The 72,089-nt window shown below is 32.9% G+C and overlaps 1 long non-coding RNA gene across 1 annotated transcript; it reads left to right on the top strand.

The window, feature by feature from the left end:
• The first annotated feature begins 54,656 nt into the window (after positions 1-54,656).
• On the top strand, positions 54,657-58,232 carry LOC140694214 (uncharacterized). The gene is made up of 3 exons (XR_012069965.1): positions 54,657-54,842; positions 55,756-55,897; positions 58,176-58,232. It is a non-coding gene; the product is annotated as an uncharacterized lncRNA (long non-coding RNA).
• The last annotated feature ends 13,857 nt before the right edge of the window (positions 58,233-72,089 follow it).

Here is a 72,089-nt window from a genome sequence, read left to right as displayed (position 1 = left end):
GTCCTGTGAATTATGTCCTTCCTTTATTAAATATGCATCATGCTGATTGCTATGTGTATGTTTTACCATCCCTGTGACTCTGGAAAGAATCCAACTGATCATCGTGTATAACCCTTTCTATGTATTGCTGGATTAATTTGTTGATGTTTTTTGAGGATTTTTGAATGTATATTCATCAAGGATATTGTGTTTACATTTTCATTTTTTTTTTTGGTAGTGTCTTTGGCTGGTTTTTTTATCATGGTATTCATGGCCTCATAGAATAACTTTGGGAATTTTACTTCCTCCTACATTTTTTGAAATAGTTGAGAGGAAACAAGTTTTAGTGAAGGCATCCAGGCATTTTGTTCAAGGGATGTTTTTAAAATTATAGATTTTATTTAACTTATACTGATTGCTCTTTTCAAGTTTTCAGTTTTCTCTTTATTCACTTTTGGCAGACTGTACATTTCAAGAAATATGTCCATTTATTTAAGGTTTTCCAAATGGTTGTCATGTAAATGCTCAGAGTGCTTTCATAATCTTTGTTTGCATTTCTGTACTATCAGACATAATTTCTACTGTTTCATTTCTTTTTTTGTTTGAGTCCACTCATTTGTTGATAAGCCTTGCTAAATGCTTATCAATTTGTTAATATTTTTAAGAAAAAAAGCTGTTGATTTTATGATATTTAATTTATTTTTTGACTTTTATTTTATTTATTTTCTACTGAATCATTAAAGATTTCTCATTCTACCGCCTTTGGGTTTTGTTTGTTCTTATTTCTGGTTATTTTGGTTGGTAAGCTTGGTCCTTTGTGTGAGCTTTTCCTTTTCCTTGAAGAAGGCCTGAATTGTTCTAAACTTCCCTCTTATGATTGCCTTTGCTTCATCCCATACATTTTATGAAGCTGTGTTTTCACTGTAATTTGTTTCCAGGTATGATTTTATTACCTCTTTGATTTCATCATTGACCTTGTTTTATTTAATTTTTTAAAGGATATGGTTTAATCTCATGTATGTGCCTTTCCTGTTCTTCTTTCTATAGTTGATGCATAGTTTCATACTTTTGTGTATTGAAAACTTCTTGCTGTAAACTATATTTGTTTAAATTTCCTGAGGCTCTTTTCATGACAAAGTATGTGGTTAATTCCTTAGAAAACATCCTGTACACACTTGAGAAGCTTATGTGTTCTCCATTTCTGATGCAGTGTCCAATAGCTCATTTAGGTTCAAAGGATCCAATATGTGATTAAGACTTCTGTTTCCTTACAGCTATTCTTTCTGGATGATATGTCCATCAGAATAGCGAGGTGTTAAACTCATAAACTATTATTTTTTATAATGAATTAATTACTTCATGTCTACTAATATTTCTACTTATAATTAGGATCTACAGTATTGGGTCCATATATAACTTAATGAGTGTAATACTCTATTTTTACATTGATCTCTTTTTCTTTATTTAATCTCATATTAATCTTTCACTGTGAACCTTATTTTAAAATGTATTTTGTATGATTTGAGCATTGCAAGGTGCACTTTCTTGTCATTTCCATCAAATAACTTTTACTTTTATTTCCTGGCTGTGTTTATCTTCCACCATAAAGTGAGAATTTTTTGTGGGGGAGGACAAGATGTTGCAGGAGAAGGATGCTCGTAGCTCACCCTTTCCCTCAAATGCACCAAATCTCATCCACAGACCCACTCAGCTATCCAGAGAATCTGCAGATCTCTGATAAAACATTGTCCCCTTCAAAAGATAAAGATGCAATAAATCTGGCAGGAGAAAAGGAAGAAAGAAAGAAGAAAATGCAAAACAGATTGGGACAAGCTCCACAGGGAGGGAGCAGCTAAGAAGGACAAGCACTCATTCACTGTGTCTCCCCTCTCCAACTGAGAGTTTGGCAGGATGGAGGGGGAGCCTCCAAGCCTTGAATCTGTACAGAGTATAAGTTGACTGACAGAACTAAGTAAACAGGCACAGACACCCAGCCCATGATGCAGCCCAGAAGCTGGGGGCAGAGCCATGCGGCATGAGCTGGGTGGAAGTTGGAGATGGCTGCACTGAGGCAGTCCTGGGGAATGCATGTGGCTGTATGCCATTGCTGTGGGTGCACAGAGCAAGACAACCTGGGCCCTCCATGAAGCAACAGGGCAGATGTGCCCTGTAGGGGGAAGGGTACTTAACCATCTCTGAAAATCTGCAAACGTTTCTAGGTGAAGAGAGTTGGGGTTCAGACACAGCCACAATACCTTCTGGTGCTTTGCACCAAGGCAGCAGTGGGTGCAAATTCTGCATCCACGTCTAAGGATTTAGAAGCCTTAAGGGGCCAGACGGAGACTTCTCTACATCCTGAGGCAGATAGGATTCTTCTAACCTGGTTCCTCAGAGAACTTGCATCACCAAGGTAAACAAGCAGCTGGGTTTTTGGCCAGATCAGGGACAGGGCTGTTCCTCACCCTTCCCTGAGCCCACTTCCGGTGTGCAAACGTGAGGCAGATCGTAGAGTGGCATAAAGCAGCGGAGCAACCGGCACCCTGATGGGGTGTGTGGCCCCCCACATTTTGGGCTGCAATTCAGCCCCTGACCATGGTGCTAGGAGAGGGCATGATGCACAATCCTGCCTAGTCAGTCTGCAACATCTGACTGCAGCATCAGACAGGGAAGTGACAAGCAGCCCACAGTAAAGAGAGCTGCTCCAGATGCAGTGTTGGGTGTAGGAGTGATCTGTTTTCAGACAGGCACTGGGAGCAGCACAAATGGGTTCTCCAATGGAAAGCCTCTGAAACAGGAAGATGAGCTTCCATAGCAGGATGAATAAAGAAAGACTTCACATTAAATGTACCCAGTATACAGGAGGACACAGACCACCCCCTTGTTTTAATCTGTTATTACCTCTTCCATTTTCTATTACCCTCTTAATTTTTACTACTTATTCAATTATATATACACCCATTTTAATCCCTTTGAGATTTTTAAAAAATATTTATTATTATTTTTCAAAACTCTGCTTCAACTTCCTCTTATATTATGCATTATAAATTGTCTTCAAACATTTATTTCCCCTTCTTTAAAATTCTTTATCTCTCTCTCTCTTTTTTCTATTTTCTAAGTTGTATTACTACATAGGCATTAGGTAGATAAACTCCTTTAGGACCACATTAGATAACTGATACTCCATAAGCCACAGTGCCAGAGAGGTAGGAGCAAGATGAAAAAGCAGTCAAACCATTCCCAAATAAAAGAACAAGAGAAATCCTCTGAAAGAACGATCAGTGAGATAGACATCAATAACCTACTAAATCAAGATTTCAAAAAAGGGGTGATCAAATTACTGAAGGAAATAAAAGATAGTGGTCAGAGATATAAAATATGTCAAAAATGAAATGGAAGCTATAAAGAAGAGCCGAGTAGAATAGGTAAACCCATTGACTGAGATGAGTAATGATCTAAAGGTATCTCAAAGCTGACTAGATAATGCAGAGGAATGAATTAGTGACTAAGAAGACAGGACAATAGAAAGCACAGAATCAGAAGAGCTACAAGAGAAACAATGAGAAACAAATGAAAAAAGCATAAGGGACCTATGAGAGAATAGAAAGCATGCCAATCTTGGCATGATAGAAGTCCCAGAGGGGAGGTAAGGTCAAAGGGGATTGCAAAAGTGTTTGAAGAAATCATTACTGAGAACTACCCAAACTTAAAGAAGGAATCAGATATCCAAATACAGGAAGCTCAGAGTGTCCCAAAAAGGAAGAACCCAAATACACTCACACCAAGACATATAATTAAGATGGCCAGAGTCAAGGATAAAGAAATGATCCTAAAGGCAGCAAGAGAATAGCAAAGAGTGAGTTACAAGGGAATCACTATAAGACTCACAGCTGATTTCACTAGACAAATACTAAAGGCCAGAATGGAGTGGCAAGATTTATTCATAGTACTGAATGAAAAAAAAGGTATACCCTAGAATACTTTAACTAGCAAGGTTATCATTTATGGTAGAAGGAGACAAAAAGGATTTTGCAGACAAGAAAAAGCTACAACAGTTTTGCAATACTAGACCCATGCTAAAAGAAATACTGAAAGTTCTACTCTAAAAAGAAAAGCAGCAGGATGCTACAGAAATATGAATCTCACAGCTGGAAATGTGATAACTCATTAATTATAACTAAAATAAACACTAAATTTTAAAACAAGATATACAAATAATTGAGAGTTTGAGAGGGAGGCAGGAAAATAGAGAATTTACTTTTTTGGTCTTTCTTTTACAAAGTTTTGCTCTTGGTAGAATGGTTTTGACATCTTGTTACTATCCGTTTAATAAAAGCAGTTATAGAAATGGTCTAAAAGACTTATATAAAAGGGTAACAACAAGACAAAAACTTATCAGAGTGTCACTAAAACTAAATAAACTTCATGATAATACAAAGGAAAATGACCAAACCATAATAGGACGATGAAAAAAACAAAGAGGAAATACCAAATCTACTGAAAAGATAAGGTCAAAATGGCAATAAACACAAACATATCATCGATTATTGTAAATGTTAATGGACTAAATGCTCCAGTCAAATGTCATAGAATGGCAGGCTTGATAAAACAGCAAGAACCGTGAATATGCTGCATACAAGAGACCCACTTCAAGGAGAAGGACACATATAGATTGAGAGTAAAAAGATGGAAAAGGGTACTCCATACGAATGGAAAAGCCAAAAAAGTAGGTGTTGCAGTATTGATTTCAGACAAAATAGTCTTTAAACAAAGGCCATAAAGAAAGATAAAGTAGGACATTTTATAATGATTGAAGGAGTGATACCAAATCAGGATAGCACACTCATTAATACATATGCACCAAATTGAGGAGTACCTTAGTACATAAAATAATTACTAACAGATACAAAGAGGGGTAGTGATGGGAATCTAATCATTGTTGTAGATTTCAACACTGCATTAACTTCACTGGAGAGATCATCGGGACAGAAAGTAAATTAGGCAACAGAGAAGTTAAATAATACAATAGAAATATTACAATTGGTGGATATTTTCAGAGCATTACACTCCCCACATAATAGTATATACATTCTTTTCAAGTTCACATGGGATATTTTCCAGGATTCATAATATATTTGGGCACAAAATAACCCTCAGAAATTTTAAGAAAATAGAAATTACCTCAAGTGTCTTTACTGACCACAATGCCATGAAGCTAGAAATCAACAAAAGAGAAACAAAGGAGAACAAATGGAAATCATGGATATTAAACAATATGTTATTAAAAAACGAATGGTTCAAAGAAGAAATCAAAGCTGAAATGAAAAATTACCTTGAGACAAAGAAAATGAAAGCAAAACCACACAAAATTTATGGGACACAGCAAAAGCAGTGCTCAGAGGGGAGTTTATAGTGATACATGCCTACCTCAAAAAAGAAGAACAATCAGAAATAAACAATTAAACCCAATAGCAGATTGAACTAGAAAAACAAGAAGAAAAAACCCCAAATGGCAGTGGAAGGAAAGAAATCATAAATATTGTGGAGGAAATAAATAGAGATTGAAAAAACCATAAGAAAATAATCATCCATTCCAAATTGTGGTTATTTGAAAAAGTAAGTAAAATTGACAAACCTCAGGCAAAACTCAATAAGAAGAAAAGAGAGAGAGCACAAATTAGCAAAATAAGATAGGAGAATGGAGAAATTACAACAAATAAAATAGAAATACAGAATATCATATGAGAATATTATGAATAGTTTATGGAACCAAACTGGATAACCTAGAGGAGGTGGACAAGTTTTTGGAAACATACTGTCCACCATGACTGAATCAAGAAGAAACTGACCCTTTGAACGAGCAGAGCACTAGAAATGAAATCAAAATAGCAATAATAAATGTCCCTACAAATAAAATTCCAGGACCGAACGGCTTCACAGTGGAATTCTACCAAACATACAAAGAACTCATACCAGGGTTTCTCAAACTCCTCCAGAAGATTGAAAAGGAAGGAATACTCCCAAAGTCATTCTATGAAGCCTCAATCACCCTGACACCACAACCAGGAAAAGACAATACCAAAAAAAAAAAATTATTGTCCAAAATCACTGATGAACACAGACGCCAAAATCCTCACCAAAATAGTAGCAAACAGAATCCAACAACACAGAAAAAAGATTATACATCATGACCAAATGGGGATAATGCCAGGGACACTGGGGTGGTTCAACATATGCAAATCAATCAATGTAATACAGCACATCAGCAAGAGAAAGGACCAAAACCAAATGATCATCTCAATAGATGCAGGAAAAGCATTTGATAAAATTCAACACCCACATATGATAAAAACTCTCACTAAAGTGGGCATAGAGGGAACATATCTCAGCATCATGAAAGCTATAGATAACAAACCTACAGCTAGCATAGTACTCAATGGTGAGAAAGTTAAAATCTTCCCACTAAAATCTGGGAAAAGACAAGGATGCACACTAGCACCACTCCAACTCAATATAAACTTGGAAGTCCTAGCCTCAGCAATCAAACAAGAGAGAGAATCAAAAGGGATGCAATTTGGAAACGAAGAGGTAAAAGTCTCACTATATGCAGATAATATGTTACTATATATAGAAAACCCTTTAAGAACAAGACAAAAAGTACCATAGCTGATCAAAGAATTCAGCAAGGCAGCAGGTTACAAGATTAAGGTTCAAAAATCAGTCATAATTCTTTATGCTAATGATTCAGATACTACTATCGAGCTACAGTCAACATGACAGCATTGTATTGATAGGAAAACAGACATATAGGCCAATGGAACAGAATAGAGAGCCCATAAATGAATCCACAAAGTTTTGGTCAATTAATCTTTGACAAAGGAGGCAAGAAAATACAATGGAATAGAGACAGACACTTCATCAAATGGTGTTAGGAAAACTGGAGAGCAGCATGTAAATCAATGAAGCTAGAACACTCCCAATGGAGCTAGAACACCACATACAAATATAAACTCAGACTGGATCAAAGACTTAAACATAAGACAAGATAAAATAAACCTCCTTGAGGAAAACGTAGGGAAAACACTATCTGAAATAAGTCTCAAAAATTTTCTCGTAGAAAAAATAAAAGCCAGAATAAACAAATGAGACCTATTGAAACTTACAAGCTTCTGCACAGTAACGAAACATGAAGTAAAACAAAAAGAACACCTATGGAATGGGAAAAATAATTTGCATATGAAACAGACAAAGGCTTGAACTTCAGAGTATATAAGCAGTTCATCCAACTGAATAAGAAAAAATAAACAAGCCAATGCAAAAATGGGCAGAAAACCTAAACAAGCGATTCTCCAAGGAAGACATACAAATGATCGAAAGGCACATTAGAAAATGCTCAATATCACTGATTATCAGAGAAATGCAAATCAAAACTACAGTGAGATATCACCTCACACAAGTCAGAATGGCCTTCATTCCAAAATCCACAAATGACAAATGCTGGAGAGGCTGCAGAGAAAAGGGAACAGTCCTTCACTGCTGGTGGCAATGCAGTTCGGTGCAGCCACTGTGGAAATCAGGATGGAGATTCCTCAGAATCCTAGGAATAGAATACCATATGACCCAGGAATCCCGCTCCTGGCCTTAAATCCAGAAGGAACCCTATTTCAGGATGACACCTGCACCCCAATTTTCATAGCCAGCACTATTTACAATAGCCAAGACATGGAAACTGCCTAAATGTCCATCGACAGTTGACTGAATAAAAAAGAGGTGGTATATTTATACAGTGGAATACTAGTTAGCCATAAAAACCAAAAACATAATGCCATTTTTAGCAACAAGGATGCTCCTGGAGAAAATCAGTCTAAGTAAATTAAGCCAGGAAGAGAAATAAAAATGCCATATGAGATTGCTCATCAGAGGAATCTAAAACAAATCAAAACAAAAAAAGCACAAATAAAAAATGAAATAGACTGCAGACATAGAATACAAAGTTTTGTTTGCCATGGGGTGGGGGGTGTGAAGAGATAGACTGGGAGGTCAAAATTATAGAATAGATAAACAGTATTGCACTGTAAAGCACAGGGAAAAGTACAAAAGTTCATACAGCAGTTCAAAGACAATAAAATGGGACAACAAATGCACATATGTTCATTTTAAATGAAAAATTTTGCTCTACTCTGGAATTGGAGACATCTTCGTAAAATGACTGTAAATCAATAAAAAAAGTTAAAAAATGAAAAAAAATTATCCTAAATATTACAGGGGTAAATATAAAATATAGAGAATAAAAAACTATGCAAAAGAGTAATAGAACCAAAGATTTTGTTTTATGTTTTATTTTGAGATAAGCAAATTAATAAACCTCTAGCCAGGTGCATCATGAAGAAAAGGTGGATGATCCAAAGAAGTAAATTAAGAAAAAAAGAAGAGAAATAACAATTGTTACTTCAGGTATACAAAAAAGGGATCATTTTGTCGAAAATTACATGCATAAAAACTGGACAACTTAGAAGAAATAGACAAATGTCTAGAAGGAGACAGAGATTAGGAGAAACAAATAATTTGAACAATCTGTGTGCTACAAGAAAGGTAGAATCTGCATTTAAAATAATCGTTGAATAGAAGTGCAGATTTAAACAACTCCCGTGGAGAACTGTACAAAAATACAAATCAAAACTAATACTCTTCAAACTATTCAAACATAGTGAAGATGTTGGAAACTCCCAAATTAATTCTATGAAGCTTTCATCACCCTGATATCAAAACCAACATAAAAATTACGGGCAAATGCAATTTCAAGCCATTATATTTGATAGAATTACACGCAAAAATTCTACAAAATATTATTAGCAAACTAAATCCAGCAATACCTAAAATGAATCATACACCATGATCTACTTGGATTCATTGCAGGGTCAGAAGAGAGATTCAACATTTACAAATCAATCAGTTTGATACACCAAATTAACGAAAGAAAAAGAGAAAAACAAATGGTCATCCCAATAGATCCATAAAAAGCATTTCATAAAATTCGACATTTATTCATTAAGACAGCAAATACAGCAACAACAAAAACAGCAACATCAGCAACAATGACAGAAACATCTTAGCAATGTAGGATTCAGGAAATATATCTCAACATAACTGAAGTCATTAATTACAGACCAACAGACAACATAATATGCAAAAGTGAAAAACTGAAAGCCAAATTAAGGAATAAGACAAGGATGTCCACTCTTACAATTTCTATTAAACACAGTATGGGAAGTTCTAGCAACAGCAATCGGACAAGACAAAAAGCTATTGAAGTTGGATTGAATGAAGTAAAACTTTTATTATTTTAGATGACATAATAATCTATATAGTGATCCCTCAAGATTCTCCAAACTAAAAGAACTAAAACTAATAAACACATTTAGCAAAGCAGCATGATTCATGATTAATATACAATAACTGTCACATTTATTACACTAAAAATTAAATATTCCATAATTTTATAAGATCCATATGAAATCAGAACAAAAAATGAAAAACCTATGAAAAAAATAATAAAATGAAGATAAAGAAATTTGAAGTGGATGCAAAGAAATGGAAAGAAATCTCAAGGTCTTAGTTAAGAGGAATAAATATTGTTAAAATATACATACTACAAAAGTTGTTTACAGATATAACGTGATTCAGATCGAACTACATGTTATTTTCCACAGAACTAAAAACAGTCCTATGATTTGTATGGAACAGCAAAAGAACAAGAACTGCAAAAGTAACAATGAGGAAAAAGAACAAAGTTGGAGGCATAACCCATAACTCTCCCAGATCTCAGACTATATTAAAAAATACAGTAATCAAAACAGCACAATGCTGGAAAACAAATAAACATCTATATCACTAGAATGGAACACACAGGCAGAAATAAGATATCACACCTATGGTCAACTAAACTATGACAAAGGAAACAAATATATACAATGCCTTTAAGACATTCTTCAGTAAGTGCTGTTGAGAAAGCTAGACAGCTACATGTTAATCAATGTAATTAGAACACTCCCTCACACTGTACAAAAATAAACTCAAAATTATTTATATATCTGAATCTAATACATGACAAAATAAAACTCCTGGAAACTAACATAAGCAAAACAAGACATATATTGTAGTAAAATTTTCTTATGTCACTCTCCCAAGCTGAAAATATTAAAAACAAAATAAACAAATAGGACCTAATTAAATTTAAAAGCTTCTACATAGCAAAATATATAAAATGAAAAGATGAACTTCCAAATGGGAGAAAACATTAGGAAACAATGCAATCAACAAGAGGCTAATTTCTGAAATACACACATCTTTCATACAACTCCATTTCAAAAATCTACAAACAACTCAGACAGAAAATGAGCAGAAGACATTTCTCTAAAGAAGACACACAGATGACAAATAGGAAAAGTAAAACATGCTCACATTGCTAATCACTATAAAAAGCGAAGACAAAAATAACGTAATGTTTTACCTCACACTACAGAGAAGGGCTGTCATCAAAATGTCTTCAAATAATAAAGACTGGGGTGGTTGTGGAGAAAAAGGGACTCTCCATCGCTGTTGGTGTGAATGAAAATTGGTGCAACCACTTTGGGAACAGTATGGAAATTCCTTTATATAATAAAAATAGAGCTATCATGTGACGCAGCAATCCCACTCCTGGCATATAAAACATAAAACCTGAAAACAAAGAATCCTAGGATAAAATATAAGAAGTACACTGTGACATTGGATTTAATATGATTCTTCATGTGTCTCCTCTGGCAAGGGAAGCAGAAACAAAACTAACAAAATACGATTGTATCACTTTAAAAAGATTTACACTGCAGAAGAAATGATCAATAAAATGAGAACTCAACAAACACAATGGGAGAATATATATGCAAGTAATAATTTCCAATCTAGTGTTAAAATCCAAAATTTATGGCAAACGCTTACCCCACACCAACAACAAAAAGACCAAACGATCCAACTAAAAAAAAGTCCATAGAAACTGAAGAGATAGATCTGAATCAATTTTCTGTAGAAAATATACAGTTGGCGAAATGACACATGAAATTATGTTCAGAGATATAAATTATTAGGAAAGTCATAAACCAAAAGTGAGACAAGACCACACACTGGCCAGAAGGCTCTCATCAAAAAGAAAATAGATGTTAGTGAGATTGTGGAAAAATGAAACCCCATGGACACTCTTGTTAGGAATGCAAAGTATTGATTCCATTGCATATATACATCAAATTTTCTCCATCCATTTTTCTGTCAATGGATGTTGGGTTAGTAGGCCCCTGTCTGAAGGCTCTAGGGAATAAGCCCATGGGCTGAACTGTTAAAAAAGCTGTGAGGAATGTCACATATCCAGGCTGGATAAGAAATGGCCTACTCAATGTATCCAGTATGGATGGCTATATAGCCTATGCTGTGTAAGTTCCTCATAGAAGGACAACCTAAGACAGGCACAGCCAGCTGGATAAGAGATGGCCTACTTAATGAAGTTCCGTGATGAACTTTAAAACAATCCTTGATCATTTAACATCCTGTGCTTACTGAAGGACCATGGGGACATAAATAGCTTAAGATTATTAACATTGTTATAACTAAGATGATATGTGAGGCATTGTGCATGTCCTATATAAACCCTTCTTCTAAGAATCAATAAACAGTGAACTGCTCCACTTTTGTCCACACAGTGTTTGTGTGTATATGATATCGTGCCACTGACAGGGTAAATTTAATTTGTTGGAAGTAACTTAAAAGAATGTTGCATTATATACAATGATTTTTCTGCACTTATTGCGAAGATTATGTGAGTTTTATTTTTCATTCTATTAGTGTGGCATGTCACATTTATTGATTTGAATATTTTCCAGTATCCTTAAACCCAGGGATAAATCCCTTTACTCTTGTATGTGTATTATACATTAAATGTGTTGTTGAATTCATTTTGTTTGTGTTTTGTTGAGAATTTTGTCACATATGTTCATCAGGGATAATATTCTATATTTTGCATATAATGTCCTTTCTAGCATTGTTATGCAAATAATGCTGGCTTCATAAATCATGTTTTGATTCTTTCAAACCCTTCAAATTCTTGGAAGAATTGTGGAAGAATTGGTGAAAAGTTGTTTTCAAATGTATCGCAGAATTCACCAGTAAAGTCATCTTGTAAATATTTTCTTATTTGGGAAGTTTGGATTATTGATTTATTTATGCACACTTTTGCTCTATTTAACTTTCTTAATTCTTCTTGATTCAGTATTGGAATACATATGTTAATGGAAATTTGTCTTTTGTTCTAAGTCATTCAAATCTTTGGCTTGTGGTAATTTTTTATGATGCTTTGCATCTCTACAAAATCAGTGTTAATATCTTCTCTTTTATTTCTGATTTTATTTGAGTCTTTATTTTCTAAGCCAACCTAAACGTTTTTCCACTTTATGTTTAAAAGAAACAGACTTAGGTTTTTTTTTAATCTTTTCAATTATTTCTCTTATTTGCCTTACTCTGATTCATTCAATTTTCTTCTTTTTTCTTTCTGCTTTCTCCTAGATTCTTGAGGTGTAAAGATAAGTAGCGTGAATTTTTGTATTTCATTTATTATTAAATATTTTTTATTTAGATACTATTTATTTATTTATTTACATATTTATTCATTTATTTATCATTCAATTATTGCCATTTACAATGTGTCAATCTGTGGTGTACAGCACAGTGTTCCCGTACATGCATACATTTGTGTGCGTATTAAAGGTTTCTTCATGTTATTTAAGTTACTACCCTTTGTCATAAGAAAGAAATTTTTAAAAAATCTATTTTTATATATAGTGGATAACATATAAATATACAGCTCCCAAATATATCCTCTCACTGCCCCTTTCCGCAGTAATCATAAAATTGTTTAGTAGATCTGCAAGTGTGCTTCAGTTTTGTAGGTGAAATCACTGTGTTCTCATCCAAATTTTTTTTAAGTTTCCACATATGTCATGTAATGTATTATTTTCCTTTCCCTTTCTGGCTTACTTCAATTAGAATGACACTTATTGGGGACATACATTTTGCTGCAAATGTCATTGTTTTATCATTTTTTATTGCAGAATAGTATTCCATTGTGTAAATATGGCATAATTTCTGATTACTGTCATCTGTTGTTGGACAATTAGATTGCTTCCATGTCATGGCTGTTGTATATAGCACTGCTAAGAACATTGGGGAGCAGGTGTCTTTTTGAATTAGAGTTCTCTTTGAAATATACCCAGAAGTGGGACTGCTGGATTGTATGTTAAGTCTATTTTTATTCTTTTGAGGAATCCCCATCCTGGATTCCACAATGACTGCACGAATCTACATTCCTACCATCAGTGTAGGAAGGTTCACATTCTCCACACCTTCCCAAGCATTTATTGTTTGTGAACTTTTGAATGAAGTCCATTGTGATTATTGTGAGGTGATACTTCATTATAGTTTTGAATTGCCCTTCTCTGATAATGAAAGTGAGCAATTTTTTTTTTCGTATATCTGTGTGGCATTTGTATGTCTCTATTGGAGAATTGCTTGTTTAGGGCTTCTGCCCATTTTCAGATTGGGTTTCTTGCTTTTTTTATTATTATTAAGTGGTATGAAGTCTTTATATTTTGGAAATTTAGCCTTTGTCAGTTGCATCATTTCTAAATATTTTCTTTAATCTTGTAGGTTGTCATTTTGCTTTGTTTATGGTTCCCTTTGCTATGCAAAAGCTTATAAGTTTAATCAGGTCCCATTTATTAATTTTGCTCTTACATCCATTACCTGGGTAGGCTGTTCTAGGAGATCATTGCTGAGATTTATGTCAGAGTGTTTTGCCTGTGTTTTCTTCTAGGAAATTTACTATGTATTGCTTTTCATTTAAGTCTTCAAGCCATTTTGAGTTTATTCTTGTGTATGGAGTGAAGGAGTGTTCTAACTCCATTGCTCTGCATGCTGCTATCCAGATTTCCCAACACCAGTTGGTGAAGATATCGCCTTTTCTCTGTCATATTCCTGGATACTCTGTTAAAGATTAATAAAACATAGGCCTATAGATTTATTCCTAGACCCTGTATTCTGTTCCATTTGTCCACATGCCTGTGTCTGTACCAATATAATTTTGATTATTATATTTCTGCAATAGTTTGTGGAGATCTGGTGGTTTATTTCTCCAGCCTCTTTCTTGAATATTGCTTTGGAAATTATGGATCTTTTATGACTCTGTGTAAATCTTTGGATCATTTGTTTCAGGCCTAAAAAGAAATGTTCTGCATAATTTGATAGGAAATCACATTAAATCTGTAGATTGCCTTTGACAGTATGGCCATTTTACCAATGTTGTTTCTTCCATTACAAGTCCATTGGGTAACTTTTCAATTCTTCAAATCTTTTTTGAGTTCCACAATCAATGTTTTCTAGTTGTCCATGAATAAGTTAATTAACTTATCAGATGTATTCTTAAGCATTTAATTGTTTTGGGTGCACTTATAAAAGCAGTTGTTTCTATACTTTGTTTCCCTGTTGATTTTTTGGTAGTGTAAAGAAATGCAATTTGTGTTTGTACATTACTCTGAGTACCTTGCCCTGTTTCTTTTTTAGCCTAAGTAATTTTTTGTGAAGCTTTTACAGTTTTCTCTATATAGGGTCATGTCTGCATATCGTGGCAATTTTACCTCTTCTATTCCAGTCTGAATAATTTTATTTCCTTTTCTTGCCTGATCATTGTGGCTAGGTCTTTCAAGACTATATTGAATTGAAATTGTGAGAATGGGCAACCTTGTCTTGTCTCAGGTTTTGATGGGAAGGGTTTCAGTTTTTCACTATTGAGTATTTTGCTGGCTATATATTTGTCATAAATAGCTTTCATAATGTTGAGATATGGTCACTCTATGCCCTCTGTGATTAGAACTTTTATTGCAAAAAGGTGTTAAATATTTTTAAATGCCTTTTCTGTATCTACTGAGATGATCATGTGGTTTTTTGTCCTCTGTTTTGTTGATATGGTGTATCACAATTGATTGATTGATTTGCATATGTTGAACCATCCTTGTGTTCCTGATATGTACCAAACTTGACCATGGAGTATAATATTTTTTTGCATGCTGTTGGATTCTCTTTGTTAATAATTTCTTAAAGACTTTTACATCTATGTTTATCAAGGATATTGGCCTATAGTTTTCTTTTGAGGTATTGTCTTTGTCTGGTTTTGATATCAGTTTGATGTTGGCCTTATGGTGTGAATTAGGGAGTACTCTCTCCATATCAAACTTTTGGAAGAGTTTGAGGAGGACTGGTATGGATTTTTCCTTGTATGTTTGGTCAAATTCCCCAGTGAAGCTATTTGTGTCTGAATGATTGCTTGCAGAGATTTTTTATTTTATTGATAATTCTCTTCCATTTCTTGTGATCTTTCTGTTCAAATGGTCAATTTCTTCTTGATGCAATAATGTTGGGTTAATGTTTCCAGAAACTTCTCAATGTCTTCTTGGTTATCCAGTTTGTTTCCATACAGTTGCTCATGGTATTCCCTTATGATATTATGCAAATTTGTTGTGCTCTTTGTAGTTTCTCCAATTTCATATCTTATGTTATTTGTGTTCCCCCTTTTTCTTGTTGGTGAGCCTGTCCAGATATTTGTCAATTATGTTCACTATTTCAAAAAATTGTTGATTGATTTTTTCTATTTTTAATCTCTATTTCAATTCTTTCTTCCTTGATCTTTATTATTTCCCTCTTTCTGCTTACTTTTGGTTTTGTTTGTTCTTCTTTTCATGATAGTTTACAAAGAACGTTAGATTATTTTTTTGAAATTGCTCTTCTTCTATAAGGAGGGCCTTGTCACTATGAAATTCCCTCTTAAACCTGCTTTAACTGTATTCAATTGACTTTGTGTAGTGTTTTGCCATATTTCACAAGATATTTTTTAATTTATTCTTTTAAATCTTCATCTTCCTCCCTTATTCTAGTAGCATGTTTTTTAATCTACATGCTGTCATTTTTTCTCCCTGTTTTTCTTTCATTGATTTCTAGTTTCATGTTTTTATACTCAGAAATGATGCTTGAAATAATTTTTATCTTCTTAAATTTGTTGAGGCTTCTTCTGTGCCTGATTACATAATCTTTCCTAGAAAATGTTCCATGTGCACTGGAAAAGAATATATAATCTGTTTTGGGGAGAAGTACTGTTTTGAAAATATCAACCAACTCCAATTATTTTATTGTATCTTTCAGTGTCTTTGTTCCCTTATTAATTTTCTGTCTGAAAGACCAATCTAGTGGTGGTAATGGGGAGTTATAATCTCCTTGTGTGATTGTGTTCGCATTGATTTCTCCCTTTTTATCTATTAGTATTTGCTTTTTGTGTTTAGGTGCTCCTATATTGAGTGCATATACCTTAATGAGTATAATACCCTCATTTTTTATTGCTTCTTTAATTATTATATCATGTCCTTGTTTATCTTTCTCTATGGCCTTTCTTGTAAAGTCTATTTTGTGTGAAGTCAGTACTGCTAGTCCTGCATTTTTGTCATGTCCATTTGCATGGTATATATTTTTCCATTTTCTGGCTTTCAAATGATATTTGTTCCTCTGACTAAAGTGGGTCTCTTGTATGCTTCATAATGTAGGATCTTGTTATATTACCCCATATGACAATATATAACTTTTGATTGAAGCACTAAGTCCATTAACATTTGTTATAATTATTGATAGACTGCTGTTTATTTAAATTTTGAACTTCATTTTCCAGTTGACTTGGTATATCTTTTTTGTTCATTTCTCTTTCTTTTTGTGGCTTGATAAGTTTTCTTTTTTATTATCTTGGTTTCTTTTTTGCTTTGTGAATTCATTGTAAATTTTGACTTATTGTTACCCTGTTTTGTATGTATATTCACCCGTTATTATATCAGTTTGTTTTAACTGATAAGAATCCAAATTCTAACCCATCCTACAGAGAACAGAAACAAGAAGAAAATTCTCTGTATTGTCCTGTTTCACTCTCTGACACTTAAAAATTTTGATGTCCTGTTTTACATCATGTTTATCCTATTGTAAGTCATTGTAGCTATTGCCTTTCTAAGTATGCCTTTCTCCTTTCTATAGAATCCTGCTTTTTTTTTTTTAGAGTAGATCTTTCATTATTTCTTTCTTTGTTGCTAAATTATTTTAGAATTTGCTTGTGTGGAATTTATTTATCTCTCCTTCTATTCTAAAGGATTGCCTTGCTTGATAAATTATCTTAGAATACAGCTTTCTTTCATTCAGGACTTGAATATGTTTTGCCACTGCCTTCTGACTGTTGTATTTGTGTAGGACACGTGTTTAAAAATATAATATATATAATAATATATATATGTAAAGAATACCTAGTAATGAAGTTAACAAATTAGGAGAAAATCTATTAGTTAAAAAATAGAAAACATGGATGAAGGAAATTAAAACTGATCGAAAAAAGTGAAAAGATCTCTTATGTTTATGATGTGAAACAATGTGGTTGAAACAACCATACTACTCAAAGGAATCTACATTTAGTGTGATTCATGTCAAAATACCCATTAGATATTTCCATTTAATACAAAAGATAATTTTATAATTTATATGTAACAACAAAATCATGAGTTGCAAAAATAATCTTGAAAAAGTTTATTAAATCTAATGGTGTAAATTTCTCTGATGTTTAACAGTCCTACAAAGCTTTAGTAATTTAAACAACATGATACTGGTTCAAAAACAGACACCAATCAATAGAAGAGGATAGAGCAACCAGATATAATCCCTCACACCTTTGATCGATTAACCCATGAAAATGGAAGCAAGAGTATAAAATGTAGAAAAGACATACTCCTCATTAAGTAGTGCTGGAGAGATTGAACATGTAAAAGACAGAATAGAATAGTTCCTCACATTGTATACAATCCATAAGCACAAAATATCTTTGTATTTATTTTGCTTACTTATATTTCTTTCACCTGTAATTTATACATCTATGATTTGATCTTTTATTTCATTATCAAATGTATTCCTATTTTATTTTTTTTGGTATAAATATACACACAATTGTTTTCCTAAATTCTCTTTCTGATAATGTGTTGTTACTTTTTAAAAATGCAACGGATATTTGTATATTGATTTTGAATTCTGCAAGTTTACTAAGTTTGTTCATTATTTCTAATGGTCACTGGAGGAGTCTATGGAGTTCTCCATCTATGTATAATTATGTCATCTGTAAAAATTTTACTGCTTTATTACAAGTTGGATGCCTTTTTATTTTTTCTTGAGTAGTTGTTCTGACTAGAACTTCTAGTAGTTTAATTTAGGACTTGTGAGAATGAGCTACTTTCTCTTATTACTGGACCAGAGGAAAACCTTCCTGTATGTTAACATTGAACTTGATGTTAGTCATGGGTTTTTCATATATGGCTTTTATTATGTTTAGTTACATTTTATCTGAAGAGAATTTGTTAAGAATATTTTTATAAGAAGGATATGATGAGATCTGTCAATAATTTTCTACATTTATTGAGATTTTTAAATTTGAATTCTCTGTTTTGTAAGGGATGGTATCACATATATTGATTTGCATACATTATATAATATTTATGAATCAGGACTAAATCAAACTTAACTATAGTTTATAATACTTAAAATATGCAATGAATTCAGGTTGCTAAAATTTGTTTAGAATGGAATTTACAGATATTGAAGGAAAAATTTACATTTGTAGCTTGAGTGTACATTTATTTATTTAAAAATTTTATCAATCATTTTGAATTTGGCTTATGTTTAATGGAATTTATTTCTAAATAAAGGATAAGAGTTTTGGTAGAACTTGTGTTACTACAGTCTACTGATACACAACATAGCTATTATTTACAATTAGTGAACAAATCTCTTGCCTTAAAATATCGCATTTTACTAACAATGGCAACTGTTTCAGGACTGAAAAACATAATGCTTCCAAAATGCATTACCTAGACTTTTCCACCCCAACCGGCATATACTGATGTTTTTTTGTTTTTTGATTGTTTATTTGCCCCTTAATTGAGTCACTGCTTATTAAACCCAGGATCTTGTGCATAAGTTTATTTATCAACATCATTTTGGAACACTTAACAGAAGCCACAAGAGAATGGATTATAAAGATGAAAAGAAAATTTATTCCTTCTAGGGACTGATAAACCTCTGAGTGAAATAATAGCAAAAATAAACTTTTGTAAGTATACTATAAGATTTTCTCTTTTGTAATTTTAAAGAAGAATATTAAATTACATTTGTTTTATTATAGCACTCAATTACGATTTAAAAAAAAATTGTCACCTTTGGGATTTCTTAAATTTGATCCACTATTTTAATCTAATTTTATAGCATAAATATTTACCATTTATTTATAAACATACCAGATAAACTGATATTTATTCTGCTCATGTTTTGAATATAGAGCTACTGATTTTAAAGTACAAAGATAAATACCTACTTCCATTTCCAAATCAAATTATGTTTCGCATTAATTACAAATGATAATGAAATTGTTATATATTTTCTTTACATGTTTTACACAAATTTCACTTTAAATTCAAAAACTTTAAAATTATTTAATATATTTTGTGTATTATATATACTCTGTTCACCCATCTGGCATAAATTTGTGTAAAAAAGGATGGAGATTGGTTTATTTCATAGACCCCAAAATTAAATTATTTAAAAGATTTTGTGGGGATAAAATTTGCAGATCACACTATAAAAATTAGCATCTTATATTTCATTTCAACTGGATTAATGAGAAATAAGCACTGGCTGATTGTTACACTTGAGTTGCTAGGAGACCAGGCGTTTTGTGATGTCACAGCTACTCAGGTTGAGAACCATTGTGATGGCCTAGCAGTTTATCTGTGCAGGCCTGCCAAAGCAGCATTGGAAACTGCAGTGCTCAAAATCATGCAGATTTGAAAAGTAGCTGTAGAAAAATTTATATGAGATGACACATGTTTCTCAGAAATTCAAGATGTGTCTAATAAAGTTGGACCAACTGGTTCAGGAATCTGCGGCAGATCTCTATTGTGTAACAAAACATTCTCTGGAGACTTGGACTTGAGGTCTATGATAGAAGAAAATGCTTTTCAGAATTTGTTTGAAGAATCCTTGATAAAAAGTCCATGTTACACACATTGTGTCTCTGAACCAAATGAAGATAATAATTTTCATTTTCTGACATTTCCAAGTAAGCTCTGAAAAATGGCTGGGAGTGACCAACTTAAATCCATCTGATGGGACGATAATGGAACTTCCATAGTGATTGATGAAGATGTCTTTAAGAAGGAAGTTTTGGAAAGAAAGGCCCCTTTCAGAATATTTGAAACTGGAAGTATAAAAAGCTTAGTTACACAGCATAACCATTATGGTTTTAGTAAACTACGGCAGAATTTTCAAATGTCTGCTTGTCTAGCAGACTTCCTGGCAGAAGAAAAAATGTCTCTGTTTTAAGCAAGGTATTTAGAAATTTTAGTTACTACTTGTTAACTTACATATAAAATTTTATTTTGTACATCAATCTATGGTAATATAAATGTAAAGATAGATTTTGAAAATTGTATAAAAGTACTAATGTTAAAATACTTTATTTTTTCTAAAAAATGAGGACAGTGACTTAAGTATTCAAGATTATGAGTAACATTGCTTACAACTATGAATCTTATCAGAAATCATAAAAATGTATTAAAGCTGCTTTTGAGAAGTGGCATTCACCATTACTGCTAATGCTAACATCTTAAATCTGATGACTATACTGTTTAAATGTTTGTTTTCCAAATAAGGAACTTCAAAGTGTCGTTAGTAATGTTCATATTTTGATGATATTATCTTTGCGTGGTAAACGTGAAATCTGAGGGTTTTATTAGGCTTATTGTAGTGCTGTATTTTGTTTTAAAATATTACTAAAACCTTTCTCTTTGGTTGTAGCTGCAATTCTATCATAATCCAAATTTTAAACGAGGCTTACCCCAGCTTTTAGTGAGAATAATAAGAAAAGTTGGGATTAAATATTCCTCTCTGGTATTTTCATTGGCTGAACATTTCAACAAGAAGCAATTTAAAGCAGAGGGTAATGTAGATAATCATATTTCTTGTTTTGTGGCTGACAGAAGTGGAGAAAATGCATTTTTACCTTCTACAAATTTAAGCATTCCTCTAATAAGAAAGCCCTCTACTAGGCACATAATTGTTGATAAAACTATCCCGATCAGAGGTGATTTTTCTCCTCCATCATCAATGTCAGTTAGATCACCAGAACAAATTGCAGTGGAACAACGTGCTATTTTAAATGAGTTGACCACAGTCCACGGGCACTATCAAAGTTGCTACACTGAAGCAAATGGCCGTGTTGTGAACCTCATTACAACTACAAATTCTACTTCTCAGTACAGCATCTTGTCTCCCATAAAGAGCAATTATTTTGGTGGAGCCTTCTACTTTTCCAAATAGATATCACAACATATCTGCCAATGAAGGTCTTTTTCTAAACTTCAACCAGGGAGAAACCCACGGTTCCAGTGACAGTGATACCTGATACATCAGCTACCTCTCTTCCAAGGCCAAATCATAAGCCTCTTCAGTTTATGAACGTCATCCTATTACAACTGATCTACCAGAGGACTACCCGATTATGCAGGATAACAAAGATTATAATTGATGTTGGCAAATGTCGACAAATATCTGCAATTTTCTTATTTGAACAATAAACATAGATGTGTAACTGTAATTTTCTTGTATTTTTTTTAAATAGAATTAAGAGTTAAAAGGGAGACTAAGTTAACATTTAAAGACAAAAAGATATTGGATTGATATGATCATTTGATGGAACAATATGGGAGTAAATTTAAATAATTTCTTGTAAGGAATAAGGCAAAATGGAAGAATTTGGAAAAAGACTAAAACATGGATAGAGGGAAAAGTACTAAGTGGTTTTTGGTTCATCATGGAAAGTATAAAAAGTGTTAAGTTAGAATAGATTGGAACAGGAGATAAATGCAGAAACTGGCCCAGGGATCATGGTCTCTATTATGTCATCCCTGGAATCATAAAAGTCACACTCAGATGGCACATTCAGCATGTGGTAGAATTTAAGATGTAATTTTATCTATGGTCTTTTTTGTGCTGTTATCAAAGCATTACAATTGGTGCTTTCATTTCCTGCCCTTAAGAGTCTACACTATATTTTGTAGTCAACACATTATGTTGCTTTTATGTCCCAGCCAAAGACAAGCTTATGTCCTCAGGGTGGCACTTAATGCCTTTCCAACTCTAAGAGCACAAACTCAACTTAGTTTAGTTATTTCTTTATAAATCTGGCATCTGACTACCTTGGAATATCTTTATGTTTCACTGTATCTGGAGATACATCCAGGCAAATGCTTGTCAACAATGTTAGCTCCAACCTCACCACGTTTTCTCTAGCTCATCCTTGGAATTTGGGTGTCCTCCCTTTATATACTTAGACTTTCCCAGTCTCAGCACAGGAACCACCTCCTCCAGATATTTTCTGTCTATCCCCCTTTACTTGTCTAACTTGGATACCAGCACAGTATCACAGCACATGCCACAGGATGCATTTTAGTATTTAGTGAAAAAAATACATGTTGACTTTAAGTGAAATCTACTTTCCTGAAACAACAAAACTCTCATGGTTTTCAAACTATATCGTTATGCTCTTTACTCTTCACCACATACTAGCTCTTTTCATAGCCCAAGGACTAGTCACACAAGACAGTAAGTGGAGGTAGGTACAGGAGACAAAGTATTATTTTCTTCTTTATTCATGCCTCCAGAGGCCTAAAGCATTCCATTCTCATTTGCTGGAATTTTTTTCTGTCTCTTCATCACCTTCTCACCCCAAAAGAGCTGATTCTCTTCCCCATAACAATAACTATACTGCCTACTAATTAATTTACTTCTTAGAATCAGAATTTTGTCCAGAAGAGACTGCCAGTGCAAACATTTAATGTAGGTTTATACAAACCACATAACTTTTGCCCATTCTAACATTTACAGAGGAAATAACTAAGGGATACTAGCCCGTTGGTGGGGGTGGTAATATTCAGTAACCAAATTGCAATCTAAAATTTGTGGACTAGAAGGAGGTGAGGGCAGTAGAATTAAAAATTTGTCCAACTGCAAGAATACCAAATTTCTGCATATATTAGGAAACAAAAAATATTCATGGAAGTCTTTGAAAATTTCCCATTAATTTAAAATAAATGGGGAAGCATTTTCAGAATGTGAAATGCCCTGAAATGCTGGAAAAATTGTAGGCAATTTCAGGTAGCCAAAGGATTCTGCTCACAATCATGCAGCCAGTGTCAGCTGACAAGACTGGAATGGCAATATTTAGTCCTGAAAATGTGTCACCAGTTGTGAAGAAAGCGTTTGATAATCGGGAGAATGGGCAAATGGGCCAGGGTATATACTTGCTACATCCCACCAATGACCTTTAACAAGAGAAGAAAAGAGCCCACTTGCAGCAGGAGAACTGTGTCTGGACAGCAGTGGTTTTCCTACAACAGAAACATCAAGGTTTTAAATTTTTCAGCTCAATTATAATGGTGACTATATTTTTGCTTATATTGGCAGTGTGGGAATTCAGATGGGCTGGTTCAGCAACTATTTTCCAGCTCTCTTATCAGACTGTGGGTCTTACCGTGATCATCTTAACAAGGTTGTATGCTGATAAGTCAAAAGCAACAGTTTATTTTCAAAATTTGAAATCCTAAAGAAGAATATTGTTTGTTTATCCATCTGTAGTTACCAACCTGGGAAACCTAGACTATTGGCAAAAGTACAAAAATTGGGTGATGCTTTGAAAACTATTCTCTGAGCTCTGCCTACTGAATTCTTCCCACTAAATACTACAAATCTGTCTACCACTGTGTGTGTGTGCCAAGATGGATTGTTAAGCAGTCACTAAGTTTGTCTTAGTTGAGTCATCAGTGAATTTTTCCTCTGCATCTGGCAGAATCTCTGTGAATTAAGAATTTCACTGAGCCACAGATTTTCTTCTGATCAGGGAAAGGTAGATTATATTTCTCCCAGTATACTAATTGTTATCTGTTCATTGAATCCCGAGCTGATGTTAGGGTAAAACCAGTGAAATCTTTAATTGGACTGAGGCATTTACATTCTCCAGTCCCCAGAGCCCAGCACAGGCCTGTGTCACCTTTTTAATTTAAGCTTATGTCCAAGTTTTTTTTTTTTCTCATTGTTAACACAACTTATTTTGACTTTGAACACCCGTTGACTAATTTATAGAGACTGAACCACTGACTTATTCACGTTCACCTAGAAATTGCAATAAACTTTCTTTCCTTGGACTACCTGTAATAGGGTGAGCATAATCATCATTTTGAAAGCAGCCCTCAGTCCTAATAATGCAGAACCTTTACACATCTTTGCCCAGCACTTGAGCAAGAATGTTTGTTTTGGATCTCAGTGATTTTCCTCACATCCACTAATGCAACCATGAGTAAACACCACATTGTTATCCAAAATCAAGTCTTTGTCAGTATTACATTCCCATTGCAAAACAGTTCGGAACTTTAGGAGTTCTGAGATTTTACCATGCTGAATTTTTTAGCAACCTAGCATGTTGTTTTCTTACAGATGCTGTCGGGAGATGAGACCATCTGTCAGAGACAGTGAACTTTATCAATCACAGCAAGAGCAGCCAGTTTTAAATTTGTATCCATTACCTAATCTCAGATGAATACACAGAGTGAAGTTTTGATGCCAACAGAAGCAGTGGGCTGTGAAAATGAAGAAAGATTAAGGCATATTAAAACACTAATTTTATTATTATCTTTATGTATACTTAATTTGAATCACTTATTTATTAGTATCTTTACCTAGGATAAGTATATCATGACTCAAGTTTACTTGCTGCAAAAACAGTCATGAGAAATAACATGGAAAAAAATAACCATTGACTTTCCATTTTTCCTTCCACTTTTTTGAGATATAACTGGCATAAAACATTGTGTAAGTTTAGGTGCACAGTATAGTGATTTGATTTACAAGTATTATGAAATAAATATCATAGCAACTTTAGGGAGAATTCATTATTTCATATAAATACAATTTTAAAGAAATACAATTTGTCTTTTGGTTGTGATGAGAAACCTTATGGTCTACTATCTTAACAACATTCATATTGAACATAAAGCAGTATTAATTGTAATTTTCATGTTAGTACGGGGCATACCTAGAACACGTTCATTTTTTGGCTGGAGGTTTGATTCTTTTGAGTGCATTAATCAAATTCTCCTTTCCCACCCCTGCCTCTGTTAACTACAAATCTAATTTTTTTCTTTAAGTATGTTTGTTTGTTTTTGAAGTGTAATTTAATCTATAACACTATGTTTATTTCTCTTACACAAATAACTCTTTGCTATTTTTAATACATTTCAAACTGATCACAAGAAAAAATCTAGTTTTGATATGTTGCTATTTAAAGATATTTCATAGTTATTGACTATTCCCCATACAGTACATTTCTTGCCCCTGACTCATTTAATTTGCAACTGGAAAATTTTCTCTCCTAATTTTCCTCAACTTTTTCTTTTCCTCACCTCATTACCCTCCTTCTTGTTAACAACCTGTATCTTTGTATATCTTTATCTCCTTTTCTGTTTTGTTATGTTCATTTGTTTTAAATTCCAAATATGAGTAAAATCATACAGCATTTGTCATTCTCTTTCTGAATTATTTCACTTAGCATATTACCCTATTGGTCTACCCACTTGCTGCAAATGAAAAGAACTTATTCTTTTCAGAGCTGAGTAATAACCCATTGTATTTTTATGTGTGTGTGCATATATATATATATATATATATATATAGTGCTTATATATATATTTAGTGTGTGTGTATATATATATAAATTAGATAAATCTGTAGTTATTAGATGGGTAGATATATATACTATAAACACACATCTTCATTATCCATCATCTATTGATGAGCAATTAGTTTGCTTCTATATCCTGTCTATTGTGAATAATGCTGCAGTGAATATAGGGTTGAGTTTATCTTTTCTAATTAGTGTTACAATTTTCTTGGAATAAGTATCCAGATATGGAAATGTTGGATTATATTTCATTTTTAATTTTTATATAAAGCTCCATGTTGTTTTCCACAGTGGAAGCACAAATTTACATTCACTCCAGCAGTGCATCAGGGTAGTTTTTCTTACATCCTCACCAACACTTATGTTTGTTATCTTTTTGATAATAGTCATTCTGATAGGAGTGACATAAAATCTCATTGTATTTTGGACTTGCATTTTTCTGATGTTTAGTGATGTTGATCGGTTTCATGTGCCTCTTGGTTACCTTTCCCCAACTGTATATTCATTTTTTGTAATAGGCAAAATGACCATAACTGATTTCATTTTCAGGCATTCTTTGAGTTCCATTATTTTGTTTGTTCTGTGCCAATACCATATTGTATTTATTACTATAGCTTTTTATTATAATTTAAAATCAGTGACAGTGATATATCCTCTTTGTTCTTTGTCAAAGTTGTTTGTGTTTTTAGTTTGTTTTCTTTTCTTTCTTTTTCTTTTTGTATTTCAACTCTTTTGTGTTTTCATGTATATTTTAGAATTATTTGTTCCAAGTATCTGAAAATGCCGTTGGGATATTGATAGTCACTGAAATTTATCTGTGTATTCTCTTGGCTAATACTGTCATTTAAGCAATATTTTTTCCTCATCTATGAACACAGTATATACTTTATCTGTTTCCATTATCTTCAATTTCTGTCATAAATATTTAATAGATTTCTTTATACAGGTGTTTTACCTCCTTGTTTGGATACATTTCTTTTTTTTTTTTTTTTGTAATGCAACTGCAAATGAGACAGTTCCCTCACTTTCTCTATCGGTTAGCTTGCTGTTAGTGTGTAGAAATGCAAGATTTCTGTATGTTAATTTTACATTCTGAAATTTTAACAAATGCATTGATAAGCCCTAGTGGTTTTATGGTACCGTTATTAGGATTTTTGTTTTAAGTATGTCATCTGCAAGCAGATACCATTACTCCTTTTCTGAAAAAGCTATATTTTATTTACTTTTATTTTGGATAGCTATGGCTTGAATTTCCAATACGATACTGAATATAATTGGTAAGAGTCAGCATACTTGTCTTCTTCCTGCTCTTATTGGAGATTCTTTCAGCTTTTAAACAGTGAGTGTCATGTTAGCTGAGTTCATGTCATATATGACCTTAACTGTGTTGAAGTAGGTTTCCTCATGCCCAATTTGAGGAGAAATATATTCATAAATAGATACTGAATTTGTCAAAACATTTTATGACTCTATTGAGGTGACCATATAATTACTATTCTTCAATTTCTTAGTGTGGTATATCATACTGATAAATTTGTGGGTACTGAATCACTTTTGCATCCCTGGATTAAAATGGACTTAATCATAATGTATAATCCTCTTAAAGTTTTGTTTGATTTGCTAACAATTTAGTGGTGATTTTTGCATTTATGCTTAACAGTATTATTTCACCTGTAATTTTTTGAGGTATTTGTTCCAGTTTTAGTATTAGTGTGATACAGAAATGTGGGTTAGGGAGCCTTCCTTCCTCTGCAAATGTTTGGAATTCTCTGAGAAGTATAGGTGATAGCTCTTCTCTTAATGTTTGAATGAATTCACCTGTGAAGCTTTCTAGGCCTGGAATTTTGTTTCTTGGGTGATTTTGTTTTATAACATTCAATTTCATTAGTGATAATCTGTTCATATTTTCTCTTTCTCATTCCATCCTGGAGAATATGTCTTCTAAGAAATTGTCCATTTCTTCTAGGATTTCCTTTTTAATTGTCATATAATTTGTTGTATTTTCTTATGATGCTTTGTGTTACTTTGATATAAGCTGTAACTTCTCATTTATTACAGAGTTTATTATTCTGTACTCTCTATTTTGCTCATGAGTCTGGTTAAATATTATCAATTATATTTTTCTTACGAAAGCCATTATTTAATTTGATTAGATGTTTCTATCTTTAATCTTTATTTTATTTATTTATGTTTTGACCTTTCAGCTGTCTTTCCTTCTGCTATCAAGTTTGTTTATTGTTTTGCTACATCATTTGTTTGTAAGATTATGTTATAAGAGAAAGGTGTTTCTTATTTGTATAAGTGGGATTATTTTGCTATAAGCATCCCTATTAATACTTATTTTGCTATACCTCATGGACTGTGTTTCTATAGTCATATTTCTTTATATATATTTCCTTTGATTTATATGGCAATCCATCTGTTGTTTAATATTGTATGATTTATCCTCCACACTTTTCTATTTTTCCCAGGTTTTTTCTATACATAAATTTTTATTCTCACAGAATCAATGTTTCATCAAAAAACAAGGAAAAAGTAATAAAATTTATACAAAAATATGAAAGACCCAAATTTTCTAAAATTATCTTTGAAAAATAAACATAGTTGTGGGTATTATCCTCCCTGACTTTAGAACATACTGCAAAGCTACAGTAATCAAAACATCAAAATATGGCAAAAAGAGACACATAGATTAATGGAACAAAATAAAGAGTCCTAAAATAAACCAACACACACATGGTCTATTAGTCTACAATGAAGGAGGCAAGAGTATAAAATGGAAAAAATGCAGTCTCTTCAACAAGTAGTTCTGGGAACATTGGACAGTACATGTGAAAGGAAGATGGAAGAGCACTTCCTTCCATAGTATAGCAAATAAGATAAAAATGCATTAATTTTCTAAATGTAAAACTTGATACTAAAGAATTTCTGACCAAAAACAGGAGCAGAACTGCCTTTGAGATAAATCATAGCAACATTTATATTTGATCTATCTCCTAAGTAAAAAAAAGAGGAAAATTAACAACAACAGATTTTAATTTTACTGAGGAGAAAATAGAAGTACTCTGTGATACAGGGATTCCACTTCTTGTATAAGTGTGAAGTGTAAAACCTTTTGCAGAGTAAAGGAAATCTTCAGCAAGTCATATGACAACACACAGAATAGAAGGAATAATTTCAGACAATGGAACCAACATTTTGTTAATATCTGTAATATATATGTAGCATATTAGACAAATGATTTAGAAATCAAAGACCCCAACTTAAAAACATTGTAAGGATCTTCTTGGAAACTTTTCAAAACAGACCTGTGGATGATTTTCATGCACATAAAAAGAAACATATCGTTGCTATTCATTAGGAAAATGTAAATCAAAACCAGAATGAAATATAATCTCACAGCAACAAAATGGTTTTAAAAAAACTCTTGAAATGACAAAAATTAAAAAGAATGTTGATAAAAGGGAACCCAGGTACACTGTTGATGGAAATATAAATTGATGCATCCACTATTATAAAAATGTGAACAGTGCCCGTAAAACTAGATATAGAAGCATTGCATGTTGCAGCAATCCCAGTTTTTGGTATTAATCTGAAAAAAATGAAGGCATTAAATTTAAAGGATATATTACCCCCAATGTTCTTAACATCATCATTTATACTAGCGAAGCATTGATGCACCACTCAACCTCCCATCAACAGATGATTGGCTGGAGGTGTTGAGAGATATAGATAACATAATAAATACTTAGCCAATGTCATATAAAAATAAAATTCTGCATTTGGAGCAATTGGACTGGACCCAGAGTGTGTTGCATATAGGAAAATAAGTCATACAGAGAAAAACAATATACATTATCACTTACATGAGGAAACTAAAGATATAAGAGAAATAATCATAAAAAACAGAAACAGAATCATATATATATGCATAGTGTACCAAGTAGTTGTTTGCTGTGGGGACAGGGAAGAAGGATGGAGAAGACAGAAATGTGTAAACTACTAGTTATAATTTAGAGAAGCAACTCAGCTATATTGACAACAGAGAAATATTTTAATAATTTAAATGATTTTAAAGAAATTATAGGCATATATTATAGTAAAATGTGCATGTATGTGGGAAAATCATTGAAGAAAAGAACCCAGGAAATACAAAATAGTTTCTGATACTCTGATATTAAGGTAAGTGATTTGTTCAATTTCTTTACTGTTCTTATAATGTCCTTAGTAGAATTTAAGCTTTTAAATGAAAAAGCATATTCTTTTAAAAAAGTGACATAAGTTTAAATTATTTCTGTCTCTCCCCTTAAATCTACAGTCAGTGAAACGATCTCATCTGAACAAAAATATCTACAACACAAAACAATACTGCAGAACGCATGTGTACAGCTGAAGTTTGGTGGGCTAAAACACATAAAGAATACTGAACTGAGGGAAGAGCAGATTTGGTGTCTGCAACCAAGGCCCCCTGACTAGGATATCTGAGTCCACATGTTCAGAGAACCCAGTAGAAACAGGTTCTCAGTGGTTCACACAGCTTCGGCCTCAAACTGCACCAGTACTCATGATCACATTTAACTAGGAGGGAGCCAAAATGGAGACAGAAATCCCATCCTTCAGACACTCAGACATTCATGACACTGTCCCTAATCCCCATTCACAGTGGTGGAGACAAGATACCTTGCAACACTGGACATGGCAAAGGCTCCTGCGTGATTCCAAATACCCACTTGTCTTTACACCATTCCTCAGTGTGTACACTGAGTCTCAAGTGATGTAAGATAAAAGGAAGGATTCACCAGTCCAGTGACAACAGTGGCATTAACTACCAGAGATGTCTAAGAAGCGACAATGTAAGCAATCTTTTATCCAGACAGTAGCAACTGAAAATTGACATTTTGAATTATTATCAGAGGTAGCTTAGGTAAGTAAAACCAAATATTGTGCAATATTGCAATCTACCAGAAAACAAAAGCAAGAACTCCAAATCCCTAGCTCTTATTTAGTGTCATCAGAGCAATAATTTCCCAAGAGCATGACCAATTTCAGTAGCAGCATATGGCACACACACACACCGATACACACAGGCACCGACACAGATGCAGACACACACGCACACGCTCATGCACCCACACTCGTGCGCACACACACACACGCACACTCAAAATGTCAACCCTGCAGCAAACAAACTTAAAGTCATATAATATTGCCATATATCTAATAGGAATCCAGAGAGATGTCATACACAAACTCAATACAAAAAACAAAACTCAGAAAGCAGTTTAGTGAGCTCAGTATTAAAATAAATGATGATAAGGAATACATTACTGAAGAGACTGAAACTATAAAATAACCCAACATTATTGGAGGACCAGATGAACTTAGTAAATGAGATGAAGAATGCAACAGAAAGCATTGGAAGAAGACTGTCTTTGTGGAAGAGAGATTAGCAAACTCACCAATACAAAACTAGAAATGAAAGGAGATGACAGAGATACAAGATATTAAAAAGTTAGGAAATTCTACAGTAGCTGTCAGACTTCTTCAGGAAGTGCACATTAGAGTGAAATCCTGGAGGGAGAAGAAAGTTAGCAGGCTGTTGATGGTTTATTTAAAGAATTAATTGTTGATAACTTCCTGAACATGTGTAAGGAACCGATATACAAGTCCGTGAGCCAACAAAACACCAATAACTTTAAGACAATGAGACCTGATTTAAGATATGTCATATGCAAATTGGCAAGTCAATGACAGAATAAAATTTTAAAAGCAGCCAATAAGTTATGATAATCTACAAAGGATCCCCCATTAGGCTATCAGCAGATTTCTGAGCAGAAAACATATGCCAAGGTAAATAAAATGACATTTTCAAACTACTGAATTAAGAAATTTCTCACCTAAGAATACTATACCTTGCACAGTAATCTCTTACGTATAAAGTTGAAGCATTTACCAGACAAACAAAACCTGAATGAGATAAAAAAAACAAAACCGAGACACCTTACAAGAGGTAGAGAAAAATGCTATTCTAAGAAAAATAAAATGGCAAAAATAAGCAAAACTTTGAACAAAATACTAAACAGAGACCACGAGAAAGATGCAACTGTTTCTTTGGGTATGTTTTTAAATGCTACTTTTCTATATGGATTAAAGAGTGAAAAATAGGAAATCATTTGCAATAAATATAGATACACCAATCTGGTAAGATGTTCACAACAGTAAAAGAAATAATTTTAGTCAGTATTCTTGAAACGTAAAGAGTAAAAATAAAACAATATTAAAGGAAGATGCTATCAGCAGAAAAAGGACTAAATTATACATGAGATGTTTTATTTTTATTTGAAGTACAGTAGATGTACAGTTTTGTGTAGTTTCAGATGTGCAGCATAGTGATTCCAAACCACTTTGTGTATTATATTGCATTATAAATTATTACAATAATTGCAACATTAATTATTATATGTTATTGTGTATAATTCCCTGATCCATACAGATTACCCTTGTTGTTTCTCTCCTTTATGTATACTACTTTTTATCTGTCAATGTCTTACCATTAAATAGTCTTTCACTTCCAATTTGCTAAACATAAATTTTTCCCCATATCTTTCAGTCTGCTTCAGGCTTTTCTATCTAATCTCTCTGTCTTCCTACCATGTCTCTATCAATCTATCTATCTATCTATCTATCTATCTATCTATCTATCTATCTATCTATATATATCTATGTATCTATCTATCATGTATCTATGTATCTATCCTTCTATCTAACTATTTATCTGTCATCTATCAATTGATAGCTATAGACAGATGTACAGAGATATGTGTTATTCTTTATATTACACATATAAATTATATTAGATACTTTTGCCTTTGTCTAAGTTACCTCACTAAGCACAATAATTACTAGGTCCATTCATGATGCTGAAAGAGCAATGTGTTGTACTTTTTCATGGCTGAGTAATATTCCATTGCATATTTATAGAAACATCATATCTTCTTAAGTCCATAGTCTACTGTGGACCCTTGGATTGATTCCCTGTCTTGCATAATATAAACAGTACTGTTGTGAACATTGGTTCTTCTCAATTTAGTGTTTTTCCCCAGATTTTTCCTAGGAGAGGTATTACTGGGTCATATGGTAGTACTCTTTTTACTTTTTAAATAATCTGAATACTGTTTTACATAGCAGTTGTACCAATTTACATTCTTACGAAAGTGTAAAAGAGATTTGTTTCCTCCATATATTCTCTAACACTTTGTATTTGTACTTTTTGATAATAGCCATTTGACCAGTGTGAAGTGATACCTAATTGTGGTTTTGATTTGCAATTACAAATAATTATTAATGTTGAACATTTTTAACACTTGCCTGTTACTCATCTTTATGTTTTCTTTGGAAAAATATTAACTCAGGCACTCTGCTCCATTGTTTTATTGGGTTTTTGTTTTTCACTTTGAGTTGGGTAACCTAAATCCATGTAACATCTATTAACCTACATCTATTAACCCCTGGTCACTTGCATTGTTTGCAATTATATTCTCCAATTACACAGACAATGTTTTCATTTCATTGATAGTGTCCTTAGCTGTGCAGAAGTTTTCAACTTTGTTTAGGTCCCATTCGCATATTTTTGCTTTTATTTCTTTTGCCTTAGGAGGCAGATATAAGAAATTATTCCTATGATATATATCCAATATGGTATCACCTATATCCCCTACTAGCAGTTTTTTAGTATCAGGTTTTACATTTAGGCCCTTAATAAACTTGGAGTTTATTTTTGTATATGATGTCAGGGAATGCTCTCATTTCACTGTTTTACATGTAGATGTCCAGCTTTCCCAACACAATCCATTGACGAGACTGTCTTTTCTCCATTGTGTACTCTTGCCTCTTTTATCATTGATTCATTACTCATAGGTGTGTGGAATTATTTCTAGGCTCTCTATCTATTTTTATTGATTATATATCTCTGTCAATGCCATGCTGTTTTTATTACTGCAGGGTTGTAGAATAATAAGCTATTCGGGAGTTTTATACCTCCAGATTTCTTGTTTTTTCTCAAGATCATATTGGCAATTTTTAAAGGTTTCATGTAAAACTTAGAGTTATTTATTTTCTGGTTCTGTGGGAAATACTACAGCTTCATAACAGGAATTGCACTAAATCTATAGGTTGCTTTGTGTAGTACAGCCATGTTAACAATATTAACTCCTTCAATCCAAGAGCACAAGACATCTTTCAATTTCTTTGATTCATTTTAATTTCTTTGTCAATGTTTTTTAATTTTCAGTGTTTAGATCTTTCATATATATGGTTACATTTATTCCAAGATATTCAGGGTGATGTGATTTTAAATAGTATTTCTTTCAACGTCCATTTTAGGGTATCTCATGATTAATATGTAGAAATGCAAGAGAATTCTTTAAATTAGTCTTGTACCTGGCTCCCTTGATGAAATTTTTATTGTTCATAATAGTCAGTGTGAAGACCTTAAGACTCTATGTAGATTGTTACATCATCAGTACTGGTGACAATTTTGCCTCTTTCCATTTTGCATTTCTTTTACTTCTTTTTCTTTCCTTTTCCTTTCTTCTTTTACTGTGGAACAGAAGTGCTGTGAGTAGAAATCAATGTGTTGTTCCCTAATTTACCAAGAATGCTTTCAGCCTTTCCCCTAAGTATTATAAATTGTTATAAATGGCCTTTATTATGTTGAGAGATGTTCCATTGTAGTCCCTATTACGAGAGTTGTGATCATGAATGTATGTTGAAATTTGTCTAATGATTTTTCTGTGTGTATTGACATGGTCCTGTGAATTTTGTCCTTATTTTATTAAATATGTGTCATGCTGATTGACTTGTGTATGTTGAACCATCCTTGTGACTCTGGAAGGAATCCAACTCATCATCGTGTATTATCCTTTCTATGTACTGCTGGATTAGTTTGTTGATATTTTTTGTGGATTTTTGAATGTATATTCATCAAGAATATTGGCTTTACATTTTCTTTTTATTTTTTGTTAGTGTCTTTGACTGGTTTTGTTATCATGTTATTGGTGGCCTCATAGAATTACTTTGGGAATTTTCTTTCCTCCTTCATTTTTTGAAATAGTTAGGAGGAAAGTGGTTTTAGAGAAGGCAACCAGATATTGTGTTCAAAGGGTATTTTTAATATCATAGATTTTATTTAACTTATACTGATTGCTCTTTTCAAGTTTTCAGTTTTCTTTTTATTAAGTGTTGGCAGGATGTACGTTTCAAGAAATTTGTCCATTTCTTTAAGGTCGTCCAGTTGGTTGTCACGTAACTGCTCAGAGTGCTTTCATAATCTTTTTTTGTATTTCTGTAATATCAGATTTTATTTCTACTCTTTCATTTATTATTTTGTTTGGGTCAGCACTCTGCATTTCTTGAAAAACCTGACTTTATGCTTGTCAATTTGTTAATGTTTTTAAGAAAAAAGAGCTGTTGATTTAATGATTTTTAATTTATTTTTTAATTTTTTATTTATTTTCAACCTAATCATTAATGATTTCTCTTTCCACTGCCTTTGGGTTTGTTTGTTCTTATTCCTAGTTATTTTGGGTGGAAAGCATGGTCCTTTGTATGAGGTGTTTCTTTTTCCTTGTAGAAGGTCTGAATTGTTCTAAACTTCCCAGTTAGATTTCCCTTTACTGCATCCCATACATTGTATGAAGCTATTTTCATTGTAATTTGTTTGCAGGTATGATTTTATTACCTCTTTGATTTCATCATTGACCTTGTTTTATTTTAATTTTTTAAAGGATGTGGTTTAATCTCATGTTTGTGGTTTTCCTGGTCTTCTTTCTAGAATTGATGCATAGTTTCATAATTTTGTGTATGGAAAAATATTTGCTGTAAACTATATTTGCTTAAAGATCCTGAGGCTCTTTTCATGACATAATAAGTGGCTAATTCCTTAGAAAACATCCTGTGCACACTTGAGAAGCTTTTGTGTTCTCCTTTTCTGATGCAGTGTCCAATAGTTCATTTTGGTTCAAATTATCTAATATGCCATTAAGACCTCTGTTTCCTTACAGATATTCTTTCTGAATGATATGGCCATCAGAATAGTGAGGTGTTAAATTCATCTGCTATTATTGTTTTATAATGAATTAATTACTTCATGTCTACCAATATTTCTTTTCATACTTAGGATCTACGGTGTTGGGTCCATATATAATTTAATGAAAATAATACCCTATATTTTGTTGATCTCTTTTTTTAAGTAATCTCATATTAATCTTTCATTGTGAACCTAATTTTGGAACATATTTTGTATGATTTGAGCATTACAAACTGCATTTTATTGTCTTTTCCATGAAATATCTTTTCCATCTATTTCCTGGCTGTGTTTATCTTCCACCATAAAGTGAGACTTTTTTTGGGGGGAGGCCAATATGTTGGAGTGGAAGGATGCTTGTAGCTCACCCTTTCTCACAAATGCACCAAGACTCATCCAAAGACCCACTCAGCTAAACAGAGGACCTGATGAACTCTGATGGAACATTGTCCTCTTCAAAAGATAAAAATGCAAAAAATCTGGAAGAAGAAAAGGAGGAAAGAAAGAAGAAAAGGCAACACAGATTGGGACAGTTCCCATGGGGAGGGAGCATCTTAGAAGCACTGGTGCTCACTCACAGTGTCTCCCCTCTTCAACTGAGAGTTCGGCAGGATGAAAGGGGAGCCTCCAACGATTGGATCTCTACAGAGAATAAGTTGACTGACAGATCTAAGTTAAAAAGGAACAGGGGATCCCTCTGTCACCAACCCCAAGATGAATCCTGGCAGCTGAGTGCAGGGCCATGTGCAAGAGCTGGATGGCAGATGGGGATGGCTGCACTGAGGTAGCTTGGGGAAATGGAGGGGGCTGTGTGTCATTGCTGAGGGTGCACAGGGCAGAACAACCTGGGCCCTCCATAAATCTACAAGGCAGACATGCCCTGGGAGGGGAAAGGTGCATTCCCCATTTTTGATAATCCACAAAAGTTTCTAGGTGAAGAGAGCTGGGGCGCAGACACAGCCACCATACCCTCTGGTGCTTTGCACCCAGGTGGCAGCGGGAGCAAAACCTGCATCCATTCCTAAGGACTTAGCAGCGTCAAGCGACAGATGGGGCTTGTCTACAGTCTGAGGCAGATAGGATACTTCTGTCTTATTTCCTCAGAGAACTTGCTCTGCCAAGACAAACAAGGAGCAGTGTTTTGGCCTAAACAGGGACAGGTCTGTTCCTCAGTCTACCTTGAGCCCAATTCAGGTGTGCAAACCCGAGGCGGAGCGTACAGTTGCACAGAGCAGTGGTGAGACCGGCACCATGAGGGGGCTGGTGGCCTCCCACGTTTTGAGCTGGAACGCAGCCCCTGACCATGTGGCTGCGAGTGAGCATGATGCCCAATCCTGCCTGGTCAGTTTGAAACATCTGACTGCAGCATTGGGCAGGGCAGTGACAAGCCAGCCCACAATAAATAGAGCTGCTCTGGAACCAGTGTTGGGAGTAGGAGCGATCTGCTTGCTAACAGGCCCTGGGAGCAGCACATATGAGAACTCCAATGGAAGGCCTCTGGAAAAAGTAAGCTGAGCTTCCAAACAGGATCAATACAGAAAGACTTCACATTAAAAGTACACAGACACCAGGAGGACACTAACTACCCCCTTGTTTTAATCTGTTTTTACCTGTTCCATTTTCTATTACCCTTTTAATTTTTACATCTCAGGCAATTATTTATACCCCATTTTAATCCCTTTGAACTTTTTTAAAATATATTTATTATTATTTTTCAAAACTCTGCTTTAACTTGCTTTTCTATTATTCATTTACAATGTCTTCAAACCTTTATTTCTCCCTCCTTTAATATTCTTTATCTCTCTCTCTCTTTTTTCTCTTTTCTAAGTTGCATTTCTACATAGCATTAGTTAGATAAAAACCTTTAGGACCACAGTAGATAAATAATAATCCATAAACCACAGTGCCAGAAAGGTAAGACCAAGATGAAAAAGCAAAGAAACAATTCCCAATTAAAAGAAAAAGAGAAATTCCTTAAAGAACAATCAGTGAATTAGACATCAATAACCTACTAGGTCAAGATTTCAAAAAAAGAGTGATCAAATTATTGAATGAAATAAAAGGTAGTGTTAAGCGATATAAAATATGTTAAAAATGAAATGGAAGCTATAAAGAAGAACCGAGAAGAATATGTAAAACCATTGACTGAGATGAGGAATGATCTAAAGGTTTTGCAAATCTGAATAGAGAACTCAGAGGAACAAATTAGTGACTTAGAAGATAGGACAATAGAAAACACACAATCAGAATATCTACATCAGAAACAATGAGAAACAATTGAAAAAGACATAAGAGACTTATGGGATAATAGAAAGCATGCCAAACTTGCCATGATAGAAGTCCCAGAAGGGGAGGAAAGATCAAAGGGGATTACAAAGGTGTTTGAAGAAATCATGACTGAGAACTTCCCAAACATATGGAAGGAATCAGATATCCAAGTAAAAGAAGCTCAGAGTGTCCCAAACAGGAAGAACACAAATACACCCAAACCAAGACATATAATTAAGATCGCCAGAGTAAGGATAAAGAAATAATCCTAAAGACAGCAAGAGAATAGCAAAGAGTGAGTTACAAGGGAATCCTCATAAGGCTCCAGCTGATTTCACTACACAAATACTACAGGCCTGTAGGGAGTGGAAAGATATATTTAAAGGTCTGAATGAAAAAAAAGATATACCCTAGGATATTTTAACCAGTAAGCCAATAATTTAGGCTAGAAGGAGACATAAAGAATTTCACAGACAAGAAAGAGCTACAAGAGTTTAGCAAAACTAGACCCATGCTAGAAGAAATATGGAAAGGTCTACACTAAATATAAAAGCAGCAGGATGCTTCAGAAATTTAAAACTCACAGCTGGAAAGGTGATAACTCATGAATTACAAATAAAATACACAAAAAATTTTAAAAGAAGACATACAAATCATTGAGATAGGGAGAGGGAGGAAGGAAAATAGAGAATTTTTTTTTTGGTCTTTCCGTTTAAAATTATTTGTTCTCAATAGGATGGGTTTGAGATCATATTACTAGCAGTTTAATAAAAGCAGTTATAATAATGGTCAAAACACTTATAAAAGTGGTAACAACAAGACAAAAACTTATCAGGGAGTCACTAAAACTAAATAAACTACATGATACTACATAGGAAAATGACCAAACCATAAAAGAAAGATGAAAGGAACAAAGAGGAAATACCTAATCAACTGAAAAGATAAGGTCATAATGGCAATAAACACAAACCTATCATCGATTATTGTAAATGTAAATGTATTAAATGCTCCAGTCGAATGTCATAGAGTGGCATGCTAGATAATAAAGCAAGAACCTTCAATATGCTGCATACAAGAGACCCAATTAAGAGAGAATGACACATATAGATCGAGAGTGAAAGGATGGAAAAGGTTATTCCATTCAAATGGAAAAGCCAAAAAAGCAGGTGTTACAGTACTAATTTCAGAGAAAATAGTCTTTAAAACAAAGGCCATAAAGAAAGATAAAGAAGGACATTTTATAATGATTGAAGGAGTGATACAAGATGAGGATAGCACACTCGTTAATACATATGCACCAAATTGAGGAGCACCTAAATATATAAAATAATTACTAACAGATATAGAGGGGGATAGTGATGGGAATCTAATAATATTTGGAGATTTGAACACTGCATTAACATCACTGGACAGATCATCACGACAGAAAATAAATTAGGCAACAGAGAAGTTAAATAGTACAATAGAAATATTACACTTGTTGGATTTTTCAGAGCATTGCAGCCCCCACAAAATAGGATATACATTCTTTTCAAGGGCACATGGGACATTTTCCAGGATTCGTGATATATTTGGGCACAAAAGAAACCTCAGCAATTTGAAGAAGAAAGAAATTACCTCAAGCATATTTACTAACCACAATGCCATGAAGCTAGAAATCAACAACAGAGAAACAAAGGAGAACAAAAAGAAATCAAGGAGATTAAACAATATGTTATTAAAAACCAATGGGTCAATGAAGAAATCAAAGCTAAATTGAAAAAGTACCTTGAGACAAAAGAAAATGAAAGCAAAACCAAACAAAATTTATGGGACACAGCAAAAGCAGTGCTGGGAGGGGAGTTTATAGTGTTACAGGCCTGCCTGTATAAAGAAGAACAATCACAAAAAAAACAATTTAAACCACCAGCAGAATGTACTAGATAAAGAAGAACAAAAAACCCCAAATGACAGCAGAAGGAAAGAAATCATAAATATTGGGGAGGAAATAAAATAGTAATTAAAAAGAACATAGGAAAAAAATCAACCAAAGCAAAAGCTTGTTTTTTGAAAAAGTAAATAAAATCAACAATCCTCTGTCCAAACTAAAAAAGAAGTAAAGAGAGAGAGCACAAATTAGCAAAATAAGGGAAGAGAACTGAGAAATTACAACAACTAAAAATGAAATACAGGATATCATACGAAAATATTATTAAATCTATATGGAAACAAACTGGATAACCTAGAGGAGATGGACAATTTTCTGGAAACATACTGTCCACCAAGACTGAATCAAGAAGAAACTGACCCCTTGAACAAGCAGAGCACTAGAAATGAAATCAAAATAGCAATATAAAACATTCCTACAAATAAAAGTCCAGGACTGGAAGGCATCACTGAGGACTTCTACTAAACATACAAAGAAGAACTCATACCAGTACTTCTCAAACTCTTCCAGAAGATTGAAAAGGATGTTATACTCCCAAATTCATTCTATGAAGCCACAATCACCCTGATACCACAGCCAGGCAAAGACACTACCAAAAAAGAGGATTATAGGCCAATATCACTGATGAACACAGATGCCAAAATCCTCACCAAAATAGTAGCAAATAGAATCCAACAACACAGATAAAACATTATACATCATGACCAAGGGGGATCATGCCAGGGACACAGGGGTGAATCAACATATGCAAATCAATCAGTGTAATACAGCACATCAACAAGAGAAAGGACCAAAACAAAATGATCTTCTCAATAGATGCAGCAAAAGCATTTGTTAAAATTCAACACCCACGTATGATAAAAACTCTCACCAAAGTGGGCATAGAGGGAACATATCTCAGCATCATGAAAGTTATAGATAACAAACCTACAGCCAGCACAGTACTTAATGGTGAGAAAGTTAAAATTTCCCACTAAAATCGAGACAAGTCAAGGATGCACTCTATCACTACTCCAATTCAATATAACCATGGAAGTCCTAGTCACAGCAATGAAACGAGAGAGAAGTAAAAGGGATTCAAATTGGAAAAGAAGAGGTAAAAGTCTCACTATTTGCAGATAATATGTTACTATATATAGAAAACCCTACAAGATCCAGAAAAAAACTACTACAGCTGACCAAAGAATTCAGCAGCAAAGCAGGTTACAAGATTAAGGTTCACAAATCACTGGCATTTATCTATTCTAACAATTCAGATAATACTATAGAGCTACAGTCAACATGACAGCACTGTATTGGTAGGAAAACAGACATATAGGCCAATGGAACAGAATAGAGAGCCCAGAAATGAACCCAAAACTTTTGGTCAATTAAACTTCAACAAAGGAGGCAAGAAAATGCAATGGAATTGAGACAGCCAATTCAGCAAATGGTGTTGGGAAAACTGCACAGCAGCATGTAAATCAATGAAGCTAGAACACTCCCAATGAAGCTAGAGCACCATACACAAAAATAAATTGAGAATGTATCAAAGACTTAAACATAAGACAAGATACAATATATCTCCATGAGGAAAATATAGGCAAAATGTTATCTGATATAAGATTCGAAAATTTTCTCAAAGAAATAAAAGCAAGAATAAACAAAATAGACCTAATGAATCTTACACGCTTCTGCATAGTAAAGAAACCAGAAGTGAAGCAAAAAGACAACGTATGGAATGGGAAAATAAATGTGCATGTGAAAGCTACAAAGGCTTGATCTCCAGAGTATATAAGCAGTTCATCCAACTGAATAAGGAAAAATAAACAACGCAACCCAAAAATGGGCTGAAAAACTAAACAAGCAATTCTCCAAGGAAGACATACAAATAATCAAAAGACACTTCAGACAATGCTCAATATCACTAATTATCAGAGAAATGCAAATCAAAACTACAGTGAGTTAACACCTCACAATAGTCAGAATGGCCATCATTCAAAAATTCACAAATGACAAATGCTGGAGAGGCTGTGGATAAAATGGTACTGTCCTTCACTGCCGGTGGCAATGCAGTTTAGTTCAGCCACTGTGGAAAGCAGGATGGAGATCCTTCAAAAGCCTAGGAATAGACTTACAATATGACCGAGGAATCCCGCTCCTGGACATAAATCCAGAAGGAACCCTATTTCAGGATGACACCTGCACCCCAATGTTCATAGCGAGCACTATTTACAATAGCCAAGACATGGAAACAGACTAAATGTCCATCGCAGTTGGCTGGATAAAGAAGAGTTGATATATTTATACAATGGAAGATCAGTCAGCCATATAAACCATCAACGTAATGCAATTTTCAGAAACATGGGTGCTCCTGGAGATAATCAGTCTAAGTGAAGTAAGCCAGAAAGAGAAAGAAAAATACCATATGAGATGGCTCATCAGTGGAATCTAAAAATAAAAAAACAAAACAAAAAAAGCACAAAATTAAAAGAGAAATAGACTCACAGACATAGAATACAATGTTTTGGTTGCCAAGGGTGTGGGGGTCAGGGAGAGATAGACTGGGAGGTCAAAATTGTAGAATAGATAAACAGGATTGTACTTTATAGCACAGGGAAATATATAAAAGTTCTTACAGCAGCTCAGAGAGGAAAAAATGGGACAAAAATATATATATGTTCATTGTAACTGAAAAAGTATGCTCTACGCTGGAATTGGAGAGAACTTTGTAAAATGAATGTAAACCAATAGAAAAAAGTTAAAAAAAAAAAGAAAAAAGCATGATCCTAAATATTACAGGTGTAAATATAAATTTGAGAGAAAAAAACTTGCAAAAATGTAGTAAAACCAAAAATTTTGTTTAATGTTTTCTTTTTAAGTTAAGCAAAATCAAAAAACCTCTAGCCTGGTGTGTCATGAAGAAAAGAGAGATACTCCAAAGAAATAAAATATGAAATAAAAGAAGAGAAATAACAATTGTTAACTCAAATATACAAATAAGGGTTCATTTTGTCAACAATTACATACCAAAAAACTGGACAAATTAGAAAAAGTAGGCAAATGTCTAGAAAGAGACCAAGATAAGGAGAAACAAATAATTTGAAAAAACTGATTACTAGAAGAAAGATAGAATCTTCATTTAAAATTATCGTTTAATATCAGTGCAGATTTAAACAGCTCCCGTGGAAAACTGTACAAAAATATAAAACAGGACTCATACTCTTCAAACTATTCAAAAATAGTGAAGATGTGGGAAACTCCCAAATTAATTATATGAAGATTTAATCACCCTGAGAGCAAAGCCAACAAACAAAGTACGGGCAAAGGGAATTTCAAGCAAATATATTTGATTGAATTAGACGCAAAAATTCTACAAAATATTTTTAGCAAACTAAATCCAGCAATACCTAAAATGAATCATACACCATGATCAACTAGGATTCAATGCAGGGTCACAAGAGAGGTTCAACATACAAAAATCAATTAGTTTGATGCACCACATTAACAAAATGAAAAGGGAAAATGATGTGGTCATAAATCCATCAAAGTATTTCACAAAATTCAACATTTATACATTAAAACATCAACAACTGCAACAACAACAACAGAAACCTCTTATCAAAGTAGGATTCAGGAAATATATCTCAACATAACTAAAGTCATTAATTACAGACACACAGACAAAATAATATGCAAAAGTGAAAAACTGAAAGCCAAATAAAGGAATAAGACAAGGATGTCCACTCTTACCATTTCTATTAAACACAGTATGGGATGTCCTAGCAACAGCAATCGGACTAGAAAATAATTTACTCTTATTGGATTGAATGAAGTAAAACTGTTATTTTAGATGACATGATAATCTATATAGAGATCCCTAAAGAATCTCCACACCGGAACAACTAAAACAAATAAAGACATTTAGCAAAGTTGCATGATTCATGATTAATATACAAAAACTGTCACATTTCTTTACCCTAAAAGTAAAATATTCCATAATTTTAAAAAATTCATATGAAATCAGATAAAAAATGAAAAAAACCTGTGAAAAAACCAAGATAATAAAATCAATAATACACTTATAAATAAATTTGAAGATGATGTAAAGAAATGGAAAGAAATCTCAATGTCTTAATATAGAGGAATTATTATTGTTAAAATATATATACTACAAATGATGTCTACAGATATAAAGTGATTCAGATCGAACTACATGATATTTTCCACCGAAATAAAAACAGTCCTAAGATTTGTAAGAAACTGCAAATGACCCAGAACTGTAAAAGGAACAATGAGGAAAAAGAACAAAGTTGGAGGCATAACCCATAATACTCCCAGGACCAAGAATATATTACAAAAATACAGTAATCAAAACAACACAATACCAGAAACCATACAAACATCTATATCACTGGAAAAGAACACAGAGGTAGAAATTAAACATCACACCTATGGTCAACTAAACTATGACAAAGGAAACAAAAATATACAATGCCTAAAAGACAGTCTTGAGCAAGAGATGTTGAGAAAGCTAGACAGCAACATGTAAATCAATGAAATTACAACACTGCCTTACACTGTACAAAAATAAACTCAAAATGTTTTAAATATCTGAATCTAATACATGCCTGAATAAAACTCCTGGAAACTAACATATGCAAAACAAGAGATAAATTGTAGTAAAATTTTCTTATGTCACTCTCCCAAGCTGAAAACAATAAAACAAAATAATCAAATAGGTCCTAATTAAACTTAAAATCTTTGACACAGCAAAATATACTGAATGAAAAGATGAACTTCCAAATGGGAGAACACATTAGGAAACAGTTCAGTCAACAAAGGCTAATTTCTAAAATACACACATCGTTCATACAACTCCATTTAAAATATCTACAAACAACTCAGACAGAAAATGAACAGAAGAAAATTTTCTAAAGAAGACACACAGATGATAAACAGGAATATAAAAACATGTTCACATTGCTAATCATTATACAAAGGCAAGACCAAAATAAAATTATGATTTACCTCACACTAGTGAGAAAGGCTGTCATCAAAATGTCTATAAATAATAAAGACTGTAGAGGTTGTTGAGAAAAACGGACTCTCCAAAACTGTTGATGGGAATGAAAATTGGTGCAACCACTTTGGAATCAGTATGGAAGCTACTTTAAATAATAAAATAGATCTATCATATGACCCATCAATCCCATTCCTGGTCATATAAAACATAAAACCTGAAAACAAAGAATCCTAGGGTAAAACATAAGAAGTACACTTGACTTAATATGATTCTTCATATGTCCTCTGGCAAGGGAAGAAGAAGCAAAACTAACAAAAGATGATTGTATCAGTCTAAACAGATTAACAATGAAGAAGGAATGATCAATAAAATGAAAAGTCAACAAACACAATGGGAGAATATATTTGCAAGTGATATTTTCAAATCAAGTGTTAATATACAAAATAAATGGCAAACTCATACACCACTACAAAAAAAGACAAAATAATCCAATTAAAAAGAATGTCCATAGGAACTGAATAGATAAATATAAATCAATTTTCTATAGAAAACATACAGTTGGCTATATCACACATGAAAATATGTTCAGAGTTATAAATTATTAGGAAAACCATAAACCAAAAATGAGACAAGACCTCAAACTTGTCAGAAGGCTCTCATCCAAAAGAAAATAAATAAATCTTGGTGAGATTGTGGAGAAAAAGTAACACCATGGACACCGTAGATAGGAATGCAAAGTATTGATTCCACTGCATATAAACATCAAATTTTCTTCATCCAGTTTTCTGTCAAGCAATGTTGGGTTTGTAGGTCCCTGACTGAAGGCTCTAGAGAACAAGCCCTTGGGCTGAACTGATAAACAAGTGTGAGGAATGTCACATATCCAGGCTGGATAAGAAATGTCCTAATCAGTGTATCGAGTAGGGATGGCTGGATAGCCTATAATGGGTAAGATCCTCAGAGGAGGACAACCTAAGACAGGCACAGCTGGCTGGATAAGAGAAGGCCTACTTAATGAAGTTCCGTGATGAACTTTAAAACAATCCTTGATCATTTAACATCCTGTGCTTACTGCAGGAGCATGGGGCATAAGTTGCTTAAGATTATTAACATTGTTATAACTTAGATGATATGTGAGGCATTGTGCATGTCCTATATAAACCCTTCTTCTAAGAATCAATAAACAGAGAACTGCTTCGCTTCTCTCCACACAGTTTTTGTGTGTATATGATATTGTGCCACTGACAGGGTTAATTTAATTTGTTCTGAGTGTCTTAAAAGGATGTTGCATTATATACAATGCTCTTTCTGCACCTATTGAGATGATTATGTGAGTTTTATTTCTCATTCTATTAGTGTGGCATGTCATCTTTATTGATTTGAAAAATTTGTAGTATCCTTAAACCCAGGGATAAATCCATTTACTCATGAATGTGTATGATACATTAAATGTTTTGTTGAAAATTTTGGCACATATGTTCATCAGGGTTTATATTCTATATTTTGCATATAATTTCCTTTCTAACATTGTAATGCAAATAAAGCTGGCATCATAAAACTAGTTTGGATACTTTCACCCACTTCAAAATCTTGGAAGATTTGGGGAAGAATTGGTGAAAATTGTCTTTAAATGTGTGATAGAATTCACCAGTAAAGTCATCTTGTAAATATTTTCTGGTTTGGGAGGTTTGGAATACTGATTTACTCATACACACTTTTGCTCTATTTAATTTTGTAATTTCTTCTTGATTCAGTATTGGAAGACATATGATTCTGGGAATATGTCTTTTGTTCTAGGTCATTCAAATTGTTGGCTAGTGGAAATTTCTTCTGATGCTATGCACCTCTACACATCTACAGTATCTTCTCTTTTATTTCTAATTTTATTCGAGTCTTTATTTTCTTAGCCAACCTAAACGTTTGTCCACATTTTGTTTAAAAGAAACAGACTTAGGTTTTATTTTTATCTTTTCAATAGTTTCTCTTGTTATTTCCCTTACTCTCATTCATTCAATTTTCTTTATTCTTTCTGTTTTCTCCTAGTTCTTGATGTGTAAAGTTATGTAGTGTGATTTTTGTATTTCTTTTATTATTAAATATGATTTATTTATTTATTTATTCATTCATTCATTCATTTATTTATTTACTTACTTATTTACTTATTTATTCATTTATTTATCATTGAAGTACTGCCATTTACAATGTGTCAATCTATGGTGTATAGCACAGTGTCCCGCTTCATGCATATATTTGTGTGCCAATTAAAGTAAACTTCATGATATTTACATACTGCCCAGTGTCATACAAAAGGCATTTTGAAAAAATCTATTTTTATATATAGTGGATAACATTTATAACTCTACAGCTTCCAAATATATCCTCTCCTATGCCTTGTCTGCAGTAACCATAAGATTATTAAGTAGATCTGCAAGTGTGTTTCAGTTTTGTATATGAAATCATAGTGTTCTTATCCGAATTGTTTTTTAAATGTTCTACATATGTCATGTCATGCATTATTTTTCTTTCTCTTTCTGGCTTACTTCATTTAGAATGTCACTTTTTGGGGACATCCATTTTGCTGCAAATGTCATTGTTTTATCATTTTTTATGGCAGAATATAAATCCATTGTTTAAATATGGCATAAATTCTGTATACTGTCATCTGTTGATGGACAATTAGGGTGTTTCCATGTCGTGACTTTTGTATATAGCACTGCTAAAGTCATAGGGTAGCAGGTGACATTTTGAATTATGGTTCTCTCTGATATATACCCAAATGTGGGATTGCTGGATCATATGTTAAGTCTAGTTTTATTCTTTTGATTAATCCCCATTCTGTTTTCCACAATGACTGCACCAAACTACATTCCTACCAATAGTGTAGAAGTGTTCCCTTTCTCCACAGCTTCCCCAGCATTTATTGTTTGTGGAGTTTTGCATGATGGCCATTGTGACTATTGTGAGGTGATACTTCATTATAGTTTTGAATTGCCCTTCTCTGCTAATGATATTGAGCAATTTTATTTTCATATTTCTATGTGGCATATGCATGTATCTAATGGAGAATTCTTTGTTTAGTGCTTCTGCCCATTTTCAGATAGGGTTTCTTGGGTTTTTTATTATTATTAGGTTGTATGATGTCTTTATATTTTGGAAATTTAGCCTTTGTCAGTTGCATCATTTCTAAATATTTTATTTAATCCTGTAGGTTGTCATTTTGCTATGTTTATGGTTCCCTTTGCTGTGCAAAATGTTTTAAGTTTAATTAGGTCCCATTTATTAATTTTGCTCTTACATCCATTACCTGGGTAGGCTGTTTTAGGACATCATTGCTGAGAATTATCTCAGAGTGTTTTGCCTGTTTTCTTCTAGGAGATTTACTGTGTCTTGGCTTACATTTTAGTCTTCAAGCCATTTTGAGTTTATTCTTGTCTATGGAGTGAAGTAGTGTTCTAACTCCATTGCTTTGCATGCTTCTATCCAGTTTTCCCAACATCAGTTGGTGAAGAGATGGTCTTTTCTCTGTCATACTCTTAGCTACTCTGTCAAATATTAATTGAACATAGGCATGTAGATTTATTCCCAGGCTCTCTATTCTGTTCCATTAGTCCATTTGCCTGTTTCTGTACCAGTATCACGTCGTTTTGATTATTGTAACTCTGCAATAGTGTATGGAGACAAGGCGGTTTATTGCTACAACCTCTTTTAGTCTTCAATATTGTTTTGGAAATTATGGATCTTTTTTGATTCTATATAAATCTTATGATCATTTGTTCATTCCTAAAAAAGAAATGTTTTGTATATTTTGATAGGCACTCCGATTAAGTCTGTGGATTTCCTTGGGCAGTATGGCCATTTTTACAATATTATTTCTTCCAATACGGGACCATTGGGTATCTTTTCAATTCTTAAAATCTTTCTTGATTTTCTCAATCAATGTTTTCTTCTTCTCCATGTGTAAATCATTCACCTCCTTGGTCAGAGTTATGCTTAAGCATTTTATAGTTTTGGGTGCAGTTATAAAAGGGGTTGTCTCTATTCTTTGTTTTCCTGTTGATTCAATGGTAGTGTAAAGAATCTTAATTGATTTTTGCACACTAATCAGTCTACCTTGCCCAGTTCCTTTTATAGCCTAAGTAATTTTTTTGTGAAACTTTTACACTTTTTTATATATAGGGTCATGTCTGCATATCGTGACAATTTTACCTCTTCTTTTCCAGTCTGAATCATTTTATGTCTTTTTCTTGCCTGATCGTTGTGGGTAGGACTTCCAAGACTATATTGAATTGAAATTGTGAGAATGGGCATCCTTGTCTTGTCTCAGGTCTTTGTGGGAAAATTTCCAGTTTTTCACAATTGAGTATTTTGCTGGCTATTTGTTTGTCATAAATAGCTTTCATTATGTTGAGATGTGGTCCTTACATGCCCACTGTGATAAGAACTTTTATTGCAAATATGTGTTAAATTTTACCAAATGCTTTTTCTGCATCTACTGAGATGATTATATCATTTTTGTCTTCTCTTTTGTTGATACGGAGTATCACAATTGATTGATTGATTTGCATATGTTAAACCATCCTTGTGTTCCTGGGATGAACCTAACTTGACCACGGAGTATCACAATTGATTGATTGATTTGCATATGTTAAACCATCCTTGTGTTCCTGGGATGAACCTAACTTGACCATGGTGCATGAGCTTTTATTTACATGCTGTTGGATTCTGTTTGTTAATAATTTCTTAAGGACATTTACATCTATGTTTATCAATGATATTGGCCTATAGTTTTCTTTTTGTGGTAGTGTCTTTGTCTGGTTTTGGTATCAGTTTGATTTTGGCCTTATGGTGTGAGTTTGGGAGTACTCTCTCCATATCAGTCTTTTGGAAGAGTTTGAGGAGGACTGGTGTGGATATTTCTTTGTATGTTTGGTCAAATTCCCCAGTGAAGCTATTTGGGTCTGAATTTTGTTTGCAGTGATTTTTCATTTTAATCATAATTCTATTCCATTTCTGGTGGTATGTTTCTTCAAATGGTTAATTTCTTCTTGGTGCAATTTTGGTAGTCTGAATGTTTCCAAAAACTTCTCCATTTATGCCTGGTTATCCAGTTTGTTTGCATACAGTTGCTCATGGTATTCCCTTATGATATATTGTAATTTTTTTGTACTGTTTGTAATTTCTCCATTTTCATTTCTTATATTATTTGTATTCTCTTTCTTTTCTTGTTGGTGAGCCTGTTCAGAGATTTGCCAATTTTGTTTACTATTTCCAAAAAGTATTTGATTGATTTTTCTATTTTTTATCTTTATTTCAATTGTTTACTTTTTCATCTTTATTTTTTCCCCCTTTCTGCTGACTATTTGTTATATTTCCTCTTCTTTTCTTGATTAGTTTACATAGAACATTAGATTATTTATCTCAAATTGTTCTTCTACTTTGAGGGGGGTCTTGTCACTATGTACTTAGCTCTTAAGCCTGCTTTAACTGTATTCCATAGAGTTTGTGTAGTGTTTTGTCATATTTCTTAAGATATTTTTTAATTTCTTCTTTTACTCATCACCTCAACTCCTTGTTTTTCTACCATGTTTTTTAATCTACATGCTGTCATTTTTTCTCCCTGTTTTTCTGTGATTGATTTCTAGTTTCATGGTATAATACTCAGAAAATTTGCTTGAAATAATTTTTATCTTCTTAAATTTGTTGAGGCTTATTCAATGCCTGAGTACATAATCTTTCCTGGAAATTGTTCCATGTGCACAGGAAAAGAATGTATATTCTGTTTTGGGGAGAAGTACTGTTTTGAAAATATCAGCCATCTCCAATTATTTTATAGTGTTTTTTAGTAACTTTGTTCCCTTATTAATTTTCTGTGTGAAAGACAAATCCAGTGATGGTAATTGGGAGTTATATTCTCCTACTGTGCTTGTGTTCCCAGGGATTTCTCTGTTTTAATCTATTAGCATTTGTCTTTTTTTTAGGTACTCCTATATTGAGTCAGTATATATTAATTTGTACAATACCCTCATTGTTTATTGCTCCTTTAATCATTATATCATGTCCTTGTTTATCTTCCTCTATGGCCTTTGTTGTAAAGTCTCTTTTGTGTGAAGTCAGTACTGCTTGTCCTGCTTTCTTGTCATGTGCATTTGCATGGAATATATTTTTCCATCTTCTGACTTTCAATTGATGTGTGTTCCTCTTACTAAAGTGGGTCTCTTGTATGCTTCATAATTTAGGGTCTTGTTATATTATCCCATCTGACAATATATATCTTTTGATTGAAGCATTAAGTCCATTAACATTTGTTATAGTTATTGAAAGACTGGTGTTTATTTCCATTTTGAACTTCATTTTCCAGTTGATTTTGTATTTATTTTTGTTCATTTCTTTTTCTTTTTGTGACTTGATAAATTTTCTTTATTATCTTGGTTTCTTTTTGTCTTTGTGACTTCATTGTAAGATTTTGACTTATGGTTAACTTGTTTTGTATTTATATTGACCCATACCATATCTGTTTATTATAACTGATAACAATACAAACTAAAACCCATTCTACAGAGAAGAGAAACAAGAAAAAACACACTGTATTGACCTGTTTCACTCTGTGAGCCTTAAAAATTTTGATGTCTTGTTTTACGTAATTTTATTTATTCTTTTGTAAGTCATTGTAACTATTGCCTTTATAATATTGCCATTGTCTTTTCTATAGCATCCTTCTTCTTTTTTATTTAGAGCAGAATTTTCATTATTTCTTTTTCTCTTGCTAAATTCTTTTAGTGTTTGCTTGTGTTGAATTTATTTATCTCTCCTTGTATTCTAAAAGATATCCTTGCTTGATAAATTATCTTAGAATACCATTTTCTTTCATTCAGGACTTTGAATATGTCTTGCCACTGACTTTTGCCTGCTGTATATGTGTAGGAAACGAGTTTACAAATATTATGTATATAATTGTATATATATGTAAAGAACACCTAGAAATGAAGTTAACAAATAAGGTGAAATCATACACATTAAAAAACAGAAAACATTCATGATGGAAATTAAAACTGATCCAAAGAAGTGAAAAGATCTCTTATGTTAATGATGTGAAACAATGTGGTTCAAACAAGCATACTACCCAAAGGAATCTACATTTAGTGTGATTCATCTCAAAATAGCCATGAAATATTTCCATTAAATAGAACAAATAATTTCAAAATTTATATGTAATCACAAAGATCATGAGTTGCAAATATAATCTTGAAAAAGTGTATTAAATCTAATGGTGTAAATTTCTCTGGTGTTAAACAGTCCAACAAAGCTTTAGTAATTAAGACATTATATGGGCTCAAAAACAGACACCAATCAATAGAAGAGAATAGAGCAACCAGATAGAATCCCTCACACCTATGATCAATTAATCCATGGAAAAGGAAGCAAGAGTATAAAATGAAGAAAAGACATTCTCCTCAATAATTAGTGCTGGGGAGATTGAACATTGAAAAGATAGATTAGAATATTTCCTCACATTGTATACAATCCATGACAAAGAATAACATTTTATTTCTTTTGTTTACTAATATTTCTTGTACCTTTAGTTTATAGATCTATGTTTAGATCTTTTATTTCACTTACCAATTTATTCTTATATTATTATTTTTGGTATAAATTTACATAGAATTATTTTCCTAATTTCTCTTTCTGATAATGTGTTGTTACTATACAAAAATGCAACGGATATTTGTATATTGATTTTGTATTCTTTAAGTATACTAAGTTTGTTCATTATTTATTACAGTCACTGGAGGAGTCTATGGAGTTTCCTATCTCTGCATAATTATGTCATCTGTAAAAACTTTACTGCTATTTTACAAGTTGGATGACTTTTATATTTTTTCTTGACTAGTTGTTCTGGCTAGGACTTCAAGTAGTGTAATTTAGGACTTGTGAAATTGAACTACTATTTCTTATTACTGGACCAGAGGAAAACCTTCCTGTATGTTAACATTGAACTTGATGTTAGTCATGGGTTTTTCATATATACCTTTTATTACGTTTAGTTACATTCTATCTAGAGTGAATTTGTTAGGAATATTTTTATTAAAAAGTTATGGTCAGATCTGTCAATAATTTTCCTACATTTTTTGAGATTGTCATTTTATAATTCTTTGTTTTTTCAGGGATGGTATCCCATAGTTTCATTTGCATATGTTAAATAATAATTATGAATGAGGACTAAATTCAAATTAACTTTAGTTTATAATACGTATAGTATGCCATGAATTCAGGTTGCTTATACTTATAAAGAATGGAATTTACAGATACTGAAGGAAAAATTTACATTGTAGCTTGAGGGTACATTAATTTATTTAAAAATTTCATCACTCATTTTGAATTTGGCTTATATTTAGTGGAATTTATGTCTAAATAAATAATTTAATTTTTGCTAGAACTGGATTTACTATAGTTTACAGATAAAGAACATAGCTACTATTTACAGTTAGTGCAAAATACACTTGCCTTAAAATGCCGTATTATACTAACAATGCCAGTTGTCTCAGGACTGAGAAACATATTGCTTCCCAAATGCATTACATGTTTTTTCCACCCCAACCCACATATACTATTATTGCTTTGTTTTTTGATTGTTTGTTTGCCCCTTAATGGAGGCACTGCTTATTGAGCACAGGATCTTGTGTGTAAGTGTATTTATGAACATCATTTTGGAACACTTAACAGAAGTCACAAGAGTATGGATTATAAAGATGACAAGAAATTTTATTGCATCTGGGGACTGATAACCCTCTGAGTGAAAGAATGGTAAAAAAAACTTGTAAATATGCAATAAGCTTTTCTCTTTTGTAATTTTAAAGTAGAATATTAAATTATATTTATTTTACTTATAACACTGATTTACAATTTAAAACAACAATTACCCACTTTGGGATATATTAAATTTGATAGATTATTTTAATCTAATTTTGTTTCATAAATATTTACAATTTATTTATAAACATAACAAATATACTGATATTTAGTCTTCTCATGTTTTGAATATAGAGCTACTTATCATAAAGCACACAGATAAATACCTACTTCCACTTCCAAATAAAATTATGTTTCACTTTACTTACAAAAGATGATGAAAATTTATAACTTTTCTGTACAGGTTTTACAAAAATTTCACTTTAAATTCCAAAACTTTAAAATTATTTCATATATTTTGTGCATTATTTATACTCTGTTCACCAATCTGCTATAAATTTGTGTACAAAAGGATGGAGATTGGTTTTATTTCATAGTCCCCAAAATTAAATAATTTTAAAAGATATTGTGAGGATAATATTTGCAGATCACACTATAAATATAAGCATCCTATATGTTTCATTTTTACTTTATGAATGAGAAGGAATCACTGGCTGAATGTTCCACTTGAGTTGCTAGGAGACCAGTCGTTTTGTGATGTCATAGCTGCTCAGGTTAAGAAACATTGTGATGGCCTAGCAGTTTAACTGTGCAGGCCTGCCAAAGCAGCATTTGAAGCTGCAGTGCTCAAAATCATGCAGATTTGAAAAGTACTTGTAGAAAAAGTTATTTGAGATGACACATGTTTCTTCAGAAATTCAAGATTTGTCTCGTAAAGTTGGACCAACTGGTTCAGGAAACTCCGGTAGATCTCTTTTGTGTGAACAAACATTTTCTGGGGACTTCAACTTGAGATCTATAATTGAAGAAAATGCTTTTCAGAATTTGTCTGAAGTATTTTTGATAAAAAGACCATGTTACACACATTGTGTCTCTGAAACAGATGAAGATAATTATATTCATTCCCTGATATTTCCAAGAAAACTCTGGAAATTGGCTGGGAGTGACCAAATTAAATCCATCTTGTGGGATGATAATGGAGCTTCCATAGTGATTGATGAGGATATCTTTAAGAAGGAAGTTATAGAAAGAAAGGACCCTTTCAGAATATTTGAAACTGGAAGTATGAAAACTTTAGGTAGACAACTTAAACTTTATGGGTTTAGTAAAGTGCAGCAGAATTTTTAAAGCTCTGCTTGTCTGACTGACTTTCTGGCAGAAGAAATAGAAATCTCTGTTTTAAGCAAGGTATTAAATAATTTTAGTTACCGCTGGGTAACTTATGTATAAAATTTTATTATGTACATAAAATTATGATAATATAAATGTAAAGTTAGCTTTTGAATATTGTATAAAACTACTAAGGCTAAAATCCTTTATTTTTTCTAAAAAAAGGGCAGTGCCTTAAGTAGTCAAGATTATGAGATAGTTGCTTGTAACTATGAATCTTACCAGAAATCTAAATAAACTTTAAAAGCTGCTTTTAAAAAGTAGCATTCACCCTTATTTCAAATGCTAACTTCTTAAATTTGATGACTATAAAATTTAAAAGTGTATTTTCCAAATAAGGAATATCAAAATATCTTCAACATTGTTCATATTTTGATGATATTTTCTTTGCATAGTAAACGTGAACTTTGAGGTTTTATAGGTTAGGCTTACTGTAGTGTTGTATTTTGGTTTAAAATATTACTAAAATATTTCTACTTTTGTTGTAGCTGCAGTTCTATCGTAATCCAAATTTTAAACGTGGCTGTCCCCTGCTTTTAGTGAGAATGAAAAGAAGAGGTGGGATTAAAAATGACTCTCTGGTACCTTGATTGGCTGAAGATTTCAAAAAGAAGCACTTTAAAGAAGGGGGTAATGTGGAAAATCATAATTCTGATTTTTGGCTGACACTCATGGAGAAAGTGCATTTTTACCTTCCGCAGATTTAAACATGCCTCTAATAATAAAGCCCTCTACTAGCCACATAATTGGTGATACAAATATCCCGATCAGAGGTGATTTTTATCCTCCATCATCAATGTCAGTTAGACCACCAGAACAAAGTGCAGTGGATCAACATGCTATTTTAAATCAGTTGACCACTCTCCACGGGCACTCTCAAAGCAAATACACTGAAACAAATGGCCGTGTTGTGAACTTCATTACAACTACAACTTCTAATTCTCAGTACAGCATCTTGTCTCCCATACAGAGCAATTATTTTGGACTGATGATGCAGCCTTCTACTTCTCCAAATAGGTATCACAACATATCTGACAATGAAGGTCGTTTTTCTAAACTTCAATCAGGGAGCAACCAATGGTTTCCAGTGCCAGTGATAGCTGATACATTAGCTACATCTCTTTCAATGTGAAATCATCAGCCATCTTATTACGTTTAGTTACATTCTATCTAAAGTGAATTTGTTAAGTATACTTTTATAGAAAACTTAAGATTAGAACTGTCAATAAATTTCCTACAGTTTTTGAGACTGTTATTTCTGAATTCTCTGTTTTTAAAGGTATGGTATCACATATATTACTTTGCGCATGTTAAATAATATTTATGAATCAGGACTAAATCCCTCTTAACTATAGTTTATAATACTTATATTATGCAATGAATTCAGGTTGCTAATGTTTATTTCGAATGGAATATACACATACTGAATTAGAAATTTACATTGTAGCTTGAGTGTAGATTTATTTATTCAAAAATTTTGTCTCTCATTTTGAATTTGGTTTATGTATAATGGATTTTATTTCTTATTTAAGAATATAAATTTTGGTTGAACTTGATTTACTACAGTTTACTGATAAAGAACATAGCTATTATTTACAATTAGTGAACAAAACACTTGCCTTAAAGTGCCGTAATTTACTAACAATGACAACTGTTTCAGGACTGAGAAACATATTGCTTCCTAAAATGCATTGCCTGGTTTTTTCCACCCCAACCCACATAGTCTCTAATTTCTTTGTATTTTGATTGTTTGTTTGCCCCTAAATGGAGGTAATGCTTATTGAACCCAGGATCTTGTGCCTAAGTGTATTTATCAACATCATTTTAGAACACTTAACAGAAGCCACAAGAGTATGTATTATAAAGATGACAAGAAAATTTATTCCTTCTAGGGACTGAAAACCTCTGAGTGAAAGAATGGCAAAAATAAACATTTGTAAGAATACTGTAAGATTTTCTCTTGTGTAATTTTAAAGTAGTATATAAAACTACATTTATTTTACATATAGCACTGAAATACAAATTAAAACAAAAATTCCCCCCTTTAGAATTTCTTTAATTTGATTGATTAATTTAATCTAATTTTATTTCATAAATATTTACCATTTATATATAAACATAACAAATAAACTAATATTTATCCTGCTCATGTGTTGAATATAGAGCTACTTATTTTAAAGTACACAGATAAAAAACTACTTCCACTTCCAAATCAAATTATGTTTCACTTTAATTACAAATGATTATGAAATAGTTATAAATTTTTGTAAATATTTTACACAAATTTCACTTTAAAATCCAAAACTTTAAAATTATTTTATATATTTTGTGATTATTTATTCTCTGTTCACATATCTGGTATAAATTTGCATACAAAATGATGGAGATTGGTTTTGTTTCTTAGACACCAAAATTAAATTATTTAAATAGATTTTGTGGGGATAATATTTGCAGATCACCGTATAAAATTAAGCATCATATATGCTTCATTTTAACTGGATGAATGAGAAGTAAACACTGGCTGAATGTTACACTTGAGTTGCTAGGAGACCAGTCGATTGTGATGTCACAGCTTCTCAAGTTGAGAACCATTGTGATGGCCTCGCAGTTTATCTGTGCTGGCCCGCCAAAGCAGCATTTGAAGCTGCAGTGCACAAAATTATGCAGATTAGAAATGTAGTTGTAGAAAATGTTATTTGAGATGGCACATGTTCCTACAGAAATTCAAGTTGTGTTTCCTAAATATGGACCAACTGCTTCAGGAATGTACAGTAGATCTCTATTGTGTGATCAAACATTCCCTGGGGTTTGGACTTGAGGTCTATGATTGAGGAAAATGTTTTTCAGACTTTGTCTGAAGAATCCCTGATAAAAAGGCCATGTTACTAATATTGTGTCTCTGAACCAGATGAAGATAATGATTTTCGTTCTCTGACATATCCAAGAAAACTCTGGAAAATGGCTGGGAATAACCAATTTAAATCCATCTGTTGGCATGATAATGGAACTTCCATAGTGATGGATGAAGATATATTTATGAAGGAAGATTTGGAAAGAAAGTCTCCTTTCAGAATATTTGAACCTGGAAGTATGAAAAGTTTAATTAGACAGCTTAACCTTTATGGATTTAGTAAAGTGCAGCAGAATTTTCGAAGATCTGTTTTTCTAGCTGACTTTCAGGCAGAAGAAAAAGAAGTCTCTGTTTTAAGCAAGGTATTAAGAAATTTTAGTTACCACTTGGTAACTTATATATAAAATTTTATTTTGTACATCAATCTATGGTAATATATATGTAAAACTAGATTTTTAAAACTGTACAAAACTATTAAAGCTGAAATACTTTATTTTTCAAAAAAATGAGGACAGTGTCTTATGTAGTCAAGATTATGGGAAATTTGCTTACAACTATGAATCTTACCAAAATTTAAATAAAGTTATTAAAACTGCTTTTAAAAAATGGCATTCACCATTACTGCAAACGCTAACTTCATAAATTTGATGACTATACTATTTAAATGGTATTTTCCAAATAAGGAACTTCAAAATATCGTCAGCAATGTTCATATTTTGATGATAATATCTTTGCATAGTAAACGTGAATTCTGAGGTTTTATAGGTTAGGCTTATTGTAGCCTTGTATTTCGGTTTAAAATGTTACTAAAATCTTTCTCCTTTGGTTGTAGCAGCAGTTCTATCATAATCCAAATTTTAAACTAGGCTGTTCCCTGATTTCAGTGAGAATAAAAGGAATAGTTGGGATTAAAAATGCCTCTCTGGTGGCTTCATTGGCTGAAGATTTCAAAAAGAGGCACTTAAAGCATGGGGTAATGTGGACACTCATAGTTCAGATTTTGTGGCTTACAATAGAGGATAAAGTGCATTTTTACCTTCTGCAAATTTAAACAAGCTTCTAATAAGAAAGCCCTCTACTAGCCACATAAATGGTGATATGAATACCCTGATCAGAGGTGATTTTTCTCCTCTATGATCAATGTCATTTAGACATCCAGAACAAATTGCAATGGATCAACGTGCTATTTTAAATCAGTTGACCACTATCCACGGGCACTCTCAAAGCAGCTACAGTGAAACAAATGGCCGTGTTGTGAACTTCATTACAACTACAACTTCTACTTCTCAGTACAGCATCTTATCTCCCATACAGTGCAATTATTTTGGACTGATGGAGGAACCTCCTACTTTTCCAAATGGATATCACAAAATATCTGCCAGTGAAGGTCGTTTTTCTAAACTTCAACCAGGTAGAAACCCACGGTTTCCAGTGCCAGAGATAGCCAATACATCAGCTACTTCTCTTTCAAGGCCAAATAATCAGCCATCTTGAGCTTATGAACGTCATCCTAATTACAACTGATTTACCAGAGGACTACCAGATTATGCAGGATAACAAAGATTAAAATTGATGTTGTCAAATGTCGACAAATATCTGCAATATTCTTATTTGAACAATAAACATAGATGTGTACCTGTATTTTCCTTATATTTTTTAAGTAGTCTTCAGTGTTAAATGGGAGATTAAGTTACCATTTAAAGAAAAAAAGAGATATTTGGTTCATATGATCATTTGATGGAACAATATGGGAGTAAATTTAAATAATTTCTTGTAAGGAAGAAGAGAAAGTGGAAGAATTTGGGAAAAGACTAAAACATGGAGAGAGGGAAAAGTACTAAGTGGTTTCTGGTTCATCCTGGAAAGTATCAAAAATGATAAATTAGGATATGTTGGAACAGGAGGTCAATGCTGGAACCGGCCCAGGGATCCTGGTCTCGATTATGTCATCCCTGGAATCATAAAGGTCACATGATGTAGTCCCAGATGGCACATTCATCATGTGGCAGAATTTAAGAAGCAATTTTATCTATGGTGTTCTTTGTGCTGTTCTCAAAGCATTCTAATTGGTGCTTTCATTTCCTGCCCTCAAGTGTCTACACTATATCTTCTAGTCAATACTTTAAGTTGCTTTTATATTCCAGCCAAATACAAGTTTAAGTCCTCAGGGTGGCACTATAAGCCTTTCTAAATCTAACCCCAGAAACTCAACTTAGTTTTGTTATTTCTTTAAAAATTTGGCATCTGAGTACCTTGGCATATCTTAATGTTTCACTCTATCTGGAGATACATACAGGCAAGTGCTTGTCAACTATGTTAGCTGCAACCTCACCACTTTTGCTTCAGCTCATCATTGGGCTTAGGATGTTCTCATTTTACCTACTTAGACTTTCCCAGTCTCATCACAGAAGCCACCTCCTCCAGATGTTTTCTGTCTATCCCCCCTTCCTTGTCTAACTTGGATACGGGAACAGAAAGCACAGCACATGCCACAGAATGCATTTTATTATTTAGTGAATGAAAAATACATGTTGACTTTAAGCAAAATCTACTTTCCTGAAACAACAAAACTCTCATGGTTTTCAAACTATTTCGTTATGGTCTTTACTCTTCACCACAAACTAGCCCTTTTCATAGCCCAAGGACTAGTCACTCAAGACAGTAAGTGGATGTAACTACAGGACACAAAGTATTATTTTCTTCTTAATTCATACCTCCAGAAGCCAAAAGCACTAAATTCCCATTTGCTGCATTTTTTCCTGTCTCTTCATCACCCACCCACCCCAAAATTGCTGATTCTCTTCCCCATATGAATAACTATACTGACTTCTAATAAATTTACTTCTTAGAATCAGAGTTTTGTCCAGAAGAGACAATGTCATTGCAAACATTTAATGTAGGTTTATACACCCCACATAAATTGTGCCCCTTCTAACCTTCAGAAAGTTAGTATTTAAGTGGTACTTGATGGTTGGTTGGGGTGGTCATACTCAGTTACCAAATTGCAATCTAAAATGTGTTGACTCAAAGGAGGTGAGAGTGGTGGAATTAAAAATTTGTCCAACTGCAAGAATACCAAATTTCTGCAGATATTAAGAAATATAAAATATTCACGGAAGACTTTGTCTATTTCCCATTAAACTAAAATAAAAGTGAAGCATTTTCAGAATGTGAAATGCTGGAAAAATTGTAGGCAAGGTCGGGGAGCCTAAGGCTTCTGCTCACAATCATGCAGCAAGTGTCATCTGATAAGTCTGAAATAGTAAGATTGAGTCCTGAAAATGTGTCACCAGTTGTGAAGAAAGCCTTTGATAAACTGGAGAAAGGGCAAATGAGCCAGGGTAAGTTCTAGCAACATGGAACCATTATGACCTTTACCAAGAGAATAAAAAGGCCCACTTGCAGCAGGAGAACTGTGTCTGCACAGCACTGTTTGTTCCTACAACAGAAACATCAAGCTTTTAAATATGTCAGCTCAGCTCAGATGGTGGCTATGTTGTTTTTTGCATTAGCAGTCTGGGATTAAGATGGGCTTGTTCAGCAGCTATTTTCCAGCTCTCTTATCAGACAGTGGTTCTTAGCGTGATCATCATAACCAGGATCTATACTGATAAGTAAAAATCTACAGTTTACTTTCAAAATTAGAAATTCTAAAGAAGAATATTGTTTGTCCATCTGTAGTTTTCTACCTGGGAAAATCTAGACCATTGGCAAATGTACAAAATTTGGGTGATGCTGTGAAAACTATTCTCTGTGCTGTGCCCACTGAATACTTCCCACTAATAACTACAAATCTATCTACCATTTTGTGTGTGTGTGAAGATGGTTTGTTAAGAAGTAACTAAGTTTGTTTTAGTTATCAGTGAATTATTCCTTTGCATCTGGCAGAATCTCTGTGAATTAAGAGTTTCACTGAGCCACCAGGTTTTCTTCCGATCAGGGAGAGGTAGATTATATTTCTCCCAGTATACTAATTGTTAACTTTTCATTGAATCCAGAGCTGATGCTAAGGTCAAGCCAATGAACCCTTGAATTGGACTGAGACATATATATTCTCCAGTTCACAGAGCCCAGCACAGACTGTGTCTTCTTTTTAATTTAAGCTTATGTCTAATTTTTTTAATTCTAATTGTTGACATAACTTATTTTGGTTTTGAACACCCTGTGACATATTTATAGAGACTGAACTACTGACTTATTCCAGTTCACCTAGAAATAGCAATAACCTTTCTTTCCTTGGACTACCTGGAATAGAGTGAGCATAGTCATCTTTTTGAAAGCAGTACTCAGTGCTAATAATGCAGAACCATTACACTTCTTTGCCCAGCAATTGAGCTAGAATGTTTGTTGTGGACATCAGGGATTATCCTCACATACCCTAATGCAACCATGAGAAAACACCACATTGTTATCCAAAACCAAGTCTTTGTCAGTATTGCATTCCTATTGCATAAAAGTTAAGAATTGTAGGAGTTCTGAAATTTTTATCATACTGAGATTTTTAGCAACCTAGCATGTTCATTTTTTACCTATGCTGTCGGGGAGATGAGCCCATAGGTCACAGACAGTGAACCTTATCACTCACAGCAAGAGCAGCCAGTTTTAAATTTGTATCCATTCCCTAATCTCAGATGAATACACAGAGTGAAATTTTGTCGCCTACAGAAGCAGCAGGCTGTTAAAATGCAGAAAGATAAAGGCATGGTAAAACACTAATTTTATAAGTATCTTTATGTAAAATATTTTAGAATCACTTATTTATTATTATCTTTACCTAGGATAAGTATATCATGACTCAAGATTACTTGCTGCAAAAACAATCATGAGAAATTTCATGGGAAAAATTACCATTGATTTTCCATTTTTTCTTCCGCTTTTATTGAGATATAATTGTCATAAAACATTGTGTAAGTTTAGGTGCACAAGATATTGATTTGATTTACAAGTATCTTGAAATTAATATCAAGGCAACTTTAGGGAGAATTCATTATATCATTTAGATACAATATAAAAGAAATACTATTTGTCTTTTGGTCATGATGAGAAACCTTATGGTCTACTCTCTTAACAACATTCATATAGAACATAAAGCAGTATTTATTGTAATTTTCATGTTACTACGGGGCATCCCTAAAACACGTTTATTTTACGGCTGTAGATTTGTAGCTCTTGAGTGCATTAATCAATTCTCTTTCCCAAACCCTGCCTCTGTTAACTACAAATCTAATTTTTTTCAGTAAGTATGTTTGTTTTTGAAATTTACTTTAATCTATAACACTGTGTTAGTTTCTCTTACACAACATACCCTTTGCTATTTTTAATGTATTTCAAACTGATCACCAGTATATATCTAGTTATGATATGTTGCTATTTAAAGTTATTTCATAGTCATTGACTATTCCCCATACAATACATTTCTTGCCCCTGACTCATTTAATTTACAACTGGAAAATTTTCTCTCTTCATTTTTTTCAGCTTTATATTTTCCTCACCCCATTTCCCTTCTTCTTGTGAACAACCTGTTTCTTTCTATATCTATAACTCCTTTTCTGTGTTGTTATGTTCATTTGTTGAAAATTACAAATATGAGTAAAATTATTCAGCATTTGTCATTTTCTTTCTGAGATATTTCACTTAGCATATTACCCTCTTTGTCTACCCATTTGTTGCAAATGACAAGAAATTATTCTTTTTATACCTGAGTAATTACCCATTGTAATTTTATGTGTGTGTGTACATATATATATATATATATATATATATACACACACATAGGGCATATATATACAGTGTGTGTATATATATATATATAAATATAGATAAATCTGTAGTTAATATTTGTAGATATATATACTATAAACACACATCTTCTTTATCCATCATCTATTGATGAGCAATTAATTTGCTTCTATATCCTGTCTATTGTGAATATTGCTGCAATGAGTATAGGGTTGAAATTATATTTACTAATTAGTGTTTTTATTTTCTTGAATTAAGTATCCAGGTATAGAAATGTTGGATTATATTTCATTTTTAATTTTTACATAAAGCTCCATGTGGTTTTCCACAGTGGCAGCACATATTTACATTCACTCCAGCAGTGCATCAGGGTTGTTTGTCATACATCCTCACCAACACTTGTTTGTTATCTTTTTGATAATAGTCATCTGACAGGAGTGACATAAACTCTCATTGTGTTTTGGTCGTGCATTTTTCTGATGGTTAGTGATTTTGATCAGTTTCATGTGCCTGTTGGTAACATTTCCCCCACTATATATTCATTTTTTGTAATGGGCCAAATGACAATAACTGTCTGATTTCATTTTCAGGCATTCTTTGTGTTCCATTATTCTGTTTGTTCTGTGCCACTACCATATTTTCTTTCTTATTGTAGATTTGTATTATAGTTTAAAATCAGGGAAAGTGATAAATCCCATTTGTTCTTTCTCAAAGTTGTTTGTGTTTTTAGTTTGTTTGTATTCTTTTCCTCCTTTTTTTTTGTGGTTTCAACTCATTTGTGTTTACATGTAAATTTTAGAATTATTTTTGTAAGTGTCTGAATATGCCCTCGGTATTTCGATAGGCACTGAATTTAATTTGTGTATATTCTTGGCTAATACTGTCATTTAAACAATTTTTTTCCTCATCTATGAACACAGAATATCCTTTCATGTGTTTGCATTATCTTCAATTTCTGTTATAAATATTTTATAGTGTTCTGAGTACAGGTCTTTTACCTCCTTGGCTGGATACATTTTTGATTTTTCTTTGGTGTTGCAAGTGTAAATGAGGCAATTCCCTCGCTTTCTCTATCTGTTAGCTTGTTCTTAGTGTGTAGAAATGCAAGATTTCTGTATGTTAATTTTACATTCTGAAATTTTACCAAATGCATTGATAAGACCTAGTAGTTTTGTGGCATCATTTTTAGGATTTCTGTTTAATGTATGTCATCTCCAAACAGATTCTTTTACTCCTTTTCTGAAATAGCTATATTTTATTTACTTTTATTTTGGAAAGCTATGGCTAGAATTTCCAATACTATACCGAATAAAAGAAGTAAGAATGAGCATTCTTGTCTTCTTCCAGCTCTTATTGGAGAGGATTTCAGCTTTTAATCAGTGAGTGTCATGTTAGCTGAGTTTTTGTCATATATGACCTTAAATGTGTTGAGGTATGTTTCCTCATGCCCACTTTGAGGAGAAATGTATTCATAAATAGATACTGAATTTGTCAAAATATTTTTTGACTCTATTGTGGTGTCCATATAATTTTTATTCTTCAGTTTGTTAGTGTGGTGTATCTGATTAATTTGTGGGTATTGAATCACTTTTGCGTCCATGGAATAAAATGGACTTAACCATAATGTATAACCCTCTTAATGTACTGTTTGATTTGCTAATATTTTAGTGATGATTTTCACATCTATGCTTATCATTACTATTTAACCTGTAATTTTTTGAAGTATTTGTTCCAGTTTTAGTTGTAGTGTGATACAGAAATGTGGGGTAGGAAGCCTCCCTTCCTCTCGAAATTTTTGGAATTCTCTGAGAAGTATAGGTGATAGTTCTTCTCTAAATGTTTGCAGAAATCACCTGTGAAGCTGTCAAGGCTTGGAATTTTGTTTCTTGGGAGATTTTGTTTAATTACATATTCAATTTCATAAGTGATAATATGTTCATGTTTTCTTATTCATGCCATTCTGGAGATTAGCTCTTTCTAAGAAATTGTCCATTTCTCCTAGGGTTTTCATTTTATTGGCATGTAATTTGTTGTATCGTCTTACAATGCTCTGTATTTCTATGATATAAGTTGTAACTTCTCATTTATTTCTCAGTTTGTTAATCTGTACTCTCTTTTTTGCTCATGTGTGTGGTTAAACTCTAACAACTATATTTGTCTTTCAAAAGCCATTATTTAGTTTGATTAAATGTTTTTATATTTAATCTTTATTTTATTTAATTATGTACTGTCCTTTCACCTGTCTTTCCTTTACTAACAAGTTTGTTTTAAATTTTGTTACAACTTTTGTTTGTAAGAATATGTTATAAGATTGAGATGTTTCTTATTTGTATAAGTGGGATTATTTTGCTATAAGCATCGCTATTAATACTGTTTTTGTTATACCCCATGGATTTTGTTTCTGTTGTCATTTGTCTTTATATATTTTTTCTTAGATTTATACAGCAATCCATTTGTTGCTAATATTGTATGATTTATCTTCCATAGTTTAGTATTTTTCTCAGGTTTTTCCCTTTAGTAAATTTCTATTCTCACAGAATCCATAAGTTTCTTCACAAAACAAAGAGAAAATAATAAAATTTATACATACATCTGAAACACCCAAATTTTCTAAAATTATTTTAAAAAATGAACAAAGATGTTGTTATTACACTTCCTGATTTTATAACATACTACAGAGCTACAGTAATCAATACATTAAAATATGGCACTTAAAGAAACACATAGATCAATAATACAAAATAAACAGTCCAAAATAAACAAAATAAAGAGTCCAAAAATTAACCCACACATATATGGTCAATTAGTCTACAATGAAGGATGCAAGTGTACACAATGGAAAAAAAGCAGTCTCTTCAACAAGTAGTTCTGAGAAATCTTGACAGTATATGAAAAAGGAAGATGGAAGAGCACTTCCTTCCATAGTATACAAAATGAGATAACAATGGATTAATTTCCTAAATGTAAAGCCCGAAACTATACAATTTCTGACCAAGAATAGGAGCAGAACTGACTTTGAGATAAATTATAGCAATGTGTATTTTTGTTCTGTCTCCAAATTAAGAAAAAAGGAAAACAAACAATTTCAGTTTTTAGTTTACTGAGGAAAAAATAGATGTACTATGTGATATAGGGAATTTACTTCTTGTATAAATGTGAAGTGCAAAACCTTTTGCAGAGCAAAGGAAACTTTCAGCAAGACATATGATAAAAGACAGAATAGAAGGAAAAATTTCAGATAATGAGAACAAGATGTCAATATCCATAACATATGTATAGCATATTAGACTCACTATTTAACAAACAAAGACCTCAACTTGAAAACAGTTGAAGAATCTTCATGGAAACTTTTCAAAAATAGACATGTGGATGATTTTCATGCACATAAAATTATACATAACATTGCTATTCATTAGGAAAACATAAATCAAAACCAGAATGAAATATAATCTCACAGCAACCAAAATGGCTATTAACAAATAGCCTACCAATGACAAAAATTAATAAGAATTTGATAAGAGGGAACCCAGGTACACTGTTGGTGGAAATATAAATTGATGTATACACTAGTATAAAAGTGTGGACAGTGCTCAGAAAACTAGAAATAGGATCATTATATGTTGCAGCAATTCCTCTTTTTGGTATAAATCTGAAAAAAAGGAAAACATTAACTTAAAGGATATATTACCCCCAAAGTTCTTAACATCATCATTTATAGTAGCCAAGAATAGAAGCACAAATCAACTGCACATCAACAGATGATTGGCTGAAGTAGATGTTAGATATAGATAACATAATATATACTTAGTCATTGTAAATTAAAAAATAAAATTCCGCCATTTGGAACAATGTGAATGGACCCAGAAAGTGTTGCACATAAGAAAATAAGTCATACAGAGAAAAACACTATACATTGTCACTTAAATGAGGAAGATAAATATATAAGAAAAATAATCATAAGAAAACAGACAGAATCACATATATATGTGTAGTGTACCAAGTAGTGGTTTCCTGTGGAGAAAGGGAAAAAGGATGGAGAAGACAGAAACGTGCAAGCTACTAGTAATATATTAGAGAACCAACAGGGCTATATTTATAGCACAGAGAAATATTTTAATAATTTAATTGATTGTAAAGAGATTATATGGATATATTTTAGTAAAATGTGCATGTAGGTGGGAAAAATATTGAAGAAAATAACCCAGGAATATCAAATTATTTTGCAGTACTATGACATTAAGGGAGGTGATTTGTTCACTTTCTTTTGTGTTCTTATAATGTCCTTAGTAGAATTTAAGCTTTTAATTGAAAAAGTATACACTTTTAAAAGTGACATAAGTTTAAATTATTTTTGTCTCTCCCCTTACATCTGCAGTCAGTAAAGCATTCACATCTGAAGAAAAATAACTACAACACAAAGCAATAATCCAGAACGCATGTGAACAGGTAAAGTTTGATGGACTAAAATACACAAATGAGGCTGAACTAAGGGAAGAGCAGATTTGGTGTCTGCACCCAAGGCCCACTGACTAGGATATCTTAGTCCACAAGTTCAGAGAACCCAGTAGAAACAGAGTCACAGTGGTTCACACAGATTTGGCCTCCAACTTCACCAGTGCTCATGGTCACATGTAATTAGGAGGGAGCCACAATGGAGACAGAATTTCCATCCTTCAGACGCTCAGACATTCATGACACTGTCCCTACTCCCCATTCACAGTGATGGAGACAAGTTACATTGCAAAACTGGACATGGCAAAGACACTTGCCCGATTCCAAATACCAACCTGTCTTTACACCTTTCCTCATTGTGCTAACTGATTCTCAAGGGATATCAAATGAAAGGAAGGTTTCGCCTCCCAGTGACAACAGTGGCATTAACTACCAGAGAAGTGTAAGAAGTGACAATGAAAGCACATCTTTTATCCAGACAGTAGTGACTGGAAAGTGCCATTTTGAAATATTATCAGAGGTAGCTCAGGTAAGTAAAACCAAAAATTGTGCCATGTTGCAAACTACCAGAAAACAAAAACAAGGACTCCAACACCAGATCTGTTATTTAGTGTCATCAGAGCAATAATTTATCAAGATCATGACCAATCACAGTTACATTTTAAGGCACACACACTCACTGAAAGACACACACATACAACGACACAGACACAGACAAACTCGCAGACGCACCTGAACACACACACACACACAATGTAAACCCTGCAGCAAACAAACTTAAAGTCATGGTATATTGCCACATAATACTCAATCTAAATAGATGTCATACAGAAACTCAATACACAAAACAAAACTCAGAAAGCAGTTTACCGAGCTCAGGAATAAATGAAATGATGATAAGGAATACATTACCAAAGAGACTGAAACTATAAAATAACCAAACATTATTGGAGGACTAGGAGAACTTAATAAATGAGATGAGGAATACAACAGAAAGCAATGGAAGTTGACTGTCTTTGTGGAAGAGAGATTAGCAAACTCAGCAATACAAAACTAGAAATTATAGGAGAGGGCAGAGATATAAGATATTAAAAAGTGAGGAAATTCTACAATAGCCTTCAGACTTCCTCAGGAAGTGCACATTAGAGTGGAATCCTGGAGGGAGAAGAAATTTAGAAGGCAGCTGATGTTTTTTTAAAGAATTAATAGTTGATAACTTCCTGAACCTGTGTAAGGAACTGATATACAATTCCGTGAGCCAACAAAACACCAATAACTTTAAGACAAAGGGACCTCCTTCAAGACACGTCATATGCAAATTGGCAAGTCAATGACAGGGAAAAAGTTTTAAAGGCAGCCAAAAACTTATGATAATTTACAAAGGAACCCCCATTAGGCTATCAGCACATTTCTGAGCTGAAAACATAGGCCAAGATTAAATAAAATGACATTTTCAAACTAATGAAATAAGAAATCACTCACCCAATAATACTTACACAGTTATCATTTAGATATAAAGTGAAAATAAAGACTTTAACAGAGAATCAAAACCTGAATGTGTTGAAAAAAAACAAAACGGATACACCTTATAAGACGGGTACAAAAGAAGTCTACTAAGAAATATAAAATAGCAAATATATGCAAAACATTGACCAAAATGCTAAGGAGAGACCATGAGAAACTTGCAACTGTTTCTTTGGTTATGTTTTTAAATGCTACTATACTATATGGATTAAATACGGAAAAATATGAAATCAGTTGAAATAAATATTGATATTTCAAACTGGTAACATGTTTACAACAGTAAAAGAAATAATTTGAAACAGTAATCATAAATGGTAAAGAGTAACAATAAAACAATATTAAAGGAAGATTCTATCAGCAGAAAAAGGACTAAATTATACAAGAGATGTTTTATATTTAATTGAAGTATAGTAGATGTGCTATATTGTGTAGTTTCAGATGTACAGCATAGTGATTCCAACTACATTGAATATTATATTGTATTATGAATTATTACAATAATTGTAACATACAATTATTTAAAGTATTGTGTATAATTCCATGACCTATACAGATTACCCTTTTTGCTTCTCTCCTTTATGAATACTACTTTGTATCTCTCAATGTTCTACTATTAAGTATTCTTTCCCTTCCCCTTTGGTAAACATAAAGTTTTCTGCATATCTTTGAGTCTGCTTAAGTTTTGTCTACCTAATCTCTTTACCTCTCCATCATGTCTCTGTCTGTCTGTCTATCTATCCATCTATCTATCTATTTATCTATCTATCTATCTATCTATCTATCTATCTATCTATCATTTATGTATATATCTAATCTTTTATCTATTTATCTGTCATCTATCAATAGATAGCTATAGATAGCTGTACACAGATATTTGTTATTCTTTAAATACCACATATAAATTATATACTTTTGACTTTATCTAGGTTACTTCACTAAGCACAATATTTTCTAGGTCCATTCATGATACTGAAATAGCAATGTGTTATGCTTTTTCATAGATGTCTAATATTCCATTGAATATTTAAAGAAACATCATATATTCTTAAGTCCATAGTCTACTTTGGACACTTGGATTACTTCACTGTCTTTCATAAAATAAACAGTGCTGTTGTGAATATTGGTTCTTCTAAATTTAGGGTGTTTTCCACAGATTTTTCCAAGGAGAGGTAATACTGGATCATATGGTAGTTAACTTGTTAGTTTTTAAACAAATCTCAATACTGTTTTCCATAGAAGATATACCAATTTGCATTCATACCAAGAGTATACAAGAGATTTGTTACCTCCACATCGTGTCCAATATTTACTATTTGTAGACTTTTTGATAATAGCTGTTTGACTAGTGTGAAGTGATACCTCATTGTGGTTTTGTTTTGTAATTACCTATTAAATAGAAATGTTGAGCAATTTTATCACTTGCCTGTTACTCATCTGTATGTTTTCCTTGGAAAATTAGTAATTCAGGTACTCTGCTCTTGTTTTCGATTGGGTTTTTGTTTTTCACCTTGAGTTGTGTAACCTAAATCCATGTTACATCTACTAACCTACTGCTCACTTGCATTGTTTGCAAACATGTTCTCCAAATACACAGGCAGCGTTTTCATTGCATTGATAGTGTCCTTAGCTGTGCAGAAATTTTCAAGTTTGTTTAGGTCCCACTTGCTTATTTTTGCTTTTATTTCTTTTGTCTTAGGAGACTGATATAAGAAAATATTCCTATGAAATATATCCAATAGGGTATCACCTATATTCTCTTCTGGCAGTTTTATAGTATCAGGTCTTTCATTTAGCTCCTTAATACACTTGGAGTTTATTTTTGTATATGATGTCAGGGAATGCTCTAATTTCACTTTTGCATGTAGATGTCCAGCTTTCCCAACACCATCCATTGATGAGACTTTCTTTTCTTCATTGTGTACTCTTGCCTATTTTATCATAGATTCATTGCTCATAGGTGTGTGGAAATATCTCTAGGCTTTCTATCTAATTTTATTGATTATATCTCTGTGCCAATGAAATACTGTTTTTATTACTGTAGGTTTTTAGAATAGTAAGGTATCCGGGAGGATTATACCTCCAGATTTGTTGTTTTCTGGTTCTGTGGAAAATACTGCAGCTTCGTAACAGGTATTGCACTAAATCCTTTGGTTTCTTTGTGTAGTATGGCCATGTTAATAATATTAACTCTTTGAATCCAAGACCACAAGACATCTTTCCATCTCTTTGAATCATTTTTGATTTATTTGTGAATAT

The sequence above is a fragment of the Vicugna pacos genome, unplaced genomic scaffold (genome assembly GCF_048564905.1).
Source record: "Vicugna pacos unplaced genomic scaffold, VicPac4 scaffold_20, whole genome shotgun sequence".
In the NCBI taxonomy this organism is placed as follows: domain Eukaryota; kingdom Metazoa; phylum Chordata; class Mammalia; order Artiodactyla; family Camelidae; genus Vicugna; species Vicugna pacos.
The sequence above is the reverse complement of the archived record's forward strand: the minus strand, read 5'-3'. Positions and strand labels throughout refer to the sequence as shown.